Genomic DNA, 72,089 nt, shown 5'->3' with positions numbered 1-72,089 from the left:
GGGAAAAACTTGCCGCTGTACGCATCATACCTTCCTCTTGGGGTTCCCAACGGACGTGTGCTTTACCGTCACAAGCAGCAGGGACGCACCACTTGGGACGGTGTCGCCGGTAGTCGCCAGGACGAAGGAGAAGAAGGGCCTCAGCAACGACATATTGGTTCTGAGAAGGGCCGCTGAAAGGCCAAGATGTGCACGGGCAAGACGGATGACACCGTCGAATGCCCCGAGCTTGTGAACGTTAGCAGCTTGACTTCCCCATTGGCCAGTTCTAAAGCACTGACCAAAGCAAGCCTCACCGTTAGCGCCATCACCTTGATGGCACCAGATCGGGGTTTGGCCGGCGAGATCCGCCAGATCTGATCCGCCAGATTCACCATAGGCCAGATCTGAAGCAGATGACGAGATCCCGACTGCATTGCGCCATTCTCCTCATGGGAAACACTGGATCTAAGCTTACACCAACACTAACTCCCTCGGATCCAAATTAGCTGACTCAACTTTGCTTATCTAAATATGGATGTATCCACACATGTTTTACTCTAGATACATACACGTCTAAGGAAAGTTGAATCAATTAATTTAGATCGGAGAGTTGATACGTCCAATTTGCATCACTATTTTATATCATAATTTGCTGTTATTCATTGATATATTTCATATTGGGACACAATACTTATGTTATTTCATCTATTTTGCATGTTTCATCATTATTGGAGGATCAAGCACCAGAGCCAGGATTCTGCTGGAAAAAGCACCGTCAGAACGCAATATTTCGGAAGATCAACTGTGGAAGGAAATTATACCAAAAATCCTATTTTTCCAGATGACGAAGGAAGCCAGAAGGGGGAGCTGAGAAGGCCCAAGGTGGGGCCAGACCACAGGCCGGCGCGGCCCATGGCCTGGCCGCGCCACCTTGTGGTGTGGGGGCCCCACAGCCCCTTTCGCCTCCTTTTCTTCGCGAAACCCTTCGTCCCGAAGACCTAAGCCACAGAGGGTACCTCGCAAAAAGTTACAGCCGCCTCTGCGGAGCGGAGAACACCAGAGAGAAAAGAGCTCTGCGGCGGGCAGGAATCCGCCGGGGAAATTCCCTCCGGGAGGAGGAAATCGACACCATCGTCACCGTCATCGAGCTGGACATCATCTCCATCACCATCATCATCATCTCCACCATCATCACCGCCGTATTCACCGCTGGACACCGTCACCGCCATAGCAATTTGGGTTTGATCTTGATTGTTTGATAGGGGAAACTCTCCCGGTATCGATCTCTACTTGTTGTTGATGCTATTGAGTGAAACCATTGAACCAAGTTTATGTTCAGATTGTTATTCATCATCATATCACCTCTGATCATGTTCCATATGATGTCTCGTGAGTAGTTCGTTTAGTTCTTGAGGACATGGGTGAAGTCTAAATGTTAGTAGTGAACTATGGTTGAGTAATATTCAATGGTATGATATTTAAGTTGTGGTGTTATTCTTCTAGTGGTGTCATGTGAACGTCGACTACATGACACTTCACCATTTATGGGCCTAGGGGAATGCATCTTGTATTCGTTTGCCAATTGCGGGGTTGCCGGAGATGATGTAAAAACCTAAACCCCCGTTGGTATATCGATGCAGGAGGGATAGCAGGATCTCAGAGTTTAATGCTGTGGTTAGATTTATTCTTAATTACTTTCTTGTAGTTGCGGATGCTTGCAAGGGGTATAATCGCAAGTATGTATTAGTCCTAGGAAGGGCGGTACATTAGCATAGGTTCACCCACACAACACTTATCATAACAATGAAGATTATTTAGCCATATGTAGCGAAAGCACTAGACTAAAATCCCGTGTGTCCTCGAGAATGTTTGGTCATTATAAGTAAACAAACCGGCTTGTCCTTTGTGCTAAAAAGGATTGGGCCACTCGCTGCAATTGTTACTCTCGCACTTTACTTACTCGTACTTTATTCATTGTTACATCAAAACCCCACGAATACTTGCCTCGTGAGCATTTACAGTGAATCCTTCATCGAAACTGCTTGTCAACACCTTCGATCCTCGTTGGGATCGACATTCTTACTTATCGAAAATACTACGATACACCCCCTATACTTGTGGGTCATCAAGACTATTTTCTCGGCGCCGTTGTCGGGGAGTGAAGCGCTATTGGTAAGTGGAATTGGTAAGGAAAACCTTTACCGTTTGTGCTGATTTTATTTACGCTCGCTGCTATAAGTCATTATGGAGAGATCTTCTCTTCAATTTTTATTTGGGAAATCTACTACTACTGCAACGGTAGTGGATGAGGCGCCAGGTGAGGAAGTGATACCATATAAAATACCTATGAAAATTATTGAACGTGTTATGGATAACCGCTATGAAGGGGATGGAACTGTCCACCCTGGAGATCATTTATTGTTCTTACATGAATTATGCGGTTTATTCAAGTGTGCAGGTATTGCTATGGATGAAGTGAGGAAGAAACTATTCTCTTTATCGCTGTCTAGTAAGGCGGCGCATTGGTATAAATTACTGGATAATGGGGATTCTCTTGAATGGAATGATATTGTGCCCCGGTTTTATTCTAAGTTCTATCCTCCAAGTGAAATTCACAAGGATCGGAATCGCATATATAATTTTTGGCCTCATGATGGAGAGAGTATTGCCCAAGCTTGGGGAGATTGAAGTCTTTAATGCTCAAATGCCCCATTCATGAGCTTCCCGGTAATGTTATTATTGATAATTTCTATGCAAGACTTTCTTTTCAAGACAAGACCTTGCTGGATACTTCTTGTTCTGGATCATTTACACGCAACAAAGAAGAGTTTAAAAGGGACCTTCTTGATCGGATCCAAGAAAATACTGAAGGTTGGGAGAACGACAAGGATAGAGAATCAGGTATAATTTATGATTATAAATGCATTGAGGCTTTTATGGATACTGATAAATTTCGTAATATGAGTGCTACATATGGTCTTGATTCTCAAGTTGGTGCAAATCTTTATAAAGCTTTTGCCTCTCATTATGAATTGCCTAAGAAGAATTTTGATAAGTATCATGAACCGTATAAAGATAAAATTGATTCATCTATTAATAAATGCGTTGTAGTTGAAACCGCTGATCGTGTTATTCCTGAAGCTTATATTGAAAAAACTCCTTTTCCTGCTAAAATGAAGGAGTACTCTGTTATAAATAGTGCGGTTCATAAAAGTGAAAAGAAACCTGTAGAACCTGAAGAACAAAAAAAAGTTGAACTCTTTGTTGCAATAGTTAAAGATCTTGTGACCCGAAAATGTGGAGGATGGTCATATTATTTTCTGTGAAGATGCTTCTAATATTGTTTCGCATCCTAATAAACCCAAACAAGCTAGTGTTCCTATGCTATCTGTTAGAATTGGTGATCATTGCTATTATGGTTTATGTGATATTGGTGCAAGCGTTAGTGCTATTCCTTATGAGCTTTACACGGAGATTATGCACGAAATTGATTCTTGTGAACTTGAAGATATTGATGTGGTTATTCAGCTGGCTAATAGAGAAACTATTTCTCCAATTGGTATTGTTCGAGATGTGGAAGTTTTATGCGGTAAGATTAAATATCCTGCTGACTTTTTGGTACTTGGTTCTGCTGCTAGTGATTATTGTCCTATTATTTTTGGTAGACCTTTTCTAAATACTTGTGGAGCTATTATAGATTGCAAGAAAGAGAAAATTTTGACTAAATTTGGCGGTGAATCTTATGAGTTTAACTTCTCTAAATTTACCAAAGCTCCTTATAAAGCTGATTTGCCTAATAATGATTTTAAAATGGAGCAGTGTGCATCTATTGTTCTTGTTCCTAATAATCCTTTGCAGCAACATTTGGAGGATAGCGAGAGTGAAGTTTTTAGGAAAGAAAGAGATGAGCTTGAGGAAATTTTTCTTCGCCAACCTATTCTCAAGCATGATTTACCGGTGGAAGATTTGGGTACAACACCGCCACCAAAGGAAGATCCTGTTTTTGAATTAAAGCCTTTGCCTGATAATCTTAAATATGCTCATATTGATGATAAGAAAATATATCCTGTTATTATTAGTTCTAAGCTTTCAGAGATTGAGGAAGAAAGGTTATTGGAAATATTGAAGAAGCACCGAGGAGCTATTGGCTATACTCTTGATGATTTGAAAGGGATTTCTCCTTCTATTTGCCAACATGCTATTAATATGGAAGATGATGCAAAGCCTGTTGTTGAACATCAGCGTCGTCTAATTCCGAAGATGAAGGAAGAGGTAAGGAATGAGGTATTAAGACTTCTTGAAGCTGGTATTATATATCCTATTGCTGATAGTAGATGGGTTAGTCCTGTGCATTGCGTTCCCAAGAAAGGAGGAATGACTGTTGTGCCTAATGATAATGATGAGCTCATCCCTCAAAGAGTAGTTGTAGGGTATAGAATGTGCATTGATTTTCGAAAAGTTAATAAAGTTACTAAGAAAGATCATTACCCTTTACCATTTATTGATCAAATGCTAGAAAGATTGTCTAAAAATACTCATTTTTGTTTTCTTGATGGTTATTCGGTTTTCACAAATTGCTGTTAAAGCTAAAGATCAAGAGAAAACCACTTTCACTTGTCCCTATGGAACTTATGCTTATAGACGTATGCCTTTTTGGTTTATGTAATGCTCCTGCTACTTTTCAAAGATGCATGTCTGCTATTTTTCATGGTTTTTGTGAGAGTATTGTAGAGGTATTCATGGATGATTTTTCCGTCTATGGGAATTCTTTTGATAGTTGCTTGCGAAACCTTGATAAAGTTTTGCAGAGATGTGAAGAAACTAACCTTGTTCTTAATTGGGAGACATGCCACTTTATGGTTAATGAAGGAATTGTATTGGGACATAAAATTTCTGAGAGAGGTATTGAAGTTGATAGAGCTAAAGTTGAAGCAATTGAGAAGATGCCCTATCCTAGGGATGTTAAAGGTATTCGTAGTGTTCTTGGTCATGCTTGGGTTTTATAGGAGGTTTATTAAAGATTTTCTCCAAGATTTCAAATCCTCTTACTATGCTTCTTCAAAAAGAGGTACCGTTGGTTGTTGATGATGATTGTAAGGACGCTTTTGAAACTCTAAAGAACGCCTGAACAGCTGCTCCTATAGTTGAACCTCCCGATTGGAACTTACCATTTGAAATTATGTGTGATGCTAGTGATTTTACGTAGGGCGCTGTTCTTGGACAGCGAGTAGATAAAAAACTGAATGTTATTCATTATGCTAGTAAAACTCTTGATGCTGCTCAAAGAAATTATGCTACAACTGAAAAAGAATTATTAGTTGTAGTCTTTGCTTGCGATAAATTTAGATCTTATATTGTTGATTCAAAAGTTACTATTCATACCGATCATGTCGCAATTAGATACCTTATGACAAAGAAAGATGCTAAGCCGAGGCTTATTAGATGGGTACTTCTTTTGCAAGAATTTGATTTACATATTGTAGATAGGAAAGGTGCTGATAATCCCGTTGTCGATAATTTGTCTAGATTGGAAAATATTGCTTATGATCCTGTTCTCGTTAATGATAGTTTTCCAAATGAACAATTGGCTGTAATAAAGGTGAGCTCGCGAGACAGTCCTTGGTATGCTGATTATGCTAACTTTATTGTTTCCAAGTACTTGCCTCCAACCTTTTCAGCTCAGCAAAGGAGGAAATTCTTTTATGACTTGAGGCATTATTTCTGGGATGACCCACACTTATATAAAGAAGGAGTGGATGGTATTATGCGAAGATGTGTTCCCGAATATGAACAACAAGAGATATTGAGTAAATGTCATGGTAGTGCTTATGGAGGACATCACGCCGGAGAAAGAACCGCGCAAAAGGTTCTACAATCAGGTTTTTATTGGCCAACTCTCTTCAAGGATGTGAGAAAGTTTATTTTATCTTGTGATGAATGCCAAAGGGTTGGTAATATCTCCAGACGTAATGAAATGCCTATGAATTATACTCTTGTTATTGAACCATTTGATTGTTGGGGATTCGACTTTATGGGACCTTTTCCGTCTTCAGAAGGTAACACTCATATACTTGTTGCTGTTGATTATGTTACTAAATGGGTGGAAGCCATACCTACAAAAAGTGCTGATGGTGAGACCTCTTTAAGAATGCTTTTAGACATTATTTTTCCTAGATTTGGAGTGCCTAGATATATTATGACTGATGGAGGTTCTCATTTTATTCATGGAGGTTTTAGAAAAACTCTTGCTAGGTATGGTATTAATCATAGAATTGCTTCCGCTTATCATCCTCAAACTAGTGGTCAAGTAGAATTATCAAATAGAGAGATTAAATCTATTTTGGGAAAGACTGTTAATAAAACTAGAAAGAATTGGGCTAGTAAATTGAAGGATGCACTATGGGCTTATAGAACTGCTTATAAAAATCCCATGGGAATGTCACCTTATAAAATGGTTTATGGGAAAGCTTGTCATTTACCTTTAGAACTAGAGCACAAAGCTTATTGGGCTGTTAGAGAATTAAATAAAGATCCTAAACTTGCCGGTGATAAGAGGTTGTTGCAATTAAGTTCTCTAGATGAATGGAGAAGTGAAGCTTATGAAAATGCTAAACTCTTTAAAGAGAAAGTTAAAAAATGGCATGATAGAAGGATTATCAAAAGAGAATTTAATATTGGGGATAAAGTCATATTGTATCGGTCTCGTCTCAGATTCTTTGCATGGAAATTACTCTCTAAATGGGAAGGACCATATGTTGTCGAGGAGGTGTATCGTTCAGGAGCAATTAAAATTAGCTCTCTCCAAGGCAATGCTACGCAAGTGGTGAATGGACAAAGACTCAAGCATTATATCTCGGGTGATTCTTATAATGTTGATGTTGATATTATTCAAGTGGAAACACCGGAGGCTTTCATCAAAGGGCAAATTGACAGTCCGCCAGAACTCGACTTTGAATAGGTAATAGTACTGGTAATGAAAAGTACGCAATTTACTTTTCGAACAATATTTTTGCTGTTTTTGGAAAATATGAAAAATTACGAGTTCGAAACGGAGTGGAAAGGACGCACGAGGGGGTGCCACCATAGGCCGGCGCGGCCTGACCTGGGCCCGCGCTGACCTATGGTTTGGCCGCCTCGTCGCCCCTTTCCGACTCTAGTTCGATCTGGTACTTTCCTTGTGTCGTGAAATTTTTTGCTATATAATCCCCCGGACCCCTGGAGGTCCGTATATCATTTTCTCGACGTGTTTTGTTTCGAGCTGTTTCTGCCATGATCTGTTTTCGGTCTAGAAGCACCATGGTCTCCAAGAACAAGGGTAAGGAGCTTCCGGATGAAGATAATCAAGATCTTGAGTGGAAACAGGAGGACAAGGACGTCAAGGAAGAGGGTGAAGAAGAGATGGAGGAAGATTCGCGCGCACACCCGCGTGCTACCATCGCAAGCATCAAGGTGGTGGACAACCCTTTTAGTGCAAACAAGAGCGCAAGAATTCGTGACCTTTGGAGGAGCGGTTCCACGTCATTACCTAGCTCCGAAGACATCCTTATCAGGCACTCATCACCCCTTCCACAATCTAATTTTCAATAATCAAATTGAAGGGACTCCCAAGGCAGCATTGCCTAGCCAGTGGGATATAGATCGCTCTAACACTGCAGGAAGGAGGGAGCCTGAGGCTGAAGAGTGGGGAAATAACTCCAAGAGTTGGGACTCGCCGTCGGACAGACTCCTTAACCGCGTCGAGCACAATTCGGAGATGATTCGCAATCTCACATACATGATTGATGGGCTTCAGGAGCTTATTGAGAAGCTTGTCAGGAATTCATCACCACCATCGCCAAAGGAGTAATTCATCATCGGTATTGGCATCCCCTTGGTTTGTTCCAAGCTTGGGGGAGTGCCGCGGTAACACATTATCACTACCTTTTACTTTTATTATCAAGTAGTGTCATATCATGAGTAGGGAAGTTATCGTATAAGATGGGTTGCAGTTTGGAAGTATCTCTCCTTTAGTTGGTTGTCTATGTATCCCTTGGTGTGAGTTATCGTTATGGAATATTAATGAGAAGTCTTATCATTTACATATTGCACATCTTATTTTAGTTTGCAATCTCTATTATATGATTTACCTTGTCATTAGTATTGGTATCACTTTGGGAGCATTGAATAAATCTATTTGGTTTTGGCAAACTTAGCATTGGTCAATAGCAACAACACTTTGAGGTTTAAGTAGAAAAGAGAAATACATGTAATTGTTTCATTGTCTTTCTTTCTTGTTAGCTCATAGCTTATTATTCTGAAGTTAAAATTGTTTGTGCTTACAAGGAAGATGCATGATTGTTTCTATCACATGTATATTTGTTTGTTTCCCTCAACTCTTATGCTTGCTAATTAACCTTGCTAGCCAAAGACCTGTACTGAGAGGGAATACTTCTCGTGCATCCAAACCTTAGCCCAAACCTATGTCATTTGTGTCCACCATACCTACCTACTACACGGTATTTTCTGCCATTCCAAGTAAATACTTCATGTGCTACCTTTAAACAATTCAAAACTTAGTATCTCTTATTTGTGTTAATGTTTTATAGCTCATGAGGAAGTATGTGGTGTTTTATCTTTCAATCTTGTTGGGCAACTTTCACCAATGGACTAGTGGCTTCATCCGCTTATCCAATAATTTTGCAAAAAGAGCTGGCAATGGGATTCCCAGTCCCAAATTAACTAAACTAAATAGACACTCCTCCACGGTATGTGATTGATGGACGGCACCCGAAGGATTCGGTTAGCCATGGCTTGTGTAAGCAAAGGTTGGGGGGAGTGTCATCATCATAATAAAACTAAAATAAAAAGGCACTCCTTCATGGTATGAGATTGTTGGTGCACCCGAGGATTCGGTTAGCCATGGTTTGTGAAAGAAAGGTTGGAAGGAGTGCCACATAAAATGAAAATAATATGGGAGCCGCTCTTTGAAGGTTGTCTGGCAAGGGGGTTAGAGTACCCGCTACCAGTCGTTGACAACAACAAACACCTCTCAAAATGTTACTTTTATTCTCTTTATATGATTGCAAAACTGAAAAAGCTCTAGCACATGATTTAATCCCTGCTTCCCTCTGCGAAGGGCCTGTCTTTTACTTTATGTTGAGTCAGTAAACCTATTTCCCTCCATCTCAAGCAATCATTTGAGTAGTTGTGATCAAACCATTATATTGTGATTTGCTTCATCATGTCTTTTATTCTTCCTTGTTTAGTACAAGTTTTATCTGAATGAATATAGCTTTGCAAGTTATCAATGATCATGAAGAGACCATTATGATTGAGTATGCCAGTTGTGCCTTATAAACTTTAACATGAGAGCGCTGCTCAATGAGATAAGTATAATCTGTTAATTGTTCTCTGACCAAGAACGAAGTTTGCCATCACCAATTATGATTTCTTATGCACCTTTATTTGTGATTACCTTATACTTGTTTCAAGTTGAGTTATATGAGGAAGTTGTCTACTATAATGTCTTGTGCGAATGAATATGATGCTTCTTGTCCGTATTTTATTTATCGACTCTTCACTCCATAAACATGTGGTCCTGTTTACCGAGCTCAGTTTCGCTTGGGGACAAGCGAAGTCTAAGCTTGGGGGGAGTTGATACGTCCAATTTGCATCACTATTTTATATCATAATTTGCTGTTATTCATTGATATATTTCATATTGGGACACAATACTTATGTTATTTCATCTATTTTGCATGTTTCATCATTATTGGAGGATCAAGCACCGGAGCCAGGATTCTCACTGGAAAAAGTACCGTCGTAACGCAATATTTTGGAAGATCAACTGTGGAAGGAAATTATACCAAAAATCCTATTTTCCGTATGACGCAGGAAGCCAGAAGGGGGAGCTGAGAAGGCCCAAGGTGGGGCCAGACCACAGGCCGGCGCGGCCCATGGCCTGGCCGCGCCACCTTGTGGTGTGGGGGCCCCACAGCCCCTTTCGCCTCCTTTTCTTCGCGAAACCCTTCGTCCCGAAGACCTAAGCCACAGAGGGTACCTCGCAAAAAGTTACAGCCGCCTCTGCGGGGCGGAGAACACCAGAGAGAAAAGAGCTCTCCGGCGGGCAGGAATCCGCCGGGGAAATTCCCTCCGGGAGGGGGAAATCGACGCCATCATCACCGTCATCGAGCTGGACATCATCTCCATCACCATCATCATCATCTCCACCATCATCACCGCCGTCTTCACCGCTGGACACCGTCACCACCGTAGCAATTTGGGTTTGATCTTGATTGTTTGATAGGGGAAACTCTCCCGGTATCGATCTCTACTTGTTGTTGATGCTATTGAGTGAAACCATTGAACCAAGTTTATGTTCAGATTGTTATTCCTCATCATATCACCTCTGATCATGTTCCATATGATGTCTCGTGAGTAGTTCGTTTAGTTCTTGAGGACATGGGTGAAGTCTAAATGTTAGTAGTGAACTATGGTTGAGTAATATTCAATGGTATGATATTTAAGTTGTGGTGTTATTCTTCTAGTGGTGTCATGTGAACGTCGACTACATGACACTTCACCATTTATGGGCCTAGGGGAATGCATCTTGTATTCGTTTGCCAATTGCGGGGTTGCCGGAGTGACAGAAACCTAAACCCCCGTTGGTATATCGATGCAGGAGGGATAGCAGGATCTCAGAGTTTAAGGCTGTGGTTAGATTTATTCTTAATTACTTTCTTGTAGTTGCGGATGCTTGCAAGGGGTATAATCACAAGTATGTATTAGTCCTAGGAAGGGCGGTATATTAGCATAGGTTCACCCACACAACACTTATCATAACAATGAAGATTATTTAGCCATATGTAGCGAAAGCACTAGACTAAAATCCCGTGTGTCCTCGAGAACGTTTGGTCATTATAAGTAAACAAACCGGCTTGTCCTTTGTGCTAAAAAGGATTGGGCCACTCGCTGCAATTGTTACTCTCGCACTTTACTTACTCGTACTTTATTCAACTGTTACATCAAAACCCCCTGAATACTTGTCTGTGAGCATTTACAGTGAATCCTTCATCGAAACTGCTTGTCAACACCTTCTGCTCCTCGTTGGGATCGACATTCTTACTTATCGAAAATACTACGATACACCCCCTATACTTGTGGGTCATCAAGAGTGTACGATATACAGAGAGAATTCGGCCTCATCTCCGGCCGACGAGGCCGCCGGAGAGAAGGGGGAGAGGAGCCGGGGGAGTGGGAGAGACTCGAGAGAGAAAGAGAAGAGGAGAAATGAGAGCTCCCTGGGGAAGAACATTATTTTTGTCGTTCTACTCGTAGCTTGAATCTGAAAATTTTGGCCGCGCGCCAAATCATCCCGCCGCATCCATTCGAAAATCCCATGACCAGTTTATCCTTTTAACCCTGGTCCGGAAGCTACAACCCACCGACCATGGAGGGCTCATTCGGTAACAATGAAATATCTTGCCTAGATCCCGAATCCTCCCCACAGGCCCACACCCACCCACCAACCATTCGCCCCATTCGCTCAAAAATACTCTCACACGCCAAAGCTCTGACACTCTACAGTACTAGACTAGATTTGCTTCGCTGCCGGCATACTCCTCCATAGCGTAGCCTTGATCGTGTTGGATGTCCACCCACCGGATCCACTCCCCCGCCGCCCTCGCCACCGATGGATCTGCTTCACCGCCGACCTTGCCATCGACCTCATCCACAGCGTAGCAATCAACGCCTTTCCTGTCGACGCATCGGATCCTCTCCAACGGAACCGGGTCTACTTCACCGCTGCCCCATCCACTTCCACAGAAGCCGATCTATTCCACCGACTACCTCGGCGCAGCGGTTGTATCAACTTCACCGAATCCCTTGCCAGCCAACCAGATCTGCTTCACTAAAGCCTGCTTCTCCTGAAACAGGGTCGATTCATCGTCTCCCGCGTTCGCCGCCGCTGGAATGCAAGTTGCCGCCCCCATCCACCCCGCCGTAGCTTGGTTAGTACGTTGGCCCGTTAGATCGCGGTGTTTCTTTAGCCATGTTTTGTGTAGTTATTTGCAGATCTCATATGCCATTAACTTTCTTGATGTGTTGCTTCGCATGAAGTTCGTTTAAATATTGTACAGTACAAAAGCATTATCCGGTCGCTACCATCCTGTTCATTCTACTGACACCTGTGTGCATCCACATATTTATAGCCTTATACCCATTCATTTGCTGCCAGCTGTTTTTGTACTGCATGCTATTGTCGCATTGCTTTTATAGTCATTCTATGGGCATTTCCAATCTGGTTGTTCTTATACCACGTCATTAGCTCACCGCTAGCCGCTAGCTATTTTCTTGTGCCTGCTATTCTCACACTGCTTTTACAATCATGCTATGTGCATTTCCAATCTGCTTGCTCTTATACCTCGTCATTAGCTTATAGCTATTTTTTTCCATGAATGCTCATGTCGCACAACTTGTATAGTTATTGTTGCGTGCATGTCTGGTCTTTGTATTATCGTAGACTAACTTGTCAATGTTATTTTTCCTAGGGATTGATCATGCGAACCGCTTATTAGAACATCCAACATTAACAACGGGGACGCTAGGGAAGGTTGGAATCTGAGTTCTTGGTTGGTAATTTTGGCAGTTTACTTCCGTTATTATCTATAACCTATATGCATTGTTCCTTATGCAAGAGATTAACACTTGGAACCCTGCCATAGCAATGCCATTCATGCTTTACTATGTTTCTGCCTATTTGATATGCTTGTCTTGGAGCAACTGCGAAGGTGATTTGAACCTGACATTTGGTCATTCTTAAAGCCAGTTTACTTTATGTGGAAAACCTTGGCATTACCCTATTCTAAATCTGAATGTCTGAAATTCGTATCTCATGCAAAGCAACATCTAGTTGGTTTTAATCTGATATCTGGTAAATATTGGCTTATTCATTTGGCAGCTTAAGTTTTTTCCTAATTGAAACCAGTTGACTTGGTTTTAAATGTGATATTTAAACACAGATTAAGGACAATGGAACAGGAGGATTAGCATTTCACTTGATGGCTGAACCTAAAATGACAGGCATGTCGACCACGACTAGTGCACGCAAGAGAAGGACCTGCAGCGAGCCAGTATGTGCTTAGTACATGTATCATATCTTATCTTGTACTTATTTTTGCTACATGCTGTTATCTAATCTCTACATTGCATAATACATGTTTGAATAGTTAATTGTTGTTACTATGTTTGCAATATTACCAGAATGCAGTTGTAATGAAGCAGTCGTCATTAGAAGATAGTCGCCAAAAAAGGATCTGTAGCGACCCTGGCAACATTATGATGTAAGTCTGTGTTTAGTACAAGTTCCATACATTGTCTTGTTTATGCACCTTGATATTATCTTATATCTATATTGCATAATAAATGTTTGAATAGTTCACTGTTGTAACTATGTTTGCAATATTACTAGAATGCAGTTGTAATGAAGAAGTCCTTAGTAGAAGATAGAGGGCAAAAAAGGTTCCGGGGTGACCTATGCAACGATATAATGTAAGTCTGTGCTTAGTACTTGTGACTATCTCATATCGACAATGCTTAATACATGTTTGCATAGTTTATCGTTTAACTCTTTTTGCATTATTATCAGAATGCAGTTGTGATGAAACAATCTTCATCAGAAGAGAGGCCCACAAAAAGTTCTGATGTTTCTTCTGATGCATCCTCTCATAGCCGTCAACCTAGACCATTCCTTTCATCAAACAATAAATATCTCAAGGATGTACTTTATGAAAGACATGGTATTGCTGCTTTAAGATCTGTAGCTGATATGTTGACAAAGAGTACACAAGATTCAGTCAAGACGATTGCCAAATGTCAACGTGTTATTGATGATGCTAATAGAAGTCCTCCATGATTACATGTAATTTTTTTTATTTGGGCACATGAATTGCCTTGTAATTTTCCTAGCTATTTTATTTGTGTATGTAATTGTGTGTATCATTGATATCAGATTTTTGGCTCATGAAATTTAATGCAAGTTGACTAGTCAAACAACAAGGGCCCTACAACTGAGTGGGCTGGCCCACTTACAGTAGTGGGGGACCCACTTTTTTTTGGGCCGGCCCACTTACTTATTGGGCCAGCCCAATTGCTTTAAGTGGACCCCACTCACTAGCTGGGTCGGCCCGGTAACAGGAAAGTGGGACCCACCTACTTATTGAGCCAACCCGATGGGTCCCACAGGCTACTTGGGCCGGCCCTTTAACACGATAGTGAGCCCCACCTGCTTATTGGGCCAGCCCACTTGCTTTATGGTGGACCCCACTTACTAACTGGGCCGACCCGATTACATGAAAGTAGACCCCACCTGCTTATTGGACCGGCCCACTGTCTTGTTGGGCCAGCCCACTTGCTATATGGTGGAGCCCACTTGTTTAATGGGCCGGCCCAATAACAGGAAAGTGGGACCCACCTGTGTATTTTGCGCCGGCCCACTAGCTTGTTGGGCCAGCTCACTTGATCTATGGTGGACCCCACTTACTAATGGGCTAGCCCGGTAGCAGGAAAGTGGGACCCACATGCAAATTGGGCGGCCCACTAACTTCTTGGGCCGGCCCACTTGCTTTATGGTGGCCCCCACTTGTTAAATGGGCTGGCCCGATAAGAGGAAAGTGGGCCCCACATGCTTAGTGGGCCGGCCCTTTTGCCTGTTGATCGGTCAAACGAGGGCATTCGGCCCGACCCACATGCTTAGTGGGCGGGCCCATTTAAATTTTGACTAGTCAACCTTAGAGGTTAGGCCCGGCCCACGTACCTAATGGACCAGCCCAGCTATATAGTTGACTGGTCAAACTAAGTCAGCTGGCCCGACCCGCAAACTAAATGGATCGGCCCGCTTAAGACGTGGCAGGCCTCGTGTGGGCCTACCATCTACCACGGGGTTTTAGCCGGTTAACGCCGTTAACTGCAAGTTAACGGCGTCTGCCACGTGTTAGTTTGCATGACGTCAGCAGTCAACGGGCTCCCGAAAACACTCCTGCAACGGTTCGATTTTCCGTGGCGGAAGGGCGCCCGAGCGCGACGGACCGAAAAAAACGTCGTAGGACTTTGCCTGACGCAGTTTTGACCATAGAACCCATATCGTCGGGTTAGGCCCATAGGCGACGAAAAATGGCCCTTAGTGGACGATTTTGGGACGTTGTCTATTTGAACTTTTCTTGTAGTGCCTCTTTGATGATAATTGCAATTACTAGAAAACAAGTTAATAGTATAACTATTTGAATCATAATTCTTAGAGAATTGTGGCATATAAAGAGAACCATTAAATTTAATATGAGATTCAAAATCATGCTTTCCCCTTTCAAAATAATTATTAGTATCACTTTTAATCATGCATCTTGGATGCAAGGATATTTTTCATAGGCATAAGATAGTTGCAAACCATACAAGTATTTTTCAACATAAGCATATTTCTCCTCTATTGTGTAAATAGGAGATTTCAAGAATGATATGGAACTCTTAATGATGAGAGCATTATTACAACCAACAATTTCATTATTTTTATCCTCATATAACATAGTATTTTCTAAGCATGGAGGATTTTCAAACATAAATAGGCCATCATCTAGAGCATAATCAGTTTTAGAATTATCATCACATGTTGGTGGTGAAGGTGAAAGATCCCACTCTTTCCCAAACTTAGATGGAACTATGGCTTCTTTATTTTCTTCTTTATGTAATAGGCTAGTGTTGACTCGGGTTGCGTGGTTTCTCTCATTATAGTCAAGAACATAGATATTATCAGAAAAGTCATCTATGCAATGATTTGGGATAATAGAGACTTCAAAATCTCCATCATGAGCCACACCGATAATTTCATAGACATCGCCAAGGAAAGTCTTTAATTCATAGGCTGCCATAAAGCTCACAAATTATTCTACTTCTTCCAACACTAAATGAACATAACTATAAGTATGGTAGGAGGCAATTGTATGTTGTCCATGGGATCTACATTGGAAGTCAAAGTGTTCACCACAACAAAAGTTATAAGACCTATCATAATGTGCAAGCAACTCAATAACAACTTTATTTAGAAGTCTTAAGAAACTTTTACTCCTTTCCCTTCACATGATTCTCTATCTTTCATAAATATCATAGCATATTTAAACTCCTCTTCCAAAGTGCCATTTTTATCTAGACTAGTAGCCATACCAGTATTTTTGGATATTTTCCATTTGTCATTTTTGTGGGCTTTTGTGTTTTATGAAAGATAACTAGAAAATAAATGCTAAAGACAAGACAAATAAAGTACTTTGAAAAATCCAAAAGAGAAAAGAGAGATCACAGTGGTGCAACCTCCCCAAGCTTGGGTGTTTGCACTAAGTTGATGATGAAGATGACGGCCCTAGCTAGAAAACACCTTTGCAGCCACCTTGGAAATTGTTGTGCTCCTAACTTGATGAAGATACAATTGCAAGATGCTCTTCCCACTCCCCGGCTACGGAGCCAGAAAATGTCTTGATGACGTTGGGACTCCAAGTGCAGAGTGTTGTGTCAGCAGAGTATTTTCCGCACAAGGATGACTCGAGGGTTATATCGAACTCTCGGGGAATGGAGTAAGGAGTTATCTTTCTCTCTCTTCTTCTAGCAATCCCGCAAAATAAAATAAAGCCTTGTCTCCCCAACTCCACCTTGTGGTTGTCAAGCACAAGGCTTCGTGTAAGTAAAAAAGTAAATAAATTAGCAACTAAAGTAAAGTAAACTAAACAAGTAAAGTAAACTAAGTAAAAGCGGTAAAGGTTTGTATGTTTTGGGGTTTTGTGTGCAAATAAGAAATAAAAGTATTTTTATATTTTCGGATTAAAATAGTGCTGCAAATAAAAGGTAAGATAAAAGTAATGGAAAGGTGTTTATTATGATTAAAATTGGATCGTGGTTCATGGGTTCACATGACTATTCTCTCTTTTAAGTTGTAGTGGACAATTAATGCGATATGATAAAAATAACTTTAACATTTATAAGATAAGCATTCATATGAGCATCACGTCCTAACATAGAGATGATGCAACACATCTCTCTTATACTCCACAGGACAGGAAAAACTTCAAGCAAACTTGTATTAAGAATTAACAGAGTATAGCCATAAGTACTTTGACATGATGTTTGGATATCAAATATGCTATCTTGATCAAACAAGATCATCACTTTTGTCACGTGATGAACATAGCACATGCATTCACTTTATCCCTAGTGAGATAGAAAAGTTTGTGTTGAAGTTTTTTCACAGAGAATGGAGGAATATCACACTAAGATGATTCAAGTATTATAAGATCATAAGGTTGGGGATGCCCATGCAACCCCACTAGACTCATTTTAAAATCCCTGGTTTGAACACCTCTAAACACTGTTTTTTGAGCAACATAGAATTTTCGCAAAAACTTGAAGCATCCTTGTTTTATTTGTGTCTTGTTTTGTTTTGTTTTGTTTTGTTTTGTGAGAGGACCATCATATTGAGTGTTTATGATTCATTTGCATGAGCTACTGGACTAAACTCTTTATCGCTGAATGTTCAAAGTAAAATAAGTTGCATACTCTTAAAGAAAAGAAGGAATGCTTAAAAGCTGAAATTTATTTTATGTATTGTATCTCTAGTTTCACATGCTCTATTGAGTGATGATTTGTTATGTGCCTCATTCAGTACTAATTATTGCTAGTATACATAAATATTTGACTTTAAGTATCATTTTTTTATTATGAATGAATAGTCTATGGATACTGTTGCATGCTTTTAGACCTCTTGCTAGCCAAAATATTTGAATTCTTACACAAGCATAGACTTGTTTCCAAGATCAACTCAAATCCAATGTCTATCATAACTACCTACATAGCACTTGCTATTCCAAGTATAATGTGTGTGTTTGCCTCCAACCTTTTCAAAATTTCCTTTTTGTGTAAATTAAATCTCATAAGAAAGTAAGGTTTGGTAGGAAATACCACTATGCATGTTGTTGGTTTGACTGATTATGAGTAATGAGCTAGACCATAACCATGTTTACTGGGGAAGTCTTTCAACATTGCACTTTTGGGGTATTTCACCCTTCGTTGATAATCATTTATTTTGTTTTGTTGATGGCTATCTCTTGTGAAATAAGTAGAGGTTGTTTAAGCAAGTAAGCATGCATTATTAGAGAAGAGTAATTGGCCACTAACCGAAGCCCTACTTGATCATGGTGGAAGTTTCAGCAATGAGCATCCTCAATAGGAAGAGTGAAAAAGAGTTGTGTGAAAAAATAGTTGTGTGAAAAAAGAGTTGTGTGAAAAAAAGAGTATGAGAAAAGAAACAAAAAGAGTTTGAGAACAAAGTGAGAGAGAGTTAGAGAGGATGCTCAACGTCTGTTGTTTATGTTGTCCCGATATGGATGGCCTATAGTTGAGATGCACATCTCCTTTGGTCCTTTGTACAGGTGACATGAAGGTACCCCATTATGACACTTGGTTAAAACATGTATGTCGAAAAATCTTGGTAACCCGGAGTTGAGTAATAAGAGGTGTAGTCCTTAGAATTCAAGAAAATGAGGCAACACTTACTCATAAGAGGTTAAACTCATGACACATAGATATCTTTATACATGAGATACTTGGTACCTCATCCTTATTATTATTGTTGACTTGAATTGCATCTCTCAAAATCATGTTTTATGATCTATACTTTTTATTCTGTTGGAGGTCTAGCACATGCATTTCCTGCTTACTTTCTTGTGTTCAATAGTCAAAATAAATATTCCTGAAAAGAGAAGACACAAAGTCTTCCAACAATTTCATAGGATCTTCCTAAGCATGCTTTATGATTCATAATACCTATCATTCACATTACTTACAATGCTATTTACTTTTATGCATGCTATGTAGAATGAAGAGTTGTCACTTTATGAGTTCATGTCACTTGTTGTTATTCATTATTGATTGAACTTTGTGATACTTTACATGATTTAGAAGCTATATATTCTAAACTCCAAAGTTCATGTTAGTTTTATCACCTTCATGCTCGGGACGAGCATAGGTTAAGCTTGGGGATGTTGGTGCATGTAAAATGCATACATGAACTTTGTCCTTTATCATATTGAATTCCCACATATTTGCAACATATATGATGATAATACCATGTTTTACATTGATTTATGTGTATTTACCAATGGTCCCCTTTATTTGGTTTATAACCCTGCGGAACAGGAAAACCTGTTTCGCGTATTTTTCACTTTTAGAGACCTATACGAAGTCAAATTGACCTGGGATTTTTGGAGCATCATTTTTTCACCGAGAGGAACATAATGGACTTTTGTAGCACACCCGGAGAGGCCTGAGGAGCGAAGGAGGCCAGGTGGCGCGGCCCAACTTCCTGGCCGCGCCACCCACCTCCGTTCGCACCTCGATCGTCCGATTGCCCTGATTCTTTGGCCCATCGACGTATTTTTCCCTAAAAACGACTACATATATGGCCCCGAAGAGTTCTCGGGAGGAGAGGGTCACAGAAAGACTGAAACACCAAAACGGAGGCTGCTGCAGAGAAGATTGGAGGGGGAAACTCCACCTGGATCACCGTCGGAGGGATCTCCACCTTCTCCAACATCTTCATCATCATCACCATGACCAAGAGGGAGTAGTCCACCTCTAGACTACCCGTTTGTGGCAGTAGCTTGATCTATTTCTCTCATGTTCTTCATAGTACTTAGTGCCATATAAGCTGCCTATCATGATTATGGTCATATTTGTAATACCTATGTGGTGGATCCTTGTTCTATGATATTGTTATGAGATCTGATCGTATTATATTTGTGAGATGTGTTGATAGATGCATATTATGTACCCCGTTCTTAAGTTTATGTTCTGATCCAACATCTATGCAAGAGCGTGTGTGAGGTGATGTGTGTGTTAGATGGAGTAGCAAGGTTTTAGTGATTGGATAGTGACAATATGTTCATGATCTATTATGGCTTTGCCTTTCTTTTGCTACCTCACTAGGGATAAAGTGAATGCATGTGCTATGTTCATCATGTGACAACAATGGTGATCTTGTTTGTTCAAGGTAGTATATTTGATGTTCAAACTTCATGTCAAAGTACTTATTGCTATGCTCTATTAATTCTTAATACAAGATTGATGAAGTTTCATTCTTGTGGAGCATAAGAGAGGTGTGTTGCATCATCTCTATGTTAGGAAGTGATGCCCATATTAATTTCGATCTTACATATAATATGATATGTACATTCATATCTCACTGATCGGAGTGGGCGTTGCACCGTCGCCGGTCGAGCACCACGTCGCGCCGGTCCCTACCCGCATCGCTGTCGACCTCCACCAGCCTACCAGGGCCGCTCGCTGTTGAAGCCTCTCCGGGAAGCAGCCTCCGCCACGAGCATGCCAAGGACACACCATCTCCATGCCGACGCGCCCAACGCCCAGTGGGCCGCTCTCACTGGTTTCGGATGCCCATGCCACCACCATCGCACGAGGGTGAAGGGGGGCCGCCGCCGTCGAGGCCGCACGGGCTTCTCCTGGCGACGCCCTCTGGCGGCAGCGAGGCAGAGGGGAAGGGGAGGGGTGCTCTCAGCCGCTTTCGGTAGCGGCATGAGAGCTAGGGTTTCTTGCAACCTTGAAGCCAGCATATGGTTGAAGCATTTCTTACAGACAAATCCTACAAATATAGCTCAATGTAAACATTATTCCATAGGTACTGTCATTAATTACTAAGACCACACACATGGCTCCATGCACTTTCACCATGTCATGATTGTCCGCTTGTAGATGGAGAGCACGCTACGGAGGCTACAAACTCTTCAGGCGGCCCCTCTGCTATGCGGGATGTGGTGTGTGGGGCGAAGTTGTGGTCTCTTGGCATGCAGGAGGTGGAAGAAGAATGGCGTGCTCTCGGTTGGGTGGCTATTGGTGGACCTTGACTTTGCAGTTACGACAACGAGGTGCTGCCGCAACAGCGGTGTGATCCTACTTGTACGAGGTTTCCCCAATCCGGTGGGCAAGGACGGAGGTGTGCGGCGATACAAACAAAAGTCCCGCCCATATCTGTAAGTGTAAGAGGTGATGACCCTCGTGGGTGTCGTTTCCCTCCTTGGAGTTGTTTCCGAGGTGTGTTGTATCCTCCTCACTCTCACTTGGGTTGGTAGTTCTCCGGACGAAATCCTAGGTTTGGAGCAGGACCTACGCGATGGCGGCGTCCTTGATGTCATTCCTTCGTTGGAAGCATGGAGTTTGGACACGGCTTGAAGATTATGTGGCATTCCACCTGTGCCCTTCGGTTGATTGTCAAGGGCGCAGTGCACGCCATTGCCAGTGATTCAAAGGTGACACCTTTCTTGGGACCGACCAAGTCCCGCCAATATACTTTTGTCTCGTTTTAGGCATTCGAGGGTGGATGGTGCTTCTACATAAGGAGAGTTGAAGCTATTGATCTTGAGAGATGAATGGTGTTTGTGAGACGTGGCTTTAATGTCCAACTTAGGATATGCTACCCTGACCTTTCCCCAACCTCTCTCTCCCAGGCGATAAGGGAGGCGACTAGGGGAACCTCTTTCCTTCCGTCCGCCGCCGCTGAAGACAGGGGCTTTCTCCCCCTCCTCTCGTCGCCCGGGCGGCGGCGGGTGGGGGAGGAAGCCCCGGTGGTCTTTGGCCGGCGTGTAGATAGGTGTAGGCTAGGGTTTGCGGGCGGTGCTTGGTCGGTGTCGACGCCGCCGCCGCGAATAAAGTTTTCCGGGTCACCGTCTTGGCGGCGCCGTCGTGTGTCGCTGAGGAGCCGCGGATCTAGGCTTCCCAGGCGAGATCGTCGAGGCGACGGCGGGGATCTCGTCGGGGGATTTTGCTTCTCGTCTTCGTCCTCGTCACGTTGGCGTCCCCTCCGCCGCCGTCGGGAAGACGAGATCTGTACAGGAGTTCTCTTCGCCGGCCTCGTCGGGCTGGCGCTGGTCTCGGAGGTGGCGTGGTTCGTGCTGGGCTGCGGTTCCGTGGCAGGCGGATTTGGTGCTGCCTCTCGACGTCGGTCGATGAGGCTGGCCGGATCTGGAGATCGACGACGAGCTCGGGGCTGGGCCCCAACCGACGAGCCCCAACGACAAGGTGAGCATCTCCGGTGCTCCACTATTGAGGTTCTTAAAGCCCAAGTGTGGCAATGGAGCTGCGTCGACCTCGGGCATGGTGGTTTCTGCTGCTCCCTCTCTTGGTGGTCGCCGTGGCGGCGCCGGAGTTTCGGCGGCGGATCGGATCTGGTGCAGAGATCCCCGAGGACTACTCTGTATTTTTCTCTTTTGGGGGTTCTTTCTGCAAAATGTACGGGCCTACGTGTCCTTCTGGACCGTTCTGTGTCGATGTGTACGTTCTGTGTACTCCTGTTTGATATAATGAAATACGTATGCATCTAAAAAAAAAACTTAGGATATGCTCTCTTGGGTGTAGTTGTAATGTCGGTAGTGGCTTGCTCTGATGTGGATTTGTACTTGTACTTGCAATTTTGCCTTATATAAAAAAGGATACGCCTTGGAGCGCACTTAAAAAAGGTCTTGGCCACCTAAACCAAGTTAGTATCCTTTTTTTTTTTAATGTACCAAGTTAGTATCCTTTATGCACTACCAAGATGGTCGGTACAACGTACACCGGGGCAAAGTTTGGGCCGGACCAGGCTTCGGGCCGGGCTTAAAAAAGCCAGGCATTTAAAAGTCAAGCCCAAATCCAGCCCGGCCCAACTGTCGGGCCTGGAATTTAAGCCCGAACCCAGCCCGAACGTGCAAAAAGCCTGGCCCAGCTCGAGAAGCCCGACCCGGCCAGGCTAAAATGCGCAAAAAAGAAAGCCCAGCCCGGCCCGACGTTCAGGCTCAGATTTTAGGTCCGAGCCCGGCCCGAAGTGCAAGCCCGACCCGAACCGGCCCGGGATTTTTGGGCCGGGCCGTTCGGGCCAGGCTGTGCCCATGCCCAGATGTAGTACAACGCCAATACACAAACACGACCCCACAGTTTACAACACAACTCACATCAACAACACAATGTAAACTTTTCTTGCATTGTCTCTCATCATGGACTGCGAGATACAAAGCCTCCGTACCCGTATGTAGATGAGGATGATTGCCAAGCTGTCCGGTTAAATTTTAACACTCGGAGACAAGTACAACCTCAGACTAGACTCGAGATGTGATCACCAGCGCATTACTCAACTTCATTAATTAGGCACGTGCCCTAAATTCACACGACCATGCATACTAATGGTTATACTTGGTAGTTTTCACCGTCTCGGCATCTTCTTAATACACAAACATTTTCACTTACTTAATGTACATTCATGCAGCAAATTGTCACATACCGTTGGAGAGAGCAACATATTCCCAACATGGGCTGTAAACTAGCTAGGCAGAGCTTAAACCCTCAACTCAAGCGATCACAACTCTTGCTTGTGTATGCATGTCCATTTCATTCGGCGCACACTTGTATTGTCGGTTACCTCACTTTACAATGGTTAAGTGCCGGTGAAACGTACTCTTTGGCCTAAGCTGGAAACAAATGTTGGAATTCATACATCAGACCAAGGAATCACTAAATATGCATCCTTACAACTTGATTCTGTGAACAACTGCCGGTAGTTTTTTTTTAGAGAACAATATGGTTTACTGTATAGCAAGTAGTTTTTTTAATAGTACACAAGTAGTTTTTTTAATAGTACACAAGTAGCAAATTATATCCAGATTGCACCTTATGTGCAGGAGCTCTGAGGCGATCATCAAAAGGCTAGGAATATGTAAATTGATGCAGTAATTAACTAGCCCAAAATAAAATGGAAATAGATAGTAAAACAGGTCAAGAAGCATTGACAATGGTAACATACATGGATAACTTTGAGGATATGGTCAGAAAAGGCTTACATCGTTATTGTGACCGCACTTCTTCTTGCGGCAGTTTGTAGACCTCAAGGGAAGGCGTGCATAGCACCTCCAAAAAAAATGGTTAACAAAGTTAGGTTATTTTGCCACATATATAGATAGTCTTGTTTGTTGGAGTATTATCGATATAAACTTCCATTAGAAAATATACAACTCCAACAAAGATATATTTTCAAAGTGTAAAACAAGATTGGTAAATAATTATTATTTTAATTACAAGACATTAAGAATGAACTAAATTGATAAATTAAATACTCCCTCCGTTCCATTCTATAGTGCTTATAGTTTTTGGCACGGAAATTAGCGCAAGAATATTTTTTACACAAAACCTCCTGGCTGAACGATTTGAGATCGGACTAAAATTAGGGAAATCGGTAACTTCCTAATTTACCATAACAAATCCCACAAATCTATCTGGTTGACTCTCCATATATGTGCAGCCAGGTTTAATTAAGGAAAGAAAAACATTGCTTCCTAAATCTAAGTAATCCTTGGGGCCATGCATTAGGAATATCAATTAATTATTTCCTATTTTGTATGGATTTTTTTCATCCATGTCGTGTCACTACAAGAAACTAGGCATATAGAGACGCCCATTTAAATGGTTAGAGACGCCTTATTTCATCTCTACGGCATCGTAGAGCCGTTTTCGTAAAGCGTCTTTGGAGCGTCACTTTCTCAAAGCATGTAGGGACGTTGTGCCATGCGTGTCTAGGAAAATATGAGACGCTCATATTGCATCTCTACGATCGTAGAGACGCTTTGATGTATGGATTATAATAACGTCTCGACAATCCCTATGAACGCTCTAATCCCTATGAACGCTCTATTACGTCTCAAATAAATAGAGAGATTTATTTTAATTGCTTCAGTCTAGTGACCTCGTAATGCTCAAATTTCTTTTGTTTTTCGATATAAACATTTTTTACCTGATGAACACGATCATTGTTCATCACATACTGTATACTACAGATTCCACCGAAGAAGCATTTTCATATACGAAATTAGATTGAGAAGACACTGAAATAAAATCACTTGGAAAGACAAAGTTGACGAAAGCTTTAAGCATACATAAGGTGGAACCACACTTGGAAAAGACATTCGAGTTTACATACATTTTCTTTTCAGACATTCTATCTCTAAATAGTACAAACTATCTAAGAAATTTCAACATGTGAGATCCATTATGTCCCCACGACTGCTGCATTTGTAGATATCATTTAGTTTCCTCCAAGAAGCTGCAAGTTCCATTTAGAAAATATGTTAGTTAATCCAACACTCGGAAAAATTTAACAAACAAACTTAACGTAATGAAATTTCAGAGTGTTGAACAATGGCACCTACATAAAAAAAAATAGAAATAAATTCAAAACAATGAGATACTAATCTTTCAGTGTATTGATTGTTTCATCTGCACACTTGGCATACTAGAGTGTACTAATTGTATCTTCTGCAACAGAATCAGCATGACTAATGCAAGCTGTAGAAGGAGAAACAGAAAAGAAATTTGATTTTAGTAAGTACCCCAACTGCCCAACCTCATAGTGGACCAATAGAAGATGTGTGAAACACTGACCTGCAAGAGAACAAATAGCCCTGAGCCATGAATATGCTACAGTGCCACATTTCAGTTTTCTATCTTAATTAAGATATAAGGTGGGTTCATATAGAAATACAAGTATGCGTACACATACCTACAGTAGGCAGGTTAATTTACTGTCCCCATACATGACAAATTTTTTCCTCTTCTTTTCATCACGTGTGACACTACTAAGATTTCTAAGAGCAAGAAGGCCTCTTCTCAGATGTAAAATGTGAAGCCATCTTTTGTTCCATAGATACTATGAAAATAGGATGCCAACAACTGCAAATATATAATATAATACCCATTATGATAAGTAAAGGCATGTTTTACAAATACCAAAATTGGTGGCCAATTATGTCTATTTTAGAGCAATTCATTGTCCAAAACGATAGTTCTTCTGAACTTTGCACTTGAATTATGTAAGCATCTGCACTTAAATGTACAAACATCATGCAAGTAGTTTGTGGTCCCATTCAAAACCTATAGCAACACGATAGGCAGAAACAGAATATAGAGACATTATTGTATACAACATGATCAGAGCCAGTTTCCTGGCAACCATACAGTTAGCATATATAGCCATGAACTCAGTACTATTTTTTTTACAGGAATAGATGCTTGGCAGCTGCATTTTTTATGACTGATAAGTACTCTGATCGTACCTTTGATCCTTATTACTAATCTGGATATCGAATAAGACAAATTGCTAGGACCCATTCAGTCATCGACAGCATTCAATCCTGCATCAGTCAATAAGATTATCCCCATCAATTACCTTGAATCCAGATTGTAGCAGAACTGAAGAAAAACATTCATATTTCAGTAAATAACTCAGAAAATGGATATTGCAAATGAGAACATGATCAAAACAGTATGAAGTTTGTGCATGCCGACGAAATTTGTGACATATACTCCATGATTTCAACATAAGTGCTAATTCAGTTTCCATCCTTCTGCAAAAACTAAAAACAGTTTCCACATATACAGGACAACAGAAAAACACTTTTCCACATACTCAGTTACAGAATGAAAGCAACACATCTAAGGACAGGGGAGAAGGAACCAAAACACAAATTCGCAGCATACACGAAAAATTAAACCTGTAAATCTGATACGATAGATGATGTGGAAGCCAGCAAAGGTTGCTACCAGCTTATCACTTGATGGGAGATGGAGAAGACAAACATTGTTGTAGTCGGTATCTCATACGGCCATTTGTCTTGCGAGACGAATTCCTTGCCCTGCCTGGGGGAGAGGAACCCGGGGAGGGAGAAGATGAGCGTGGAAGGGGGTTGGTCTTCGAGAGGTGTGGTGTCCTGATCTAAGATGGGATCGGCACACACGAAATCAGCAAGAATTTGAGATGAGAAAACAAGAGCAAGGATGGGATGACGAATTTGGGGATGAGATAGAGACGAACTGGGATGAGTTGTATTTCAGAATTCAACTACAGCATACCATACCCTGAGGGCCATCAGGTCCCTTTTAACCACACACACGCCTATTACAGCTGGGCCAACTGGTCCACAGCACACGCTCACAGAACCAACACGCGCACCCGTTCAGCCACTTTCTTCGGTCTTCGCCAGGTTGGTCCCAGGAGCGCTTGTCGATCCATGGTTCACGTGGACCAACAACTCGTTGTCCACCAGATCTTCAGATAGAGAAGGTGTGACATTTTCCCCCGCTCGAGTACGATCCGCCTCCCAAATCGCAGCGCCTGGAAAACGAAGCTTGAGGAGACCGTAATCTTCCCAGGTTGCTTGTGCAACATCAAGGCCACGCCACTTGATGAGTACTTGTGTAGCAGTTGTGTTGCCCGAGCGCACCATCCTTCGCTCCAAAATGTCTTCAGGCTCAATCGCCGTCGCCGCCAGATCAGGGACTGTGGGCATCTCACTAAAGACAGGAGTGTACTTAGGAATAAACGGTTTCAATTGAGAAACATGGAATACTGGATGCACCTGAGCTGAGGTTGGCAACTGAAGTTTATATGCCACAGCTCCAATACGCTCCAACACTGCATAAGGCCCGAAATATTTGTATGAAAGCTTGGGAAATGGACGATTTACCACGGACTGCTGTGCATATGGTTGTAATTTCAACAGAACTTGATCACCCACATCGAACTGTCGTTCCATGCGATTTTTATCAGCATGTGCCTTCATTCTCTGTTGGGCTTGCAGTAACTTGGCACGCAGGGTCTCAATGTGTGACTGATAGTTACTAGCTTCAGCATAGGCTGATGTTCCTTCAGCCACTGACAGATTTGGAAAAGCACCAAAGTTAGGCTCTTTGTTGTACAATGCTTGAAATGGCGAAGTACCAATAGCTGTGTGATAACTGGTATTGTACCAAAATTCTGCCATTGGCAGCATCTTGCGCCACAACTTAGGGTGATCCTGCACAGCACAACGCAAATATTGCTCCAGACACTGATTTACACGTTCAGTCTGGCCGTCAGTTTGTGGGTGATAAGCAGTACTGTAATGTAGTTTTGTGCCCACTGCCCTGATCAACTCTCTCCAGAAAGCGCTGGTAAACACCTTGTCACGGTCTGAGATTATTGTCAATGGCACTCCATGTAGTTTGACAATATTGTCCATGTAGACTTTGGCAACAGAGGTGGCTGTATAAGGATGTTTCAATGGCAAAAAATGCGCATATTTTGTCAAACGATCCACCACTACCAAGATTACATTGGCATTATCTGACAGGGGTAAACCTTCGATGAAATCCATTGTTATCTGTTCCCAAGGTGCATCTGGTGGAGGTAATGGTTGTAACAGACCAGCAGGTTTTGTGTTTGTATGCTTAGCTTGTTGACAAATTGGACACTGCCGTACATAGAGCTCCACGGCTAGCTTCATACCTGACCAATAGTATAGCTTTTTGACCCGTTGGTAGGTAGCTTGTATCCCCGAATGGCCGCCTACTGGCGTATCATGCAATTGAGCAATGAGTTTTGTTTGCAGAGCCAAGTTTGCTCCAATTACCACCCTGCCCTGAAGTTTGATGATGCCATGTTCTAGGATATACCCTTTTTCATTAGGAGATTGAATTGCTAACTGCTGAAGCAAGGCAGCCATTTCACTGTCAGTCGTGTATGAGTTCATTACCTCCTGTACCCAATAAGGACGACAAATTGATGTTTCCATAAGATGACCGACTCGGGATAAGGCATCGGCCGCCCCATTATCAACACCCTTTTTATACTTGAACTGAAATTGAAGCCCAACTAATTTTGCCATGGCTTTTCTTTGCAAATCAGTTGTCAAATGTTGATCACTAAGATTGCACAAGCTCTTGTGATCGGTCAAGATTAGAAACGGACCACGTTGAAGATATTGCCTCCATTTGTCCACTGCCAACATCACTGCCATGAACTCCTTCTCATAAATAGAAAGCTTGCGGTTCATGATTCCCAAAGCCTTACTCATATATGCAATGGGATGACCATTTTGCATCAGGACGGCCCCAACTCCAGTGTCACAGGCGTCAGTTTCAATCACAAAAGGTAATGAGAAATTCGGCAGAGCAAGCACAGGAGTGCTGACCATGGCTTCCTTGAGTGTGTGAAATGCTTGGGCTGCTTGCTCAGTCCATTCAAAGCCTTTTTTACTGAGTAGTTGTGTCAGGGGCTTTGAAATTATGCCATAATTGCGAACAAACTTTCGATAATACCCTGTTAAACCGAGAAACCCTCGCAATTCGGTTGTGCTCAGCGGTACTGGCCAGTTCTTCATTGCCTGTGTCTTCTCCGGATCAGTGGAAACACCTGCATCCGAGATGATGTGACCAAGGTAATGGATACTGGTCTTGCCGAATTCACACTTCGATAGTTTGGCGTACAACTGTGCCTCACGAAGCTTGTCCAACACCAATCGCAAGTGCTCCAGGTGCTCTGACCAAGAAGGGCTATATATGAGAATGTCATCCAGGAAGACAATCACAAATTTGCGCAGAAACGGCGAGAAGATAGCATTCATCACACATTGAAAGGTGGCCGGCGCGTTCGAGAGACCGAACGGCATAACTCTGAACTGAAAGTGTCCGTGGTGAGTTTTGAACGCAGTCTTTTCTTCATCCTCCGGACGCATCCGAATTTGATGGTAGCCTGCCCTTAAATCCAGTTTCGAGAAGAATCGTGTGCCAGCCAGTTCGTCGAGGAGTTCATCGACAATGGGTAAGGGAAACTTGTTCTTGATCGTCAGGGCATTAAGCTTGCGATAATCGACACAAAAGCGCCAGGAGCCGTCTTTCTTTTTGACAAGCAGCACGGGAGACGCAAATGGACTCATACTTGGTGTTACAATGCCTGCCTTAACCATTTCTGCCACCTGACGCTCTATTTCATCCTTTTGGAGCGGTGAATATCGATATGGCCGGGAATTCACTGGATGTGCTGCAGTGTCCAAAGTAATGGCATGATCCAGTGCACGGCGAGGAGGCAATGTTGTTGGTTCAGAGAACACATCTTCAAAATCAGCTAGCAGAGATTCCATATCTGGTGCAACAACAGTTACTGACAGATCAGAGTTGTGATCCAGCACGGCCATCGCCCATACTTCATTAATGTTTAATAGTTCTTGCAGATTGTCTACGGAAATTTCTGTCAGTGTAGGCTGAGTTGGTATGTCCATTCCTTTCAGTGTGACCTGCTGGCCATTGTGCTCAAACTGTAAGATTTTCTGTTGCCAATGACATAGCATGGAGCCGCAGCGGTCTAGCCAATCTTTGCCCAATATTGCATCATAAGCACCGATGTCCAAGATACGCATTGTGTCAGAGAAAGTGTGCCCTTCATAACACCATTTGAGGTCTGTCACTTGAGAGTCCGACATCATCAGCTGCCCATTGGCTACCTTGACTGAAACTGGAGGCGCTGGCGAAATCACACAGCCGGCTCGTTCAGCAAACATGCGAGTAACAAAGGTGGTCGAGCTTCCAGAATCTATCAGCAGAATCATGCCTTGATCTCCGACAGTAGCACGAATGCGAACAGTGTTTGGTGTGTCAGTACCCGCGACTGCATCCACTGATAAATGGCAACAAGTTGTGGTGATTGGAGTTTCCTGTAACAACTCCAATGCCAGACAAGCTTCATCAGATAGGACTTCACCAAATTCTCCTATTTCAATAGTCAACAGTTGTCCAGAGCGCTTGCACTGATGCTCTTTAGAGTACTTATCTCCGCACTTAAAACAAAGGTTGTTGGCTCGACGAAAATCTCTCAACTGGCGTTCCCGGTTGAAATCATCATTCCCTTGCTTGCGTGGCCAGTCCACTCGAGTTGTTATTGCAGGGTTGACAATTGTTGTCGCTGGAGGGTGCTTTGTTGGTGCAAGAGGACGTGCACGAGGACGATGGTGTTCGGCTTCTTCCTCTTGAATGCGAGCCAACGACGACGCACGAGCAATGCTTGTTGGTGCTTGAAGACGAACAGCAGCTCGGATATCGTCGCGAAGGCCAAACACAAACTGGGATACAAACCAGCGAGTGCTCAGGGACTCATCAACTGCAAGCAAATGGTACATACAATCCTCAAAAGTATGACGATACTCGCTGACAGTACTTGTTTGCTTAAGCTGCATCAATTTGCTCATCTGCCCGTCATATTCATCCTGACCAAATTCCTCCACAAGCGCAGCCGTGAATTTGACCCATGTTGGTTGCTCATTTCTGCGTTTGTAAGCCTGGTACCAGAGAGCAGCATTTCCTTCCAAATACAGTGAAGCCATGCCCACCCATTGATGTTGGGCAATTTTGAACATATCAAAGTAGGTGAGACACTGATCAAGCCACAGCATGGGTGTCGCACCATGGAATTTAGGAAAGTCATGCCGTGGTGCTCGAACGCGTACCTCCTGATGGTCTGTTGGGGAGTTCGGCGCTGTGTGGAACGCTGTAGCAGTGGCCGCTGCAGCTGCTGCCCCCATCTCCGACGACTCTGGGGTCTCGAGGATCGGGTGGCCATTGTTGGTGAGAACCGGCCGGTTCTGACGCAGGTCCAGCCGTGGTGCCGCTGCCGCGCGCTCTCCCTCGACCAGCTTGCGCTTGATACCGTCCAGATCGGAGCCATAATCTTCCATTTGTTGGCGAAATTTTTTCACCTCTTCCGTGACGGTTCCCACACGAGCCAGCAACTCTTGCAGAGATTTCTGCATCTCCTCCATCTTCGCAAGGACGAAGGATGTCTGCGCCGACGGAACGGGAGTCCTGGGTGGTGCCGTCGCAGCTCGCCCTGGACCAGCTCCAACCCCGCTAAGGATTTTGGGCCGATTCACCGGAGTGATTCAGCACCTGTCGCGGTGGAAATTTGACGGATCTGGTCTCGGGAATTTGAGCGCAACCGGAGCGAATCGCAGGCTCTGGTACCAAGTTGTGGTGTCCTGATCTAAGATGGGATCGGCACACACGAAATCAGCAAGAATTTGAGATGAGAAAACAAGAGCAAGGATGGGATGACGAATTTGGGGATGAGATAGAGACGAACTGGGATGAGTTGTATTTCAGAATTCAACTACAGCATACCATACCCTGAGGGCCATCAGGTCCCTTTTAACCACACACACGCCTATTACAGCTGGGCCAACTGGTCCACAGCACACGCTCACAGAACCAACACGCGCACCCGTTCAGCCACTTTCTTCGGTCTTCGCCAGGTTGGTCCCAGGAGCGCTTGTCGATCCATGGTTCACGTGGACCAACAACTCGTTGTCCACCAGATCTTCAGATAGAGAAGGTGTGACAAGAGGGCAGCGGGATAGTTCGCCGGAGAGCAACACAGCGGTGGACTCTACTGGCGGCGGCGCTAGGTTTTGCACGCCTCTGTTGGGAGGTTTCTAAGTAAGACAAGTGAAAGATAGGAGATTGGTAGAAAGAGACCTGGGGTGTGGGCTTTGCGGGCCTTGTGGTTTCGTGGGATTTCTTTTATTTTATTTTACATATAAATTGAACCGGGGATTTGCGTGGAAATGGGACGCTACATAGAACGTCTCAAAACAATGTCTTTAGATCATGTTGGTTCTAAACATAGAGACGAAATTAAAAACGTCAACTGGAAGACGTCTCGACATGATGATTTTGTTGTAGTGTGTGGGAGTTGACCGGTGGAGGAGTAATTGAAAAAAGCCAAGCTACATCTTTATATTGTGAAACAAATGCCAAAAATATATAGGCACTATCGAAAGGAACGGAGGGAGTACTGAATTAAATTGATGGATTAAATAATGATTTGTTAAATAGAGGACATTCAAAATATTAACGTTTTCCCTGAGAAAACACAAAATTATTAAGGAGAGCATCAAAAATCCTCTCTCGAATATTTTCGATGTTGATGATTTTCTCATCGAAATCTACAATTTTTCCTGCAAGGCATAACACAAATAGTAATCCATGATCAAGCAAACTAACCATGCTAAATTACTCTTAACACTGATACACAAATAATTCACGCATTATTTATATAATTTTCTGTAATTTTTTCACATATTGTTAATTAAAGGAAGATGCATCAACGACCAAAAAGCCTGTTTAAAAGGAATGTGCCTTTCAGCCCACAAGGTTGACAACAAAGCAAATTCATGCCTTAGCTAAGTGCTAAGTTATAACGGAAATTAATGACATGCAATGTTCCTGGTTTTCAAGTCGTTTTATCATCCACAAGTAATCAACAAACCCATGAAATTGGATAGGTTGCTATTCAGCTAATTAGAAGCAACCACGAAAACAACTAAGACATGCATGCATCTGCTTTCGCAATTCACGGGCCAAAGAAATTAGCTGCACGATGGAGTTAAATTGCAATACAAGGTTGCACTGAGGTCTATCAATATCTGATACAGCTATCCGCGCACAACCAAAGTATATAATCATACACGTAGACACATAGCCGCATACACTAGCTAGAAGGGTGGCATATCTTGAGTTAGTGCAATGGGGATTAGGAACGTACTTGCGGCAGATCATCTTTTCCAGTTTCTGCTTGAGTGCTAGCTTCATGAGACTGGGCGCGATGTTACAAGGGTAGCATTTTCCCCCGCCAGCACCCCCGCCACCACGTAGGCGGAGCACCAAATGAAGCGTGGACTCCTTCTGAATGTTGTAGTCATCAAAAGTGCGGCCGTCCTCCAGCTGCTTCCCTGTGAAGATGAGGCGCTGCTGGTCCGGAGTGATGCCTGAACGCAGTCAATTGATGCAAACCCAACCCAAGCCGTTAGTATTTTTTTTTAGATAACAGGCAAAGATTTGCCCGACTTTAAATTAATAAAGCCAACAGGTAGCAAGGTTTAAGTACAAACTGCTGGGCATCACAGCTTCGCCAACGCACACATAAAAGACATGGAGTTTCTGACCAAGACATGGTGACAGACAAAGGCAAAACACAACCAGAAGAAGGACTTCATGCATTCCAAGCCGTTAGTATTTACTGGCAAACATCGATCCGTTAAAGCACAATTTATAATAGGTCCATTAACTCACACTTGGCATGCAAACACGGACAAAACTCTATCCCATTTATCAAAAATTAAGGTGATGTTTTTTATTCGCGAAAACACAAAAAGCTTTGCGTTTTGATGTATTGATAGAAAAAGAAGTTGTATATACAGGTCCAAAGAATGGACCACCCACGCCATACAACTCAACCCAAGAAAACTAGGCTAAGGGAGAAGTTGATGTAGCCCTCGTGCTCCCGCATCCGCCCATGATCTCGCCTCAGCTTTGATCGTGTCGATTAGGGAGGCCACCGAAGGCAGTTCGTTGTTGAAGACAATCACGTTCCTATGCTTCCAGATCCACCACGCCGTGAGCATAACTAGCGACGAGTTTCCTTTGCGCATATGACGTGGGTTGGAGCGCACCACCAGCGACCACCACTCCGCGAAACCCCCTTCAACAACGGGAGGTCCGATAGTAGATCGAATCCAGCATAGTACCTCATGCCAGATCGTTCGCGAGAACGGGCACCCTGTAAGAATGTGTGACATAGTTTCCTCTGCCTGATCACAGAATACGCGACGCGGCCGATGAGGCAACTGGCGGCGCGCGAGCCTCTCACCCATCCAACACCTGTCTTGGCAAGCAAGTCAGATGAAGAACCTCACCTAGGTGTTGTCCATGATTTTCAGTTCAACTCCCAAAATCCTGACACTACTAACCCTTGGAAGAAGGCGTAGTAGCAAGACTTGGAGGAATACTGGCCATCGGTCGTCCACCGCCAGACAAGTTTGTCTGGCACATCCGTCAACTGCACCCTTTGCACCCTGGACCAAAGTTGAATGTACTGCCAGAGTGCCAAGGGGCTCACGGCTCCCACAATGTCTATGATCCAACTATGTTCGGTAAGCGCCTGCTCCACTGTATGGCGCTTCCTGGGGCGTCGTGAAATCAGCGCCAACAAGTCCGGCGCTACTTCCCCAACCAACTTCCCATCCAACCACCTATCCTCCCAGGAGGACCCATCACCTACCACCATGACGGTGGAGGCAAAGAAGATGTCACGCTCGCACCTAGAGAACTACATATCGAGCCCGCCCCAAGGTCGCAAGGGGTATGTACGCATCCTGCACACCCAACGGGTCCTGGACTTACGTGCGAGGTCAGGGATATCGAGACCGCCGTAGCACAGTGGCCTACACACTCTGTCCCAGTTCACATGGCAATGCCGACCATTCACCTCCTTCCCGCCTACCCATAGGAAACCGCGCAAAATATTGTACATATGCTTAAGGGCCTTCTTGTTTAGAGAAAGCACCATAAGTTGGTGAAGAGGGATTGCAGCGAGCACCGAGCGGATTAGAGTGAGGCGTCCTGCTTTGGGCATCATGGATGCCTTCCACGTCGGCAGCTTATCCCCAATCCGATCGACCATCGGTTGGACTGCATCAGCCGTGAGCCGTCGAATAGCAAGGGGTATGCCCAAGTACTTCACGGGGAAGGGTGTCAATTGGCACTCCATGATAGCCTCCGCACCCGCGGCTACCTCCTCCGAGCATTCAATATGGGATACCGAGCATTTTGCGAAGTTGGTGCGCAACCCAGAGGCTTCGCCAAAAACCTCGAGGATGCCACGAACCGCTCGCAGATTCGCCTCATCCGGGTGACAGAAGATCACCACATCATCCGCGTAGAGCGAGACCGGAGTCGTTAGTTCCCTACGGGCTAGGCGCTTCAGCAAGCCCAGCTCCATGGCTTTCGCCAACACCTTACTAAGCGTGTTCATCATCAACACGAACAAAGATGGCGACAAAGGGTCCCCTTGTCTCAAGCCCTTCATGTGCCAGATGGGGGGGCCTGGCTCGCTATTGAGCATCACCCTTGTGCTAGCCGTGGACAGGAGAATTGACACAAGCTCAATTTGCTCCAGTTCATATATATAGCCTAAAACCCGTGCCAATCTGCTCCAGTTCATTCACACCACTACATGCATCTGCAGGATGATCCAACACGAGGATAAACGATCGGAGCAATCGAGCAGACGGAGGAGGCCAAGGCCATCGGCGATCGATCACCAGTTCACAATTAATCCATCATGGGTAGGAGTACCTAGTGTAGAGGGCATTGATGATTGATCGTACCTTCTTTGTCCTGGATCTTGGCCTTGACTTTATCGACAGTGTCGCTGCTCTCGACCTCTAGCGTGATCGTATTCCCCGTCAGCGTCTTCACGAATATCTGCATCTTCTCCCCGTCTTCGAGTGCTCGCTCGCCGGAGCAGGTGTAGGCGCTGATGAGCGGTGACCTGGTGATGGACAGCGTCCGCCGCGCACGGAACTCGTGATATAGCGAGGGAGGCAAGCGGAAACCCTAGTTGGACTCGCGCGGTGAGCTCCCCTCCGTCGGACGAGGTGACAGATTGATTGACCCGAGTCCACTCGTATGTCTCGACGCGGCCTATTTAAAGCCCGTGACGTTCTACTTTTCCTAGGTTCCTCGGACTTTATGTCCCACACCGGCAACACCATGACGAAGGAGGTGGTGATACGAGGAACAAGTGTCTTCCCGTTCTAGGACACTCGTAAATATGGGCATGGTGTTGTGTCCAACAAATTATGGTGTGAACCGTGTTTGGGTTCGATGAATCTCACTCTCCAGATTGAACAATGTTATGGTCAACTTGGCGGTCATTCTAGAGTTACAGCTGTACAAGCATGAACAAGGCACATAGTCAAGGATGGCAATTTGGGTAGTACCCATACCCTACCCGTTAAATCATGGGTAGGGCACGGATATAGCTTTGTACCCGCGGGTATACCCATACCCTGCACGTTTATTGTCAATTTCTTATGTTACACGTGTACTTTTGTTGACTTAAGAGTTACTATATAAGAATGAGATTTTTATATGCTTTTCACTCAACTACCTGTTATTGAGTTGAGATAATTTATTTTTTAATCGAATTTATTATTGATAAATGTAAAACTGGGAGAAACTTGTATACAATTTAACCTACCCACCGGGTACCCAATAGGTACGGGTACCCGCCGGGTATGGGTATGGATAAAGTTTCATACCCATGGGCACGGGTATGGGTAGAAAATTTGTACTCGTCAACTATACGGGTATGGGTATGGTATTGCACTACCCTGCCCATTGCCATCTTTACACATAGTAGGTTGGATATAAGAGGCATTCTGATTTATAAACCTTCTTCTTGCCTTAGAGCATCTCCACTCGTTTGGCCTCCCCACGCCGAAATCCGGGGTTAATTTCGTCCGGATTGGACGAAAAAATGGCGTGGGGAGGGTCTGTTTCCCAGCCGCGATCCCATTCGTAGACGACGATTTAATTTTGAAAAACGAAAACTTGACAAAACACGGCGAAAAACGATTAAATTTAGACTAACTTTGATAATATTTACTATATAAAGGGCGAAGTTCATACATAGAGGCCGAATTCGAATATATTTCGAATTCGACCAGTGGAATACAACTTTAAATATTGAAACACGGCGCTCTACATGCCGAAATGGCGGTAGAACACCGTGTAGTCACTGTCGCCTCCATCATCGTCGGAGCCGTCGTCGTCGAAGCGCGGCGGCGCCGCCGCCGCCTGGCTGCTGGTGCCCTGGCCGGAATCTCCCCACCGGCCACTGTTGCGAGGCGGGGACAGTGAGGGCTTGTACCACTCGTCATCGGACTCCTCGAGGTCGATGACGGGGACGGGTGTTGGAGATATGCCCAACAGGGAATAATAAAAGTGGTTATTATATATCTTTATGTTTATGATGAATGTTTATATACCATGCTATGATTGTATTAACCGAAACATTGATACTTGTGTGATATGTAAACAACAAAGAGTCCCTAGTATGCCTCTTAACTAGCTTGTTGATTAATAGATGATTAGTTTCATAATCATGAACATTGGATGTTATTAATAACAAGGTTATATCATTATATGAATGATGTAATGGACACACCCAATTAAGCGTAGCATAAGATCACGTCATTAAGTTATTTGCTATAAGCTTTCGATACATAGTTACCTAGTCCTTATGACCATGAGATCATGTAAATCACTTATACCGGAAAGGTACTTTGATTACATCAAACGCCACTGCGTAAATGGGTGGTTATAAAGGTAGGATTAAGTATCCGGAAAGTATGAGTTGAGGCATATGGATCAACAGTGGGATTTGTCCATCCCGATGACGGATAGATATACTCTGGGCCCTCTCGGTGGAATGTCGTCTAATGTCTTGCAAGCATATGAATAAGTTCATAAGAGACCACATACCACGGTACGAGTAAAGAGTACTTGTCAGGAGACGAGGTTGAACAAGGTATAGAGTGATACCGATGATCAAACCTCGGACAAGTAAAATATCGCGTGACAAAGGGAATTGGTATCGTATGTGAATGGTTCATTCGATCACTAAAGTCATCGTTGAATATGTGGGAGCCATTATGGATCTCCAGATCCCGCTATTGGTTATTGGTCGGAGAAAGTTCTCACCCATGTCCACATAATTCGCGAACCGTAGGGTGACACACTTAAGGTTTGATGTTGTAATGGTAGAACTTGAAATATGGAATGGAGTTCGAAGTATTGTTCGAAGTCTCGGATGGGATCCCGGACATCACGAGGAGTTCCGGAATGGTCCGGAGAATAAGATTCATATATAGGAAGTCATTTTATAAGTTTGAAAATGATCCGGTGATTTTACGGAAGGTTCTACAAGGTTCTAGAAAAGTCCGAAAGGAATCACTAAGGAAGGAGGAGTCCCGGAGGGACTCCACCTCCCCATGGCCGGCCAACCCTAGAGGAGGGAGTCCAAGGTGGACTCCAAGGTCCACTTGAAAGGTTCTTGTGTTGGGGTCTTATTCGAAGACTTGTAGTCCAACACTTGGGGTTCCACCTATATAATGAGGGGCATAGGGGAGTGGGCCGGCCACCACAAGCCCTCAAGCTGGCCGCACCCCTAAGTGGCCGGCCACCCCCTCTCCCAAACCCTAGCCACCCCCCTCTCCTCCACCTCTCCCGCACGCTTAGCGAAGCTCCGCCGGAGTTCTCCATCGCCACCGCCACCATGCCGTCGTGCTGCCGGATTCAAGGAGGAGCTACTACTTCCGCTGCCCGCTGGAACGGGGAGAAGGACATCGTCTTCATCAACACCGAAAGTGTGACCGAGTATGGAGGTGCTGCCCGATCGTGGCACCGTGATCAAGATCTTCTACGCGCTTTTGCAAGCGGCAAGTGATCGTCTACCGCAGCAATAAGAGCCTACTCTTATAGGCTTTGGAAATCTTCAAGGGTGAGTCTCGATCATCCCCTCGTTGCTCCCGTCTTCTAGATTGCATCTTGGCTTGGATTGCGTTCTCGCGGTAGGAAAATTTTTGTTTTCTATGCAACGAATCCCTACAACGGGGACACCGGATGGAGGAGTCGCAGGCCGGTGGTAGCGAGCGGCCTGCTCGAGGAGCCGAGCCTGCCGCTCCGCCTCCTCCTTCTCCCACTGCTCCCTCGACCAGGCGCGGGCCTGGTCGAGGGGCATGGCGTTCTCGGCGGGGACGAGGTCCTGGAGGGACCTCGCCATGACGGCCTCGAGGATAGCAGCTTCCTCGGCGTCGTGGACCTCCTCCTTCACCGGCTTCCGCTTCCGCTCGTCGGAGGCGCCTGGTTCGCGCTTGGGGCGAACCAGGCGCTGGTGGCCGCGCGGCGTCGACGAGTCGCGGATGAGGATTCCGCCGCCGCTGCGCTCACGGTTGCGGGACGGGGAAAGAGGCTCCCGTTTCACCGGCGCCAAGGTTGGCGCCGACCTGGAGCTCGGCGTCGACCTCGTCGCCGATCCGGACGACGAGGAACTGGCAGCCATCCGCCGTGGCTGCCAGCTGCCCCGGCGGCGGCTGGCCGAGGCCCTCGACGGCGGCGGCATTGTCAGCACAGGCGCGTTGCCGCCCTCGATGTGCTCAATGACGGCTTCGAGGGTCTGGCCCGGCGCGCTCCACCAACGCTTGCGTCCGGCGGTGTTGTTTCGCGGAGGCGGCGACGACGGGCCGTCGTAGGAGGCGAGCTCCCGCTCCCACTGCCGGAGGAAGTAGGAGTTCCACGCCGTGTAGTTGTCGGGGTGGTAGCATGGCTCGGCGCGCTCCTGGTCCGACAAGGTCAGACGGGCCTCCTCGATGGCGACGTCGAGGGCGTGTCCCTAGGGCGGCGGCGGGATTGGCACGCCGCCCTCACTTAGCCGCCACCCGCCGCTGGGAGGCCTCGTATCCGGCGGGCAGGGGTACCCCGCCTGGTGGAGGAGGTGGCCCTCCCACGCGTGGAGCGACCGGCGGGGGAAGCTGTTGTTGGCCGCGTCGTCTTCGTTGAACGCCATGGATCTCGGCGAGGGAGCAGTGGTGGAATAGGGTTCATCTCTGGCGGGGGATTTCGTCGGTGCTACGCGTCGCGGCGAGTTATGTAGGCGGTGCTGGACTCGGCGATTAAATGTCGCGTGGATGCTACGCGTCCGCGGTGAGCTGACCGGCGGCAGCCTTTACTGCGCGCGGAAGATGATGCGTGTGTCGCTGACTGGCCGGGTCCTTCTCTGCGGCGAAGCCGAAGCGAAAGCGCGGGAGAGAATTCTCGTCGCTTCGCGCGCTTTCGCTTCGTCCGGAGTCCCCAAGTGCGCCTCGGGGGACCGGGGATGACTGGGGTCGCCGGATGGATTTAGGCCCAAATCCGAGGGAAAACGAGGAATCGGGGGCGCGACTGGGCCGATTTTCGCCATCCGGATGAGAAAAAAGTCCCTCGGGGGCCTCTTCGGGGAGACGAGTGGGATGCTCTTGTGTCCGATCTTTGTGTTTAGGAGCATCGAAGGCACTTCTCCTTCCATTTTTTGGGCTAAGGTGCTGCTACAAATATGTTGGTATTAATTCTTTCGTCATCATGGCAGGGTGCTTGACCATGAGCTGCTCGACGGACCATGAATTTGATCGGTCGCTGCCAGTGACGGAGCCAAATCGTTTCTGTGTCCGTGGAGTCTGGGTAGGGTTTGAGAGGCCAGCAAACGCCAGAAACACCAGGGTTGAAACACTCAAGCGGTAGTAAATCGACTGTAGGGTTTGCCCAGGTTCGCAATGCTACATTTCGTCAAGAAAATCAATGTGGGTCCAGTCAAGAAAATCAATGCATAACTTATAAATATACTCAGAATATATTAACATTATGGTAGAACGTTTAAAGAATACGAAGGAGAAGTGCATTTTACCCTGTAGTAAGGAAGTGCTAAACAAGATGTACAAACTACATTGCATAGCCAGTGAATGAACCATCTACCTGCAAAGTTGGTCCATTGACTACAAACTACTGATTATTACACCGATCAAGGAAGACGCATCGAACAATAAAATTATGCAGTAGATATGAGTTTTTTAATTAGGATTTGATTGGACGGAACATTGGGAGGTAAAGACAGGCTTCACAGACATGTCAAAATTTAAATCACAGCTCTAAATTAAGCACATTCCAGATTATGGATTCCCATTACCTTCAGTATTGCATCAGAACATGGACCGAGTGGCCTACATTTCAGAAGCTGAGGAGCCCTGTTTTGTTATCCTGCAATAGCACATAATTCATGTAGTAGTTATTTATCAAAGTGTTCAACATGCTTTATTATTGTATTGCCACACAATTCGTTGTGCTCTCCTGTCTGAGACAATTCACTTTCAACAAATGGTACTTGAGATGGTTTGCACTTATAGAGAAAATAGGAAGATGGCTGGCGGCTTGCAGCATCTCGAGGACCACAATATAGGGTCTAAATGACACTGACACAAATCTCTCTTGTGATCATTATCGGCTGTATTTATCCAGCTCGAATTAAGATCGAACATTACATGATTCCCAATTCCCTAAATTATCGCCCGGGGATTGTATCATACCAGCACTGGATCCAATGCGCCATATGAAGCATTCCCTAAAATAGCAGGTAAAGGTCAACGATGAGTTCATTCCAAACAAGGCAAACAGAAAGATAGAGTCAGATGGAAGCACAGAGATATCTTCACAGATTTCCTTGTTGCGCTGCTTCCATTAAATTGCCAACAGATCAACCAATGTTCCTAAGGAGATCGTAAACTTTATAGCAACCTTTGTCTACAAGAGTATTATGAGTGCATAATTGTAAGGACTATGGCCGTCTCCTATTACGGGTTTTCGATACAGTGGTGGGCACCACATGCAATGTATTAATGGAGGAAAAGGAACAAGAGTAGAACATTTCATTGAAAAGCTGACTAGAAATCAGTTGCAAATTGCAAGTCACCAAGAGCATAGCCATTCCCTGCTTTAGTACAACAAAATGCAGAAACAGAAAACACAGGCAGATGGCTAACTATTGATCAGTATTAAAAAGGAGTACCCGATAAAATGGTTATGCCAAATCTTAAGTTCAAGAAACTAGCGACATAAGGAAGATTATTTGGCAATGCTTTTCAAACAGCCCGCAGAATGACTTCCTAATTTCGTAAACAAAAATTAAAGGCACTGAAGCACTCATTGGCATCAACATGGACAAAAGGCACTTCAGCCTGAAAGGATATTGCATCAAACATAGATTTCATGCATACAGATAACAGAGAGAGCTTGTTTATCATGACTTTACATTCATCAACAAAGAAGCTAAAGGGTCCATACTTGATCCAATCACAGACGGTGAGGTCATGAGGAAAAGAGCAGCTAGGACGATAAGAAGCAGCACACTCAACGGCAGTCAGATGAAAGGTACAGCTTCCAATTTATAACCCCGCACGGCCATCATGGGGATAAGAACAGCCAGGACATTAAAAAGCACCACATCTGTCAATGGCAGTCTTGATGAAAGGTAAAGCATTCACTTCATAATTCTGTAAAGCCGGAAAGAAGGTATGCTGAACAAGGCTTTGTTGGAGCTGATGCAAAGAAATATTGAGGCCTTTGCTATCATGACGGCAACTGGCAACCAACCTGCCCTTCCGGTCGATGTGAAGCAGCCACTGATCAAAATGGACCAGCACGAGCACATCATCACCCTCAGATGCAACCACCACATTCCAACATCTAGATCGTTCAAATCCTGCCACGAACTCCGCAGCCAGCAGTTCAACCCGGTACTTGAAGGCCCAGACCTCACTCTCGTAGTCGTGCAGCACCCAGATATCAACAACTGTCACAGCATCATTATGCATGTACATGGCGAGCATGCCGTCCATCTCAAACAGATATGAGCCATGTGTTTCAAACCGATATGCGCTTTCGGGAAGAACCGGAGCACGCATCAGCCGGAATGACTCGGATGTTGTGTCGAATGCCAGTATCATCTTGCTTCTGGTCTGATGCTTCGCTGGGTACCAATGCAGGCTGTCACGGACCAGCACAGGTGTGCCGTGCTGCGCCTCCACCTCTGGCCACCCGATGCACCTGGGTACCTCATCGCAGCCCAGTGTGAGGACGTACCACGAGTCTTTGTCGCCAGGTACCTTACCTTCATACATCACCTTGCAGATCTGGCTCCGGTACAGGAGCAGTCGGTACTGGCCGGTAGGGCTATGCGGGTAGATCCCGGAGAAATGGAAGCCACGGAGAATCGGCAGGTCACCCCACTGGCGCGTCACCGGGTTGCAGACGAAGAAGTGGGTGCGGTCATACTCGTCAATGGACATGACCAGGAGGCCATCGCAGGAGGCCACCGCACGGAGCTTAGGATCGATAAGGCGGGCGAGCGGCTGGATTTGGGCGGTGGCGGCCCGGTGGTCGAAGGCGATGATGTCTTGGTGACAATCGACACCGTATTTGAAGCCGGAGAGGAGAGGGAGGGATGGCTGGTGGCCGTGGTGGGCCAGGAGGAAGTGGCGGGTGGAGGTGATGCGGCGCCATGCGCGGCAGACGGCGCGGCAGCGAACGAGGTTTTTGGGGGGCAGGCGGACGAGGATCTCCCAGATGACGATCTCCTCCGGGAGGCGGCCGCTTAGCGGCGTCGGCTCGGATCTTTCGGTTGCGGCCTTCGCCATGGCCGCCGGCTGGGAACTCACGGTGGTTCTCGATTTGGTATTTTGGCCCAGGATTATTAGCCTTGTCGATACCCGGTAGTAATAGACCTTTTGCTGGGCTTAGGGCATCTTTGTTCCGCAGATAAGTTTTGCTTTGGCAAACGAACTTGTCAATCCATCTCCCCAGTCTTCTCCATGAGCGTGTACGACTGAAGTTGTGTACTCCACGTCACTTATACACGGTATGACAAAAAAATTGCACTAGTACGGTGATCGTGTATCTAAATACAATGTTTCAATAAAATTTATAGAAGACATCCATGCAACAACAAATTAACAATCTATAAGTTTTCTGTAAAAAAACATTCTGTACGTAAATTCACACATGCAACTCCTAAGGATTACTGCTAAGGGTTGCTAACTTGCTATGTGACAATCAGGGGTCCCAGTAATGTAAGGTAGCGCAGCCGTCCTACCTTCATTTTGTCGAATACACTTAGATGTGAATGCTTATTCTAAACAATTTAAGTGGTCACGCGTTTAAAAATGAATTTTGTATATGAAAGTATGCTTGTTTTAGTGAACTCTTCACAAAATCGATCAAGAACCCAAAACATAGACGACGTACTAAAAACATAGACTCCTATTCTAGGTTCAATGTGAATAATATTTCTTATATTACATAGATTTATCATCCAACTTAGTATATATAAAATAACATGGAGCTATTTATTATGCATACTTGGAGAATTTGAGACTTCTGAGATTTCTTGATATTTAAAAGGCACATCATGCTCCCTCCGACCATGTTATCACCTTATTGAGATGACGCTGGTTTTACCGGTGGCGATAACAACAATTGAAAAAGGGATTTTCTAGCAGCAAAGATCATCAAGACAGAGTTGTGCATCGAACGAAGGATATCCAAACATCTTATTTCAAAGTAGGAGATCAAGTATTATTGTTCAACTCTCGTTTCAAGTTCTATGCAAGGAAGTTAGCATCAAAGTGGCAAGGTCATTAGTTGTGCAGGAGGTGTAGCGCTCTCGAGCCATCAGTCTTCATGGCGGCTACAAAGGTATACCTCATGTTGTTAATGAGCAACAACTTAAACATTATACTGCAGGACAAAAATTCATGGGGAAGTTGGAAGACTTGAATCTCCAGAGTCCCGAAGCCATAACCGCAAAGAAATATCCCCTGCCAGATATCAGAAATCAATAAAAGTTAAGTTTTAGGTGCGTAACGATCTCGAAATATCTTTATCTTTTAGGAAAGTCATTCTTTTTGAAAAATAAAAGCGTGCAGCGAAAGATTTGGACGAAACAGGGTCCCGAAGGGGGAAAGAGCCTAAGTGGCGCCACCATGGCTCTTTCGCACCTTCGAAGTCCAGTTTGCCCCCGTTTCGACTCCAGCGCTCCGTCTTACCCTAAAAACCGTCAATATATACCCCTCTCTTCTGATCTAATCTCGCATCGAGTCTTTTCGAGCGTACCTTGTTTCCTACCCTATCATTTCATCCCTTTAGCCATGGCAAGATCCGGATCCGATCTAGGAGGAGAAGACTTTGAGAAGAGGGGTGTGGTTAACCGCTACCTCAACTTTGTGGTGGCTCCTTTGAAGACCTTGACCTTCAAGGAGGGAGTGTTGCTCATGGAGGAGGTGAAGGCTCCCAAGACCGAGAGCACCCTAGATGAAAATCCAGAAGTTCTGGAGGACACCGCCTTCAGGTATGGCATTGTGATTGAGCGCATCCTTGATGCTCATCACTTGATGAATATTGAGATGGAGAATAAGGTTGAAGCCTATGAGGCAATGATCAAGGATGTGGAGGATAAGTATGTGCACACCATCACACAACTAGATAGGTTCCAAGCCCTCATGTGGGATCATATCTGGGCATGGGCTGCCCAGCACGGGCCCGGCCGGAAAATTTAGGGTTGGGTAGGCTATTCTTGAACCTTGGGCCGGGCCTGGGTCTCAATTTACATCCCACAGCAAAATTCAGGTCGGGCTCGGGCCTCAGTTTACAACCCGAATTTAGCCCGGCCCGACAACACTACGTTTTGTGGAGATCTACGATGCCTCCTCATGCATCCCCACCTACATCCGCCATATAAAAGATCACGCTGAATCACAGACTCACAGTTAACAACCCTAGCTACACAAATCACCTCTCCCAGATCCAAGCCGACGGCCGCGCGGAAATGGCGAACTCCACCCTCCCCTCGGCCCATCTCCCTCCCGTTCATCTCCTTGTGGTGCTTGTCGGCAGCCGCATTCGTCCGCCCATGTTTCTTGGCTTGTCGCCATCCGCCCGTACATAGATGATGTCGTCCTTTCGTGTGTGGTTGTGCAGATATCCTTGCGGTTTTGCTGCGAGTCAAAGCCTAGTTATCAAGTTGGAATCCATCCAGCGGAAGCAGCGTCAAAGGCTCAGGCATCCATATGCCCCTAGTTTAGTTATATGTGTGTGTTTGTAACTTTGTATGAAGATCTAGCTCTGATCTTTGCCTCTCTGCACCTCTCTAAGTTCATCCTTAGTTCATGTAGATCTACTGATGTCAGGGAACAAGGTCACTTGGATGTGTATGTATGGATCTCAAATGGATCTAGACATGTATCCATCAGTATGTTTGATTCCTTTTTTCTCCCCAAATTTTGTACAGATTTCAGGCCATCGGGTCGGGCCTCGGGCTGTCGGGCTTTGCCTCGGGCCGGGCTCGGGCTTAGAAAACACAGAATTTCGTTGGGGTGGGCTAGGCTCGGGCTTAACATTTAGATGTCGGGCTTTTTTTGGGCCGGCCCAGCCCGAGATATGCCCAGGTATATGCGGGATGCAGAAAACCAGAACTGTGAGTATGAAGACCACTTCAAGAAAATCGCCGAAGCTGCTTCCACCAATGTCCATTTACAATGGGAGGCCTTATCCTTGGAAGCTCAAGGAGTGGGACACCTATTATGAGGAGAACGATGCCAAGAAAGAACACCCAATGACAACACCCTAAGCTTGGGGCAGTTTTATCCAAAAAAAATGCTTTTTAGTTTATCATATTTCTTTTAGTCATGATCTTTAGGTTGATTCTGCTTTTATCTAGTAGGTATCGATTTTATCATAGCTTAAAAAGCTCTTAGAGAAAGAAGTGAGTCTAGCTCATTCGGTTAGGGAAGTGGATGTACAACCCAGCCACCCAGGTTCAAGTCCTCACAGACGTAGAATTGGGTTCTTATTATTAAAAAAACACTTTAGGGGCTTCTCCTACCGTATTCCTTAAAAAAAAGCTCTTAGAGCATTATCATATATCCTTGGTCGAGTGGTTTTTTGAACAAAGTATAAAGTATGGTGTCATCTGTGATTCTTTTGTTTGAAGATTTTTGGGTAACACTCATGCATATGTGCGCCTCATATCTAGAAGTTTCAGTTACATCTTGTCTTGAATTAGATTAACTTGAGGGTGTTGGACAAGCATAGAACTTCTCAAACAAAGAAAAACTTGCAAGAAAGGAAAGATCCATGCAAGTGATGTTTACAAACAAAGGAAAAAAACATTTAATTTGGAGTAGAGATATGGTTTTATAGAACAAATAGTTAGGAATAGATGATAACAAGAGGACATGATATACTCGTGTTCTATTTAGTAATCAACAAGTAAACTGAGGTCCATTGATATTTCAATACATATTCTCTACGGAAAAATGTATGAAAGGCAGGCACCCGAGGATTCGGTTATCCATGGAAAGTGAAAGATAATAGATCATATATATGACATGACTGAAAGATCCATGAATAAGGTTTATACTGGTTACTAAGAGGCAAGACCGTTAACTGATGCCATTCAAAAAGTGGTGAAAGTGTTTGACAAAGTCGAACTTCATGTCTATCTTGTTGTTTGATAACTCTCTTCTTTTAACTAGTTCCTCTGCGAGAGTTTATATTCATTGCAAAGGCAAGAGTAAAATCAAATATAGCAAGGTTTAAAGCCATGCAAAGCAATAGCAAAGAGAAAAGGATAAATTTGAGACTTATTCAATTATCTAGCATGCAATGGTTAGTTTTGTTTGAAAGCAAGGGGTAGTTGCTAGAACTCCTATTTATTTAGCCCACATTTGTATGGTTGTTAGTTCATAGATCATTTACGACAAGTGAATATGCGTAAGTTGTTGATGCAATGCTCGTATTTTATTATCAACCATAAGCCTATTGCTACATGATATGATCTATTCGCTCATTTGCTCAAGGATGAGAAAGGTTTAAGCTTCGTGGAGTTGATTCATGCATTTTACATCATCAATATAGTTACTTATATGATTAGGTTTGAATGATATTTTCCATGATGCATCATTATTTATGCCTTTCTAGTTGATTTATGGGACTTTCCTACAAACTCTCTTTCATTGATATTTAATTTCACTAGTAAGCTTGCACGTGCAATGCACGTCAAAAAATATATAATACAGAGTATATATTTTAAAATTTTAAAATTTTGGTTTAATTGATTTTGTTGTAGTTTTGTTTATGGAGCCACTTAAATAGGTCGCATGATCGAATGGTGTAATCAATTGCTTCATGCAGGCACAACATATAGCAAAATTCACGAAGCACAAAACCAGGTACAAAATGAACAATGCCATCCGGAAAGATATTTTTTTATGTGAACACCAAAACAATATTAAATGACACAAAATGTTAATCCGGTGAAGGAGCATCGTCAACCATATATTTTTATGCCATATAATTTATATTTTATCAGATTACTTAGTGGTCTTGTATATATATAACAACATATGGAACAATATAAGGGATATTCACTTTGGGACATAGGTGTAGATGCACCCATTGTTCAAAAATTATATTTCAAAATGTCCAAAAATTTAGAAAAAAAATCAAGATGTATGTATAGACATTCTATGTTTGCACAGAAAGTTAGGCAATAAAATGACATTTTTGTGACCCATGCAAAAAAGACAATTTTCGGTGCACCAAAAAGGGTTTCCATGGAACATTTTCTTGACTTTTTTGTATAGGCCACAAACAATATCTTTTTTCCGCAATTTTTTTGTGTACGAACATATAATGTTTAAATGTACACACAGATTTTTTTTGACATTTTTCAATGCATTTAAAATAAGAAGTATTTTTTTGCATAATGGGTGCATTTACCCGCGTGTGCCAAAACACCATGTCCACAATATAATCTCAATGTTAGCTGAACCAAAGCAAATGCCTAAAATTTTATTTTGCCGGAATGAAACGGAAGAGATATTCAATCTTGTCTTGGCCTATTCCCAAAAGCTTGAAATTTACACGCATTGAGGATGTGGATAAATACATGAAAATGTCAAGTATACAAATGAAGAAGATAAAGAAGTACACATAGACCTAGGTGATGTCGCCCACCGCTAGGACTGAGATCCAGTGCCCCGAGTAAGGCAGGGCACGGGTGAACAGTACTGTGCCCTGCTGCTCTTTCTGGCCGTTGGATCGAGAACCGATGGTTGGATGAACGTGAACAGGCGCATGCTACAGGACATCTACAGTGCATGTGCTACAGCATATTCGCTACAGGCACAGTACCTACTACAGTGATATCCATAGTGCCTGCTACAGTACAAAATCTAGTCTATTCATTTTCGATCCAACGGCCAAGGCAGCAGGGCACGGTAGTGTTCATCCGTGCCCTGCCTTAGTCGGGGCACCGGATCTCAGTCCCCACCGCTAACGGTCTGGAATCTCACATACACTACAGTATGATATTCTACGCTACCACTTTCACTCTCCTCTCATCGTGCTTCCCCTCCACTGCCTCCCCAGTCCCAGTCCCAGTCCCCACCGACGGCGCGTGTACCATCCGCAGATCCGCTCCCCTGCCTCCAGTAGCCGGCGAGAGGACCTCTGCCTCCCCACAGATGGCGCGAGGAACGCCGCCATCCCAACCTCCCCGCCGCCGCAAGTTCTAGCTCATCCGCCTCCGCCGCTGCTGCCATTTCCTCGCGCCGACGGAGGCCAAGGGGCGGACCTCGTGTCTACCGGATTCTCGGCCCTGGCCACCGTACGGCTGTTGGAGAGCTCTACAGTGCGCTATTCTCCTCCCGTGAGAGCAAGCGTCGAGGTAGGAAGTCCTGCTCCGGCGGGTTGGCCGTGCCCCGAGTCTCCCGGAGTGGCCGGCGCACCTTCCCAGCTCAACCTCCGTGACCGAAATTTCTGCCGGAGAAGCCTGCTGCCAGGCAGATCGCCCGCATCCTACCGTTTCCGCGCTTCTCCAACGCCCCCGCATCTCCACAAGGTTCATCAGTTCCCTCTCATCTCCACACTGCAGGAAATCCCCAGTATTCGATAACACCATAATTTAGTCCTTGTTCATTTGCCTTCTCCAAATTGTAAATAGGTTGGTGTCCTGCACCACTGTAAACAATTGGTGTAAGTTTGTACTACATGGGTCCATTGCCATCTCAATGAAATATTATTGGCCAATATCTAATTGATACTGAGTACTACTGATTGTGCTCGCTCTCTAGTGTTCTTGAGTAGATTTTTATACAGACAGTTTTTGGTCATTCCAGCCCTTACAACAACCAGTAAACAGATCTTTGGTAATTTTTTTTTTCAGGGATCATTATTCCTTAATGCTCTTTCATGTAAGAGCAACAAGGAGATGTTTTAATTTCATACAAACCTGTATTTAATTGCATACTACATTCACTTGTAAGATTTGGCTGTTTTCTTATTTCCTCTTAAACTAACTGGCATCTTTCCATCATAAACACATCAAGTGAGCATAACTTTTTCTGAAGGAGATCATACCCCTCAAGGAGTAGGTTCTTCAGAGATACATTGGTTTGTGTTGTACAGATGTAAGACACAGTTTAACACATCCTTTTACTATTAGTTTAGAAGAGAACATAATTACTTGGGAACTCATAGGCGATAAGTCAAGAGTTCAGTATCAAGATGATATGCTGCTTGTACATCCTTAGGCCTTGTCCTTCAACAACTGTTATTTTTTACCAAATTTTTTTGTAAAGAGTTTTTCTGTCATTTTGACCTATTTCTGCATAGTCTTCTACTTATGAACAGAAGCGGAATCTCAGGTAAATACGATCTTAATTTATGCCTTTCAGCAAGTACTCACAAAGTTTATGGAAGAAGCTGGGTAGACAAGGGATTGCGCCATATCAATGGACGATTTTATGGCGGTACACGACTAATCCTTGCTTACCGTTCTTATCATAGATACAGTTCTCGAGTAAAATGCAAATAGCTTATGTAGTGATACTATTGAACAGTGCGTGTACTACTCATTTATAAATTATGCTTACAGATCTATATTCGGTAGGATCCACTATAATTAGCATTTCTGAACTATATAGTGACCTCTGTTCTGTACTGCTGGACATGTTATGTATTGCCCTCAAATGCAACGCCTATATGGATGTATACAGTGTGGAGTTTGTATATTTGCCCGTGTCATCTCAAATGCAATGCCTGTATGTATATATATTAGCATTTGATGGTTTACATCTTGTTTCCTGGCAGGAAACAAGTCGTTTCGACTGAATTTCTTCTCATAATATTGCAGGGAACAAGCATGTTTTTAAGAGAACTGTCCCGGGCCTAGTTGGTGCTTTATTCAAAATTGTTTTACACCTTCAAAGTCCACTCATTTTCTGTATCTTTAGTCGGTGCTGACTGAGAATACCATTTTCAGCTGGATCACTACACACTCAAATGGCTCAGATCCATTTAATGGTAACGTTTTGCTCAGTTAAATTGTTGTCCTGCTTGCTTTCTTAGACTGATAGGTGGATTCCTTGTCTACATTTAGGTCATGTAGGAGCATTAGATCCATATGGACCTGAAGTTGTGCAGCTCCGTTGAAAGTTTGGTCTCTGGAATAGTACTGATGAAGTGGGGATTTTTCGAGTAAGGAAGGAAGACCACCAACCGGGAGAAGGTCATGTCAAGGTCAGTACCAGCAACTGTTCTTATCATGAGTGCATGTGTTCTACTCAAACCTATGTTGTACTCCCCAGAGTGACAAGATTTGTGTTATTATTTGGGTTCCGTAGGGTGACCAGTATCATGAGGGGTAATTAAGAAGCACTGCGTTGCAGCACATAATTAAACTTCCAGAACAGAAGTTTGTCAAACATTCAGAAGAGCTGCTTATTTACTTTATTCTGTTTAGCAACAATCATAATGAATCATGATTTGGTTTGACAAATATAGGGCCTTGATTTCATACATACATGTTTCAAAGACTTCAATCAATTTGTTTAATTGCAGCAGGTCAGAAAGCAGTAGAACCTGAAGACAGTGAGCTGCCGGTGGGGAGTCTGTCGACGTGCTAGACGTGCAGTGCGGCTACCCCGAATATGAAGAAAGTGTAGAAGCTGGCGGCGCAAGGAGTACTGCGGCTACCCTGAATATATTGGTTTAAAAATTGTGAACCTTCCAGGGGTACAGTACCTTTTGTTTTATATGATAGTGATCATTTCTTCCAGAGTTCTTTTTTCAAGTTAATTTAAACCCCTTCTCATTAGCATTAGCATAATATGTAGATATAGTCATATAGCTAAGGGTGAGTATAGATTTTAATTGTTTATCAGGAGATTCTTGCATATGATACCTGATGCTTCTTGTTTTTTGCAGGGCCGATTGTCTGAAGAACCTGAAGAAAGACATGGAGTTCGTTTGGCATCCGTTTAGTAGCGTACGTGGCGTTGATTCCCCTGCCAGAGCATGCAGTTCGGCCTAGTCCCTGGCGTGCCGGCGGCCTGGATTCTCTGTCGTGGATGGCGTCCTTGATTCCCTTGCGTGGAGGGGGGAGGGCATGCTCGGAAGCGATTGGTCACCAGTGTGACGACGGCGAGAGGACTGTGTCGTGGACTGCGATAGTGCAGCAGGGAGACGGCGGGGAGAAGAAGGCGTTTTGGAAGAGGAGATGTGGACGCTGCTGGGCGACCGCGGCGAGAGGAAGGCGTGCTGGACGTCGACTGCTGCTGGGCGACAATGGCGATGAGACGTCTTTGAGCGGAAGTCGGCGTTGGCGGGGAATCGATGGGGCGGCAGGCTGGCGAGGGCGAGAGGATGGCGCGGTGGATGGGAGACGGCGAGAAGTCCTGCTGCGGGCGTGCAGAACGGTTAGTTCAGCACGATCTTATTTGTTCGTGGATCCGTGGAGATGGTTGTGGTCCGCTGGTCCGCTCCCGTCAAAGATCTGAGCGATTTCAGGCGTTGGATATATGGTTTGAAAGGCTGAGATTTGTTGGATGGGACGCTCTCGCCCTTTTAAAGTAGGGGAGATGGAGGAAAAAAACCTCATTTTTGTATTTTGCTCGTTCAGGGACCTTCTGGACACCTAAAAATCAAAGGAAAAATACCTGATCAGTTTTTCATCAAGAGAAAGACTATGGGACGAAGAAGCACGAGAGGGGGGCCACGACCGCATGAGTTTCAAAGATAGCTTTTAGCTCATGGACCAGCTCATAATGGTCGTGGTGCTCAAAACGCTTTTGGAGCTCCGCCTCTAGGCTGCATAGGATGGCACGCTGAACTTGAGAGTACCGAGTCATCCGAGTCTCGTAAACATTCTTTACTTCCTTAGATACTGCAGGTGGTGGTGGGGGACCTAGCGGTGCTTCGAGCACAAATTGCAGATTTCCACCATTGAGGAAAATCCTCACATGACGGAACTAGTCGGTGAAGTTGCTACCATTGCTTTTAAACTTTTCTTTCTCTAGGAACGGGTTAAAATTGATGGAGGGGGACGCCATGATCTACAACATATTTGCAAAGAGTTTAGACTAAGTTTATGATAAATTGAGTTCAAATTTTAATTCTTAAATTAACTAGGTGAACTCCCACTCAAAACAACATCCCTCGTATTGTCTTAGTGATCACACGAACCAAATCCACTACACCAATTTCCGATGACTCATGCTCAAAACAACCCGAGAAAAGATGTAGCTTCAAAGGCGAACACTCAAAGTGCTCATCACGTCATTCATATGACTCATGCTCTACCTTTCGGTATCCCGTGTTCCGAGACCATGTATGTACATGCTAGGCTCGTCAAGGCAACCTTAGTATCCGCGTGTGCAAAACTGGCTTGCACCCGTTGTATGCACATGTAGAATCTATCACACCCGATCATCACGTGATGCTTTGAAACGACAAGTCTTAGAAACGGTGCATACTAAGGATGAACACTTTATTATCTTGATATTTAGTGAGAGGGATAATCTTATAATGCTACCGTCGTGATCTAAGCAATACAAGATTCATAAAAGGATTAACATCACATGCAATTCATATGTGATATGATATGACCCTTTTGTCTTTGCGCCTTTGATCTTCATCTCCAAAGCACAGACATGACCTCCATCATCAAAGGGCATGATCTCCATCATCGTCGGCGTAGCGTCAAGGTCAATGGCGCCGTCTTCATGGTTGTTGTCCCATGTAGCAACTATTACAACTACTTTGAAATAATACTTCAACATGAAATTTAAAGACAACCATAAGGCTCTTGCCAGTTGCCACAATAAAATAATGATCATCTCATACATATTCATCATTACATTATGGCCATATCATATCACCAAACCCTGCAAAAACAAGTTAAACGGCTCTAGTTTGGTTTGCATATTTTACGTGGTTTAGGGTTTTCGAGTAAGATCCAATCTACCTACGAACATGAACCACAACGGTGATACTAGTGTTGTCAATAGAAAGAGTAGATTGAATCTTCACTATGGTGGGAGAGACAGACACCCGCAAAGCCACTTATGCAATACAAGTTGCATGTCGAGCGTGGAGCAAATCTCATGAACGCGGTCATGTAAAGTTAGCCCGAGCCGCTTCATCCCACCATGCCGCAAGATGCAAAGTACACGAACTAAAGACAACAAAAGCATCAACGCCGACAAAACCATTGTGTTCTACTCGTGCAACCAATCTATGCATAGACACGGCTCTGATACCACTGATGGGATCGTAGCATAGAAAACAAAAAAATTCCTACCGCAAGAACGAAAACCAAGCCAAGATGCAATCTAGAAGATGGGAGTAACGAGAAGATCATGAGACTAACCCTCGAAGATTTCCAAAGCCTACGAGATTAGATCTCATTGTTGCATAAGATGATCACTTGCGGCTTTCAAAAGCGCATAGAAGATCTTGACGGTGCCACAGCCGGGCAGCACCTCCGTACTCGGTCACACGTTCGGTGTTGATGACGACGTCCTTCTCCCTGTTCCAGCGAGCAGCGGAAGTAGTAGATCCTCCTCGGAATCCCGACAGCATGACGGCGTGGTGGCGGTGGCGGTGGAGATCTCCGGTAGGGCTTCACCAAAGCTATGCGGGAGAGGTGGGAGGAGGGAGGCGGCTAGGGTTTGGGAGAGGGGGCGCCGGCCTGGGTGCCTTGAGGGGTGCGGCCAAGGTGGTATTGGTGTGGCTGGCCCCCTCTCTCTCCCCCTCATTATATAGGTGGAACCCCAAGGGTTTGCCCAAAGTCTTCGAATAAGACCCCAATTCAAAAACTGCCACATGGACGAAACCTACTCAAGGTGGGACTCCCCCCTTTCCTTGATAGGGTGGCCAGCCCCCTCAGGTGGAGTCCACCTGGGACTCCTACCTTTGGCTGGCCGGCTAAGGTTGGTGGAGTCGACTCCACCTTCCACGGTGATTTCTTCCGGACTTTTCTAGAACCTTCTAGAACCTTCCATAAATACACCGGATCATTTTCAAACTTAGAAAATGACTTCCTATATATGAATCTTATTCTCCGGACCATTCCGGACCTCCTCGTGATGTCATGGATCCTATCCAAGACTCGAACAAACATTCAAACTCCATTCCATATTCCATATCTACTTAAAACGAGATCAAACATTAAGTGTGTCGCCCTACGGTTCGTGAACTATGTAGACATGGTCGAGACTCCTCTCCGACCAATAACCAATAGCGGGATCTGGAGATCCATAATGGCTCCCACACATTCAACGATAACTTAGTGATTGATTGAACCATTTACATACGATACCGATCCCCTTTGTCACGCAATATTTTACTTGTCCGAGGTTTGATCATCGGTATCTCCATACCTTGTTCAACCTCGTCTTCGACAAGTACTCTTTACTCGTACCGTGGCATGTCATCTCTTATGAACCATTCATATGCTTGCAAGCTAATCAGACGACATTCCACCGAGAGGGCCCAGAGTATATCTATCCGTCATCGGGATGGACAAATCCCACTCTTGATCCATATGCCTCAACTCACACTTTCCGAATACTAATCCCACCTTTATAACCACCCATTTAAGCAGTGGCGTCTGATGTAATCAAAGTACCCTTATGGTATAAGTGATTTACATGATATCATGGTCGAAGGACTAGGTAACTATGTATCAAAAGCTTATAGCAAATTGAACTTAATGACGTGATCTTATGCTACGCTTAATTGGGTGCGTCCATTATATCATTCATCTAATGACATAACCTTGTTATTAATAACATCCAATGTTCATGATCATGAAACTATGATCATCTATTAATCAACAAGCTAGTTATACAAGAGGCTTACTAGGGACTCCTTGTTGTTCACATAACACACATGTATCAATGTTTCGGTTAATACAATTATAGCATGGTATGCAAACATTTATCATAAACACAAAGATATATAATAACCACTTTATTATTGCCTCTTGGGCATATCTCCAACACCACCAGGAGTCGTTGCCGGTGGCCGACCAGGTCGGATAGGCCCGCTCCTCGGCGTTGAGTGGAGACCACCGGGCCCTGATGGCATCGCTCCAGCGCTCCGTGTCCGACGACGGCGGCGGTAGGACGCCTATGCCGTTCACGACCATCCTCCAGCCGTCACTGCTTGGCAGGCGCATGTACGGCGGGACGGGTATCCCGCGCGGTACAGCGCCCTCGCCTCCTTCACGGTGAGGCTGCCGCGGCGATCTTGCGAGAGGAAGACGACATTGCTTGGAACGGCGAGGAGAAGATCTAGGAGCGGCGAGGAGAAGATTTGGGAGCGGCGAGAGATTGGGATGAACCGCAAGGCCTCTTAATGTACAGTGGCGGCAGGCGAAGCGGCAGCGGGTCGTTGGACACAATAACGCCGGCGCGGACGGCCACACGGCCATGCACGATGAGACATGTCCCTGCGTAGCCTGGGAAAACTGGGACGCCATTAACATCGCTTGACCAAAGGTAGGTGACATAGACATCCCCAATGGGCATGCCGAAGGTGGTACCCTGGGTTTTACTGAAGGCCCACGACCCGAAGATTATAAAGCTTGGAAGCCCAGTTATGAGAGAGTTTGGAAAGATAGAGTTGTGTTAGGATTATTGACTTGTAACTACTCGGGACAGACTCAGCTTGTCTCCCGAACTCTGTAACTTGTGTATTACGATACCCTCGACTCCGCCTCCTATATAAGGGGGAGTCGAGGGACGAAGAAAGGATAGAATTGATTGTTAACGCAACCCTAGCTTTTAGCAGTCGAGTACTTTTTCCGGCTAAAACCTTCAAGATCTACTTGTCCTCTACTTCCAACTAAACCCTAGTCTACAATCCGTAGGCATTGACAAGTCAATACCTTGTCAATTGGCGCCGTCTGTGGGGATTAGAGGCGACAAGGAGCTGATCTCGATGGTACATTCAAGATCGTCGACTTCTTCGGTAGCAAGCAATGCGATGGACAGAGGTAAACGGATCGAAACTGATCTAGTCGATTTTGTTCCTCACCCGCCCTCCCGTTTGGATGCATATGCGTACTTGGAGGATCCTATGGAGATGACATTCGGAAGGTTCCACCTCCGCGTCGAGAAAGAAGGATCGTATCGTCTCGAGGTTCCGACTTCGTTGGGATTGTCGGTGGTCGATTCCGATTTTTCGGACTCATTGTCATCGTTCGAGACAAGCGATGAAGAGACTTCATCACCACGCTTCATCAAAATTACGACAAGCGAAAAGCTCATCAAGATCTTCGGCGATATGTTCTTTGAGTCGTCTGCGGACTCCAATATAAGCAGCGATTCAGACAACATCAACGACTTCAGCTTCATCGATAGATCTACTATTGTTGGAAAGGTCTTCGCCGATCTATATGACGGTGTCACCAATCCCGACAAAGATCAAAATTCAAAATACCATCAAATTTATGCAATCGGAGAAACAAGTCGACCATGGGAGGAGACATCAGAGAACTTCGACAACGAGGGGAATCCGTACGTCGATCCCGCTGACCTTACGCGAGGTTTGGGAACCAAATACGTCGGGCCTGGAACACGAGAGATGGTGCAATTTCCGCAAACAGTGTGGGATAGAGTTGCAAGAGCTATTGATGGCACAGAGCCAATGACTGTAACTGCGACAGCTGAAGAGTTACAAGCATATCAATATAGACTCACCCGTGTGATACGTCTCCGACGTATCGATAATTTCTTATGTTCCATGCCACATTATTGATGATATCTACATGTTTTATGCATACTTTATGTCATATTTATGCATTTTCTGGAACTAACCTATTAACAAGATGCCGAAGAGCCAGTTGTTGTTTTCTGCTGTTTTTGGTTTCAGAAATCCTAGTAAGGAAATATTCTCGGAATTGGACGAAATCAACGCCCAGGGGCCTATTTTCACACGAAGCTTCCAGAAGACCGAAGAGGAGACGAAGTGGGGCCACGAGGTGGCCAAACACTAGGCCGGCGCAGCCCAGCCCTTGGCCGCGCCGACCTACTGTGTGGGGCCCTCGTGTGGCCCCCTGACCTGCCCTTCCGCCTACAAATAGCCTTCGTCGCGAAACCCCCAGTACCGAGAGCCACGATACGGAAAACCTTCCAGAGACGCCGCCGCCGCCAATCCCATCTCGGGGGATTCAGGAGATCGCCTCCGGCACCCTGCCGGAGAGGGGAATCATCTCCCGGAGGACTCTACACCGCCATGGTCGCCTCCGGATTGATGAGTGAGTAGTTCACCCCTGTACTATGGGTCCATAGCAGTAGCTAGATGGTTGTCTTCTCCTTATGTGCTTCATTGTCGGATCTTGTGAGATGCCTAACATGATCAAGATCATCTATCTGTAATGCTATATGTTGTGTTTGTTGGGATCCGATGGATAGAGAATACTATGTTATGTTGATTATCAATCTATCATGTGTTGTTTATGATCTTGCATGCTCTCCGTTATTAGTAGAGGCTCTGGCCAAGTTTTTACTCTTAACTCCAAGAGGGAGTATTTATGCTCGATAGTGGGTTCATGCCTCCGTGAATCTGGGGGAGTGACAGAAACCTCTAAGGTTATGGATGTGCTGTTGCCACTAGGGATAAAACATTGATGCTATGTCCGAGGATGTAGTTATTGATTACATTACGCACCAAACTTAATGCAATTGTCTGTTGTTTGCAACTTAATACTGGAAGGGGTTCGGATGATAACCTGAAGGTGGACTTTTTAGGCATAGATGCATGCTGGATAGCGGTCTATGTACTTTGTCGTAATGCCCAATTAAATCTCACAATACTCATCATATCATGTATGTGCATTGTCATGCCCTCTCTATTTGTCAATTGCCCAACTGTAATTTGTTCACCCAACATGCTATTTATCTTATGGGAGAGACACCTCTAGTGAACTGTGGACCCCGGTCCATTCTTTTACATCGAATACAATCTACTGCAATACTTGTTCTACTGTTTTCTGCAAACAATCATCATCCACACTATACATCTAATCCTTGGTTACAACAAGCCGGTGAGATTGACAACCTCACTGTTTCGTTGGGGCAAAGTAGTTTGGTTGTGTTGTGCAGGTTCCACGTTGGCGCCGGAATCCCTGGTGTTGCGCCGCACTACATCTCGCCGCCATCAACCTTCAACGTGCTTCTTGGCTCCTACTGGTTCGATAAACCTTGGTTTCTTACTGAGGGAAAACTTGCCGCTGTACGCATCACACCTTCCTCTTGGGGTTCCCAACGGACGCGTGCTGTACGCGTATCAAGCAGATTTTCTGGCGCCGTTGCCGGGGAGATCAAGACACGCTGCAAGGGGAGTCTCCACAATCCAGTCTCTTTACTTTGTTTTTGTCTTGCTTTATTTTATTTACTACTTTGTTTGCTGCACTAAATCAAAACACACAAAAATTAGTTGCTAGTTTTACTTTATTTGCTATCTTGTTTGCTATATTAAAAACACAAAAAAATTAGTTACTTGCATTTACTTTATCTAGTTTGCTTTATTTACAATTGCTAAAATGGGTACTCCTGAAAATACTAAGTTGTGTGACTTCAGAACCACAAATAATAATGATTTCTTATGCACACCTATTGCTCCACCTGCTACTACAGCGGAATTCTTTGAAATTAAACCTGCTTTACTGAATCTTGTTATGCGAGAGCAATTTTCTGGTGTTAGTTCTGATGATGCTGCTGCCCATCTCAATAACTTTGTTGAATTATGTGAAATGCAAAAGTATAAGGATGTAGATGGTGACATTATAAAATTAAAATTGTTTCCTTTCTCATTAAGAGGAAGAGCTAAAGATTGGTTGCTATCTCTGCCTAAGAATAGTATTGATTCATGGACTAAATGCAAGGATGTTTTTATTGGTAGATATTATCCCCCTGCTAAAATTATATCTTTGAGAAGTAGCATAATGAATTTTAAACAGTTGGATACTGAGCATGTTGTACAAGCATGGGAAAGAATGAAATCTTTGGTTAAAAATTGCCCAACCCATGGACTGACTACTTGGATGATCATCCAAACCTTTTATGCAGGACTGGATTTTTCTTCGCGGAACCTATTGGATTCAGCTGCTGGAGGTACCTTTATGTCCATCACTCTTGGTGAAGCAACAAAGTTTCTTGATAATATGATGATTAATTACCCTGAATGGCACACGGAAAGAGCTCCACAAGGTAAGAAGGTAAATTCTGTCGAAGAAAGCTCTTCCTTGAATGATAAGATTGATGCTATTATGTCTATGATTGTGAATGGTAGGACAAATGTTGATCCTAATAATGTTCCGTTAGCTTCATTAGTTGCTCAAAAAGAATATGTTGATGTGAATTTCATTAAAAATAACAATTATGATAATTCTAGGCCATATCCTGCTAATGGTAACTCTTATGGTAGATATGCTTCACCTAATGAGGAAAAGATGTTAGAAATTGAAAGATCCACCAAGAACTTTATGCAATCACAATATGAGCAAAATAAATTGGTTACTACAACTATGAATGAGCAATCTACCTTGTTAAAGAATATAGGAAATCAACTTGAAAATCTGAATATGGAGATCTCTGGGTTGCAAACTAAACTTGCAAATGCTGAAAACAGAATCTCATACATGTCTGCGTCACAATCTTCTTTAATTAATAAAATGGCTGCTAAACCTGAGGATATAGATAATAAAATTGTTACTACAGCAAATGCCATTCAAGTTAGAATTAATGAGAATATAAGATTGATGGCCGAATTGCGTGCTAGGTGGGAAAAGGAAGAAAATGAAAAAGAAGATAATATAGCTAAAGTCTGGACTATTACCACCACTAGCAATGCTAATGCTACACATGTTGCTGCACCTCCTACTAATAATGGTAAAAGAATTGGTGTTGGCAATGTTTCCACTTCTAATGCAAAGCGCGAAAAACTGCCTGAAACTGCTAAAACTGCCTGTGATAAAACTGCTGAAATTTTTTCCAACATTGGGGATGATGATCCCATTGCTTTAGATTATAATGGTTTGGATTTTGATGATTGCCATATCTCTGAAGTTATAAAGTTCTTACAAAAACTTGCTAAGAGTCCTAATGCTAGTGCTATAAACTTGGCTTTCACGAAACATATTACAAATGCTCTCATAAAAGCTAGAGAAGAGAAACTAGAACACGAAGCTTCTATTCCTAGGAAGCTAGAGGATGGTTGGGAGCCCATCATTAAGATGAAGATCAATGACTTTGATTGTAATGCTTTATGTGATCTTGGTGCAAGTATTTCCGTTATGCCTAAGAAAATCTATAATATGCTTGACTTGCCACCATTGAAAAATTGTTATTTGGATGTTAATCTTGCTGATAACTCTACAAAGAAAACTTTGGGGAGAGTTGATAATGTTCGCATTACCGTTAACAATAACCTTGTCCCCGTTGATTTTGTTGTCTTGGATATTGAATGCAATGCATCTTGTCCCATTATATTGGGAAGACCTTTTCTTCGAACTGTTGGTGCTATCATTGACATGAAGGAAGGTAATATTAAATATCAATTTCCTCTCAAGAAAGGTATGGAACACTTCCCTAGAAAGAGAATGAAGTTACCTTTTGATTCTATTATTAGAACAAATTATGATGTTGACACTTCGTCTCTTGATAATACTTGATACACACTTTCTGCGCCTAGCTGAAAGGCGTTAAAGAAAAGCGCTTATGGGAGACAACCCATATTTTTACTACAGTACCTTTAATTTATATTTGAGTCTTGGAAGTTGTTACTACTGTAGCAACCTCTCCTTATCTTAGTTTTGTGCATTGTTGTGCCAAGTAAAGTCGTTGATAGTAAGGTTCATACTAGATTTGGATTACTGCGCAGAAACAGATTTCTTTGCTGTCACGAATCTGGGTCTAATTCTCTGTAGGTAACTCAGAAAATTATTCCAGTTTACGTGAGTAATCCGCAGATATGTACGCAACTTTCATTCAATTTGAGCATTTTCATTTGAGCAAGTCTGGTGCCTCAATAAAATTCGTCTTTACGAACTGTTCTGTTTTGACAGATTCTGCCTTTTATTTCGCATTGCCTGTTTTGCTATGCTTGATGGATTTTTCGATACCATTGACTTTTAGTAGCTTTGTGCAATGTCCAGAAGTGTAAAGAATGATTATGTCACCTCTGAACATGTAAATTTTGATTGTGCACTAACCCTCTAATGAGTTGTTTAGAGTTTGGTGTGGAGGAAGTTTTCAAGGATCAAGAGAGGGAGATGATACAACATGATCAAGGAGAGTGAAAGCTCTAAGCTTGGGGATGCCCCGGTGGTTCACCCCTGCATATATCAAGAAGACTCAAGCGTCTAAGCTTGGGGATGCCCAAGGCATCCCCTTCTTCATCGACAACATTATCAGGTTCCTCTAGTGAAACTATATTTTTATTCCATCACATCTTATGTGCTTTGCTTGGAGCGTCGGTTTGTTTTCGTTTTTGTTTTGTTTGAATAAAATGGATCCTAGCATTCTTTGTGTGGGAGAGAGACACGCTCCGCTGTTGCATATGGACAAATATGTCCTTAGGCTTTACTCATAGTATTCATGGCGAAGTTTCTTCTTCGTTAAATTGTTATATGGTTGGAATTGGAAAATGATACATGTAGTAGTTGCTATAATGTCTTGGATAATGTGATACTTGGCAATTGTTGTGCTCATGTTTAAGCTCTTGCATCATGTACTTTGCACCCATTAATGAAGAAATACATAGAGCATGCTAAAATTTGGTTTGCATAATTGGTCTCTCTAAGGTCTAGATAATTTCTAGTATTGAATTTGAACAACAAGGAAGACGGTGTAGAGTCTTATAATGTTTACAATATGTCTTTTATGTGAGTTTTGCTGCACCGGTTCATCCTTGTGTTTGTTTCAAATAAACCTTGCTAGCCTAAACCTTGTATCGAGAGGGAATACTTCTCATGCATCCAAAATCCTTGAGCCAACCACTATGCCATTTGTGTCCACCATACCTACCTACTACATGGTATTTCTCCGCCATTCCAAAGTAAATTGCTTGAGTGCTACCTTTAAAATTTCTATCCTTTACCTTTACAATATATAGCTCATGGGACAAATAGCCTAAAAACTATTGTGGTATTGAATATGTACTTATGCACTTTATCTCTTATTAAGTTGCTTGTTGTGCGATAACCATGTTCCTGGGGACGCCATCAACTACTCTTTGTTGAATATCATGTGAGTTGCTATGCATGTTCGTCTTGTCTGAAGTAAGGGAGATTTACCGCTAAAATGGTTAGAGCATTGCATAATGTTAGAGAAGAACATTGGGCCGCTAACTAAAGCCATGATCCATGGTGGAAGTTTCAGTTTTGGACAAATATCCTCAATCTCATATGAGAAAATTAATTGTTGCTATATGCTTATGCATATAAGAGGAGTCCATTATCTGTTGTCTATGTTGTCCCGGTATGGATGTCTAAGTTGAGAATAATCAATAGCGAGAAATCCGATGCGAGCTTTCTCCTTAGACCTTTGTACAGGCGGCATAGAGGTACCCCTTTGTGACACTTGGTTAAAACATGTGCATTGCGATGATAATCCAGGTAATCCGAGCTAATTAGGACAAGGTGCGGGCACTATTAGTATACTATGCATGAGGCTTGCAACTTGTAAGATATAATTTACATGACACATATGCTTTATTACTACCGTTGACAAAATTGTTTCTTGTTTTCAAAATCAAAGCTCTAGCACAAATATAGCAATCGATGCTTTCCTCTTTGAAGGACCTTTCTTTTACTTTTATTGTTGAGTCAGTTCACCTATCTCTCTCCACCTCAAGAAGCAAACACTTGTGTGAACTGTGCATTGATTCCTACATACTTGCATATTGCACTTGTTATATTACTTTACATTGACAATATCCATGAGATATACATGTTATAAGTTGAAAGCAACCGCTGAAACTTCATCTTCCTTTGTGTTGCTTCAATACCTCTACTTTGAATTATTGCTTTATGAGTTAACTCTTATGCAAGACTTATTGATGCTTGTCTTGAAGTACTATTCATGAAAAGTCTTTGCTATATGATTCATTTGTTTACTCATGTCATTTACATTGTTTTGATCGCTGCATTCACTACATATGCTTACAATAGTATGATCAAGGTTATGATGGCATGTCACTCCAGAAATTATCTTTGTTATCGTTTACCTGCTCGGGACGAGCAGAAACTAAGCTTGGGGATGCTGATACGTCTCCGACGTATCGATAATTTCTTATGTTCCATGCCACATTATTGATGATATCTACATGTTTTATGCATACTTTATGTCATATTTATGCATTTTATGGAACTAACCTATTAACAAGATGCCGAAGAGCCGATTCTTTGTTTTCTGCTGTTTTTGGTTTCAGAAATCCTAGTAAGGAAATATTCTCGGAATTGGACGAAATCAACGCCCAGGGGCCTATTTTCACACGAAGCTTCCAGAAGACCGAAGAGGAGACGAAGTGGGGCCACGAGGTGGCCAAACACTAGGCCGGCGCGGCCCAGCCCTTGGCCGCGCCGACCTACTGTGTGGGGCCCTCGTGTGGCCCCCTGACCTGCCCTTCCGCCTACAAATAGCCTTCATCGCGAAACCCCCAGTACCGAGAGCCACGATACGGAAAACCTTCCAGAGACGCCGCCGCCGCCAATCCCATCTCGGGGGATTCAGGAGATCACCTCTGGCACCCTGCCGGAGAGGGGAATCATCTCCCGGAGGAATCTACACCGCCATGGTCGCCTCCGGATTGATGAGTGAGTAGTTCACCCCTGGACTATGGGTCCATAGCAGTAGCTAGATGGTTGTCTTCTCCTTATGTGCTTCATTGTCGGATCTTGTGAGCTGCCTAACATGATCAAGATCATCTATCTGTAATGCTATATGTTGTGTTTGTTGGGATCCGATGGATAGAGAATACTATGTTATGTTGATTATCAATCTATCATGTGTTGTTTATGATCTTGCATGCTCTCCGTTATTAGTAGAGGCTCTGGCCAAGTTTTTACTCTTAACTCCAAGAGGGAGTATTTATGCTCGATAGTGGGTTCATGCCTCCGTGAATCTGGGGGAGTGACAGAAACCTCTAAGGTTATGGATGTGCCGTTGCCACTAGGGATAAAACATTGATGCTATGTCCAAGGATGTAGTTATTGATTACATTACGCACCATACTTAATGCAATTGTCTGTTGTTTGCAACTTAATACTGGAAGGGGTTCGGATGATAACCTGAAGGTGGACTTTTTAGGCATAGATGCATGCTGGATAGCGGTCTATGTACTTTGTCGTAATGCCCAATTAAATCTCACAATACTCATCATATCATGTATGTGCATTGTCATGCCCTCTCTATTTGTCAATTGCCCAACTGTAATTTGTTCACCCAACATGCTATTTATCTTATGGGAGAGACACCTCTAGTGAACTGTGGACCCCGGTCCATTCTTTTACATCGAATACAATCTACTGCAATACTTGTTCTACTGTTTTCTGCAAACAATCATCATCCACACTATACATCTAATCCTTTGTTACAACAAGCCGGTGAGATTGACAACCTCACTGTTTCGTTGGGGCAAAGTAGTTTGGTTGTGTTGTGCAGGTTCCACGTTGGCGCCGGAATCCCTGGTGTTGCGCCGCACTACATCTCGCCGCCATCAACCTTCAACGTGCTTCTTGGCTCCTACCGGTTCGATAAACCTTGGTTTCTTACTGAGGGAAAACTTGCCGCTGTACGCATCACACCTTCCTCTTGGGGTTCCCAACGGACGCGTTCTGTACGCGTATCACCGTGCTAGGCGAGAACTCGAAAAACAGAAAGTTGAGTTGGATAGGAGGCAAGCCGCGGCTTCCGCGTCAAGCAGGCGAAGAGCGGAGTTGAGTCGACAATCAGGAACCTCGGGAGATACTCACAGAGCAGCTCGAAATAGGGCAAGATCTCGGTTGCAGAATATACCTGAGGCAGACAGGAAGAACCTAGTTCAAAACCTCGACATGCCCTTTATGTCAATCAACACGAGGGAGAACATTATTCCCAAAACACCAGAAGACCGATACATGGCGACACAAGCTTTTAGCCTGGCATCCAGGCCACCTCTCGGAGATCTACGAGAAGCGTTATATAACATGGCCATGGCAGGAGTTGGAGCCATGGGAACAACGTTCGTAAATACACCTCCCGAAGGATCTGCAAGGCAAAATAGTCCACGACCTACTGCAGCGGTACAAGATCCTGCGAGAACAAGTGGGGCAAGAGATACAGCAACACAAGCAAGGGTGGATAGAGCGCGACAGGAAAGAAGGGAACGTCGGCACTCACCAGAGGTTAATGAAGAAGATATGTGTGGGCTCCCGTGTTTCACGAGACGAGTCCGCAAAACTCGAGTTCCATCAGGGTTTAAGCTACCCGATAATTACAAAAAATTCGATGGCTTACAAGATCCTGAGGATTGGATAGTTGATTATCTCGAGCCGGACAAGGCGGCGAAGTCGCAGCCGGACGAGGTGACGAAGTCGCAGCCGGACGAGGCGCGAAGGCGCAGCCGGACAAGGCGCGAAGGCGCAGCCGGACAAGGCGCGAAGTGGTCGCTGAGGACCGCCAGCTCGAAGGCTCTAGGCCGCTGGCAAGGTGGACGCGATGTCCGCCGGCTCGTGCTAAAGAGCACCCGGGAGTGGTCTCTGAGGACCGCCAGCTCGAAGGCTCTAGGCCGCTGGCAAGGTGGACGCGGTGTCCGCCGGCTCGTGCTGAAGAGCACCCGGAAGTGGTCTCTGAGGACCGCCAGCTCGAAGGCTCTAGGCCGCTGGCAAGGTGGACGCGGTGTCTGCCAGCTCGTGCTGAAGAGCACCCGGAAGTGGTCTCTGAGGACCGCCAGCTCGAAGCCTCTGGGCCGCTGGCAAGGTGGACGCGGTGTCCGCCGGCTCGTGCTGAAGAGCACCCGGAAGTGGTCTCTGAGGACCGCCAGCTCGAAGGCTCTAGGCCGCTGGCAAGGTGGACGCGGTGTCCGCCGGCTCGTGCTGAAGAGCACCCGGAAGTGGTCGCTGAGGACCGCTAGCTCGAAGGCTCTGGGCCGCTGGCAAGGTGGACTCGGTGTCCGCCGGCTTGTGCTGAAGAGCACCCGGAAGTGGTCGCTGAGGACCGCCAGCTCGAAGGCTCTGGGCTGCTGGCAAGGTGGACTCGGTGTCCGCCGGCTCGTGCTGAAGAGCACCCGGAAGTGGTCGCTGAGGACCGCCAGCTCGAAGGCTCTGGGCCGCTGGCAAGGTGGACTCGGTGTCCGCCGGCTCGTGCTGAAGAGCACCCGGAAGGTGGACCTTGGGGTCCGCCAACTCGATGAAGTCCATTGGAGATAGTCATATAAGGGACAAAGTTAGTCAGTACAGACATATAATATATGCAGCCTTAGCAGTGCTAGCTTTATGTAAAGGGATGCTGGCTCGGTTTCGTCCGAGCCCCCTGGAGTCATTTTCATGTCCCCCCCGCTCTTTGGCTTTTTCTCTTGCCAGCCATACAGCCGGGTTGCGGTCTGTAGCTAGGTCAAGAGTGGTCCGCAAAGTGGAGCGCACAGTACTTAGACTTTGAGGGGCGGACTCATTCGAGCTACATCGGCGAAGACCGGGATGCCCAAGGTGATCTCTCTTTGGACGTTGTTCATGTGAGGCGACCTCCAGCTTCTGCTCTTGCTAGCCATGAAGCCGGGTTGCGGACAACAGCTGAGTCGAAGAGTGGCCTTTGGTACCGTGCACACTACTAAGCCGTCTGTGGGATAGAGCATTTTGGACCAACCTGGCGAGCCCCCGGGACGAGTTGAGTCGGTCCGGGGTTAAGCGGCGAAGGCGGCGGGAGAGGGGTAGCCCCCGAGTGTAACTCAGGGTTACCCAGCTGAGCAGCGGAGCGGAAAGGTACTGCGCAATACTTACATTTTGTTTTCGTTGTAGGGTTGATCTCGATAGTGGACGAGTAGTTGAAGCCGTAAAAGCGAGGGAGTGGCTAGTGGCCTCAGCCGGCTTGACTCCAGGCGGCCAAGCCATCAAACGCACTGCAGGTGGCGCTGAGGGGCGCAGCCGGCAGGCGAGTCGGTGCAAGTGCGGCCGGAAGAGGGCGAAGGCGCAGCCGGTGGCGGTGGCGGCGCAGCCGAAAGAGGGCGAAGGCGCAGCCGGATGAGGGCGGAGGCGCAGCCGGTGTGAGAGGGGGACAGCCCCCGAGTGTCTCTCGGGGTGGCCGATTCTCGCGCGCGGGGAAGTGTCGATGGCTAATGGCCTCAGCCGGCTTGACTCCAGCCGGCCAAGCTACCAAACGCGCTGCAGATGTACGAGTCGATGCAGATTCCGGCTGCACAGATTCAGCCGGACGGGCGACCAAACGCGCTCGGGCTGGTTCAGTCGGTGCAGGCTCCACTCATCCCATTCCCAGCCGGCCTGGACAGGCGGAACCGGTACGAGCGGAGTCGAGCGAACAACCAAACAGACCCAGCCCCAGCCGGGTTAAGGACAGCCCGCCCAGCCGGCACTGGCACAGCCAGCTCAATCGATCGAACATCAAGCAGATTCAGTCGACGGCATGTCTTTAGTTGGACAATTTTTTCTTTCAGCCCAGCCGGAGCAGCTTTTTTTTTTTTTTTAGCCGGCGGCTTATGTTTCAGCCCGGCACACTCTTTTTTTTTTTTTCTCAACCAATTGCTACTTGCCAGTCGCCATACTATTTTCTTGTTTCTTTTTTCTTTTGCTCCAACCGGCATGCATATCAGCCGGCCCCATGTTTTTTTTTTTCACCCATGCGCTCTTTTCTTTGGCAGGGGAGCGATTGGCTCACGCGGCAGCCGGTACGGGCGCGGCGGGCGGAGCATCGCCGGAGCAAGCCGGCCGCGGCGAGGCCTGGCGCGGCGAGCCGAGTGGCGCGCGGAAGATCCGGGGCCGCGAGTCGGAGAGGTGCAGCCGCGTGGCACAGTGAGCACGCGCGGCGCGGGCGCAGCCGGGGGAGTCGTTGATGACGCGCAGGTGCAGAGCTGCTGCCGGCGGTGGCGGACGGAGCCGGACGGGGCGCTGCGTGTGTGGAGCAGCCGGAGGTGGCCGTGTTGGGGCGCAGCCGGAGGGCGCGCTAGGCGCGGCCGAAGCCGTAGATGGTGCGGCCGACGCGGAGCCGGGCGGCGCAGAGCCGGCGCGGCGCGGCGAGGCGCGGGCGGCGGATGGCGCGGCGCAGCCGAGGAAGAGTTGGCAGCGCCTGGAGTCGGAGTCGGCGAGGTCGGTGGTGGCGCAGCCGCATGACGCAGCGATGAGCCGGCCATGGCGCGAGCCGGCAGTGGGCGCGGCGCTGCTGCTGCTTCTTGGAGAGGACCGGGCGCTGAGGTGCAGCCTGGGGGCCATTGTTGGTGTGCGCAGCCGGTAGAGGCGCGGGGCGGCCAGAGTGGCGAGCGTTGATGCTGAGGCGCGCGGAGCCGGACGGCACGGTACGCGCGGCGCAACGTGGAGGTCGACGAGGCGCGCAGCCGGTGGCGCAGTTGTTTGCGGGCGCAGCCGGAGAGGACGGCGTGGGCGAGCCGTGGTGCTGCAGCGAGCCGGAGCTGTCCCTGGGCGCAACCAGCAGTGGTTGATGCAGGATGCGGGCGAGCCGGACGTACCGCGCGCTGCTGCTGCCTGCTGTTAGCCGTATGGGCTGTTGATGCTTGCTAACTGGAGCTGGCAGGCGGGGCGAAGCCGGCCGCGGGACGATGGCGTGCGGGCGCAGCCGGGCACTGGGCGCTGTAGCGCGAGATGAGCTGCGAGCAGCCGGATGGTTCGCGGGCGCAGCGGCGCTCGTACGTGAGGACGCTGCTTGCTCAAGCTCGTTGTTGCTTTCTTGCTATAGTTAGGAGAAACAACAGCCGTGAGAGTACAATTGTACGTAGCTTTTCTAGTTTGACAGAGAGGGATGCATGGGCAAAGCCAGCCGCTGCTCTACTCCAGTTTTGTTTATGTGTGATAGAAAATAGAGGGAACAAGAGACTTAGCTCCAGTTTCGTTTATGCGAAGGTTGGAGGCGACGCCGGGCGCAGGTAGAGGCGCTGCTGTTGGAGACGCGCGTGTGGCTGCCGCGGGCGACGCGCTGCTGCCTGGTCGAGCCGTGGCAGCTTCGCTGCCGTCGCGCGCGAGCCAAGAGGGAGGCACGGCCGGATCCGCGCGTGGGCTTGGTGAAGATGCTGCTGCTGCTACGCGCGCAGGGATTATTGCATGCATGGACGCTGCTGCTGGCTTTCGCTTGGAGCGCAGGTCCGGGTGCTACTGCCGCTACTCGCGCGATGCTCGCGGGCGCCGGCGAACGGGGCCGCTGCTGCTGCTGCTGTCCACGTGCGCATCCGCATGCAACGAGCGCACGCGGGACGTGATGGAGAAGAGGTGCAGCGTGTAGCCGTAGACGACGTGCCGGGCAGACCGAGGCTATACTGAGCTCGAAGGCTCCAGGCGTTGTTGGAGATGTAGGCGTCGGGTAAGACGACGCAGAGGATGCGGCGGAGGCGAAGCTCGCGGCGGCATCAACGGGGAAGGTGGCCGCGGCGTTTCCCGCGGCGATGGTGATGATGGTGAAGAAGCTCGCGGCGGCGAGGGCCGGGGCGGAGACGAAGCTCGCGGCATTTAAGGCCGCGGCGGTGAGGACGTGCCCGAAGAGGGCGGTGATGCCGGCGGCGTTGAAGGCCGCGGCGGTGACGATGATGAGGAAGGGTCCCGTCCGGACGAACTCCGGCCGGCACCACTGCAGGCCCCACGGTGGGCGCCAAATGTCGTGGTATCGTCACGGCATATGCTACGGGGTAGCTAAAGAGAGGTGGTTCCTGTATGGGCGTCGACGGAATCCGGATGCGGGATTGGTACACAGCACACGGTGATGTACCCAGGTTCAGGGCCCTCGCGGTGGAGGTAAAACCCTTACTCCTGCATGTCTGATGTATATGAGCACATATGAGTGGTACAGAGTTGCTCCTTGAGCTGTTTATCCCGATAAGGAAGAAGCTACTGTGAGCTAAGAGGGAGCCTGGCCGGCTTGGATAGAGCCTGGCCGGCTGCTCGTATGTGAGCTGAGAGAGAGAGGCGTATCAGCCCGGAGAGAGTCTGAGCCTGAAGGGCTCCCCCTGGTGTGCCTTATATAGTGGCACCCAGGGGACAAGAGATGGCCCGCATGCACTGTAGCTGACCTGACTACTGGGGTCCTATCAACTGTACACACAGTGCCACTATTGCACCAGAGTGAGTCTAGCGATAGCCTGTACGTAGAGTAGCACGATGTCTGGTCATTGTCCCGATCGTACTCCTGGCAGGGGATCCAATGCCTTGGATGCTTGATCGATCTCCTCTATGCATGGTGGAAGCTGGATCGTACGTGGCCTTCATCAGC

The 72,089-nt window shown here is 45.4% G+C and overlaps 2 protein-coding genes and 2 long non-coding RNA genes across 9 annotated transcripts; 1 reads left to right on the top strand and 3 right to left on the bottom strand.

The window, feature by feature from the left end:
- Positions 1 to 23,070: 23,070 nt before the first annotated feature.
- LOC139835193 (ubiquitin-ribosomal protein eL40A fusion protein-like) lies at positions 23,071 to 36,330 on the bottom strand. Its single transcript, XM_071825134.1, has 4 exons — positions 36,060 to 36,330; positions 33,437 to 33,659; positions 23,877 to 23,943; positions 23,071 to 23,507 (listed from the first exon to the last, which is right to left on the bottom strand). The coding sequence occupies exons 1-4, from the start codon at positions 36,160 to 36,162 to the stop codon at positions 23,460 to 23,462; spliced, it is 441 nt and encodes a 146-aa protein (XP_071681235.1). The 5' UTR covers positions 36,163 to 36,330; the 3' UTR covers positions 23,071 to 23,459.
- LOC127333748 (uncharacterized) lies at positions 24,938 to 26,780 on the bottom strand. 2 transcript variants are annotated; one of them, XR_007871489.2, is made up of 4 exons: positions 26,142 to 26,780; positions 25,589 to 25,758; positions 25,419 to 25,470; positions 24,938 to 25,132 (listed from the first exon to the last, which is right to left on the bottom strand). It is a non-coding gene; the product is annotated as an uncharacterized lncRNA (long non-coding RNA). The 2 variants fall into 2 exon arrangements; XR_011751814.1 differs by having other exon boundaries at positions 24,938 to 25,470.
- A 5,304-nt stretch (positions 36,331 to 41,634) lies between the features above and the next one.
- LOC127333749 (F-box protein At5g49610-like) lies at positions 41,635 to 44,040 on the bottom strand. The gene is made up of 2 exons (XM_051360182.2): positions 42,607 to 44,040; positions 41,635 to 41,887 (listed from the first exon to the last, which is right to left on the bottom strand). The coding sequence occupies exon 1, from the start codon at positions 43,956 to 43,958 to the stop codon at positions 42,753 to 42,755; it is 1,206 nt and encodes a 401-aa protein (XP_051216142.1). The 5' UTR covers positions 43,959 to 44,040; the 3' UTR covers positions 41,635 to 41,887; positions 42,607 to 42,752.
- A 5,634-nt stretch (positions 44,041 to 49,674) lies between these two features.
- LOC127333750 (uncharacterized) lies at positions 49,675 to 52,948 on the top strand. 5 transcript variants are annotated; one of them, XR_011751811.1, is made up of 6 exons: positions 49,675 to 50,221; positions 51,057 to 51,131; positions 51,515 to 51,684; positions 51,761 to 51,900; positions 52,225 to 52,395; positions 52,588 to 52,948. It is a non-coding gene; the product is annotated as an uncharacterized lncRNA (long non-coding RNA). The 5 variants fall into 5 exon arrangements; XR_011751810.1 differs by lacking the exon at positions 52,588 to 52,948 and having other exon boundaries at positions 52,225 to 52,586; XR_011751812.1 differs by lacking the exon at positions 52,588 to 52,948 and having other exon boundaries at positions 52,222 to 52,586.
- Positions 52,949 to 72,089: the final 19,141 nt, after the last annotated feature.

This window comes from Lolium perenne, chromosome 2 (assembly GCF_019359855.2).
Source record: "Lolium perenne isolate Kyuss_39 chromosome 2, Kyuss_2.0, whole genome shotgun sequence".
Lineage (NCBI taxonomy): Eukaryota > Viridiplantae > Streptophyta > Magnoliopsida > Poales > Poaceae > Lolium > Lolium perenne.
This window is presented reverse-complemented; position numbering and strand designations above follow the sequence as displayed.

Coding starts and splice junctions, on each gene's coding strand:
- LOC139835193 (XM_071825134.1), bottom strand. CDS start 36,162: ATGCAGATATTCGTGAAGACGCTGACGGGGAATACGATCACGCTAGAG. Junction 23,944..33,436: donor GAAAAGATGATCTGCCGCAA/GTACGTTCCTAA, acceptor TTTTTTTTGGAG/GTGCTATGCACGCCTTCCCT. Junction 23,508..23,876: donor AGTGCGGTCACAATAACGAT/GTAAGCCTTTTC, acceptor ATTTGTTTCCAG/CTTAGGCCAAAGAGTACGTT.
- LOC127333749 (XM_051360182.2), bottom strand. CDS start 43,958: ATGGCGAAGGCCGCAACCGAAAGATCCGAGCCGACGCCGCTAAGCGGC.